Source organism: Rhinopithecus roxellana, chromosome 12 (assembly GCF_007565055.1).
Source record: "Rhinopithecus roxellana isolate Shanxi Qingling chromosome 12, ASM756505v1, whole genome shotgun sequence".
In the NCBI taxonomy this organism is placed as follows: Eukaryota; Metazoa; Chordata; class Mammalia; order Primates; family Cercopithecidae; genus Rhinopithecus; species Rhinopithecus roxellana.
In genome coordinates, this window is record NC_044560.1 from 116,090,549 (window position 1) to 116,148,225 (window position 57,677).

At 45.9% G+C, this 57,677-nt stretch overlaps 1 protein-coding gene and 1 pseudogene across 7 annotated transcripts; both read left to right on the plus strand.

Moving 5' to 3' along the window:
- Window positions 1-15,930: 15,930 nt before the first annotated feature.
- Window positions 15,931-41,858, plus strand: ZNF175 (zinc finger protein 175). Of its 6 annotated transcripts, none has more exons than XM_030913510.1 (6): window positions 15,931-16,031; window positions 17,980-18,079; window positions 28,175-28,426; window positions 33,966-34,092; window positions 34,354-34,449; window positions 39,207-41,858. In XM_030913510.1, the coding sequence occupies exons 3-6, from the start codon at window positions 28,355-28,357 to the stop codon at window positions 41,045-41,047; spliced, it is 2,136 nt and encodes a 711-aa protein (XP_030769370.1). In that variant the 5' UTR covers window positions 15,931-16,031; window positions 17,980-18,079; window positions 28,175-28,354; the 3' UTR covers window positions 41,048-41,858. The 6 variants fall into 6 exon arrangements, with proteins under 6 accessions (XP_030769370.1, XP_030769371.1, XP_010374859.1 ...); XM_030913511.1 differs by having other exon boundaries at window positions 28,185-28,426; XM_010376557.2 differs by lacking the exons at window positions 15,931-16,031; window positions 17,980-18,079 and adding an exon at window positions 26,227-26,503.
- A 3,654-nt stretch (window positions 41,859-45,512) lies between these two features.
- LOC104672733 lies at window positions 45,513-49,303 on the plus strand (annotated as a pseudogene). Its single transcript, XR_004052239.1, has 2 exons — window positions 45,513-46,594; window positions 48,685-49,303. The product of XR_004052239.1 is annotated as a cytoplasmic tRNA 2-thiolation protein 1-like (transcript).
- The last annotated feature ends 8,374 nt before the right edge of the window (window positions 49,304-57,677 follow it).

The window sequence follows — 57,677 nt, forward strand, 5'->3', positions numbered from 1 at the left end:
ACACTTTCTGTGTATTTCTTTGACTGTAAATAGTATTAGTGATATGTGTGATTTCTTTGGCTAGTTGGACATGGTTATTAGTGGAGCATATGGTAAAGTTGTGCTAGGGACAGGGATGCTCAGTGGAGAGTCTTCAGGTCCCCAGCATTGGCATCAGTGGGCTGAGCATCTATCTTTGTGCCCCATGGTGGTATATGCTGGCTTCTCTCTTGGCAGTTACCAGTGGGTTGATTCTTGGGCCTTCAGGTTGCTCAGTTGGATGCCCATAGTAGCATCAATGGATCAAACAATCGTGTGGGTTCTTAGGCCCCTGGGCAGCTAGCATGGCATTGGCAATAGCAATAGAATGGGCGAGATGATTCTATGAGTCCCAAGTGATGTGCATTAATGTTGGTGGTGGCTGCAATGGGCTGGACAAGATAGTCTTTGGACCCACAGGTGGCACTTGCAGGTAGGTGCCAGGCAAGGTGGTAGCAGCCAGATGTTTAGGTCCAACCTCAAACCCTCAGGAGAAGTGCTCAGGTGCCCAAATGAATTGGGTCGAGCAATCCACAGGACCCTGAGCTATCTGCTCTGTCTCAGAGCAGCAGAGGTGAGGTGAAGCTGAGCTAGATGGGCTTATGCTCAGGTCCTCAATGGTGAGAGCAGGCACAAGCTATCGTGGGCAGGGTCAGGGCAATCACTGGGTCCCAGGCAGAGTATTTGGGTGAGAGGCAGTGGCAGCCTCACTGAGGCCCTGCTACTGAAGAGGGTAGGGCCATCTTGAGTGGTCACAGCCTGGGTCAGTGGAAGGTGGCAGAAGAACATATGTCCCTTTCACACTCCAGTCCTGGTGGGGCTCAACCCCCACCCTGGTTGCTGGAGCCCCCATCTGGCTTGCAAACAAGTTCCAGTGGCAACTTGTGCCCCTCTTGCATCCTTGTCTCAGATCCTGGCAGTGCTCGCCTCACAGCCACTGCTGCCCAAACCTTGCTCACTTTCTTTTTTTTTTTTTTTTTTTTTTTTTGAGACAGAGTCTTGCTCTGTCGCCCAGGCTGGAGTGCAGTGGCCGGATCTCAGCTCACTGCAAGCTCTGCCTCCTGGGTTTATGCCATTCTCCTGCCTCAGCCTCCCAAGTAGCTGGGACTACAGGCGCCCGCCACCTCGCCCGGCTAGTTTTTTTTTTTGTATTTTTTAGTAGAGACGGGGTTTCACTGTGTTAGCCAGGATGGTCTCCATCTCCTGACCTCGTGATTCGCCCGTCTCGGCCTCCCAAAGTGCTGGGATTACAGGCTTGAGCCACCGCGCCCGGCCACCTTGCTCACTTTCTAGCCCCAGCTGCAGGAGCACTCCTGGCTTCAATCCCCTGTCCCAGCAGCAACAGCTTGAGTTTCTGTAATGCCCCAGTTTCAGAGTCTCTGGGTCCTGAACAGCATACGGTTTCCAGAGGATAAGCTTGAAAATGCTTAAGTGTCAGAAAGGTGTGGAACCCAGCAGGTGCTCCCTTCCTGGAGTAGTTCTGTCCAATGGTGTCCTGACTCTCTATGTTAGTTTCAGGTGTTGGAAGGGTTGAGGGCTTCTCCCTTAACCAGGATTGCTGAATTCCGCCATGGAGATGTGGGTGACTGGAAGTCTCTAACTCAGTCCTTTGTGCATTGGGAAGTCACTCCCTGCTCCAGGCCAATCCCAGTCAGGGAGGCTGCCTCTTTTCTTTCTCCTTCCCTGTTTTTGGTGCCCCCTGTCACTTCTCTGGTGGATTCCAGGATTTTCCCTTGGATAATGTAATTCAAGTGTGACTGTGTATACACTACTCTGGTTCTTCTAAGTGGAGGAGGCAGGCATGAAATGCTTCTAGTGAGTCGCCTTGAGCTACCCTTATTTGAATAATTTTTAAACACAATAGTATCTAGATAAATGTTCATTCATCCTTACTAAAATAAGAGAGCTAGTTTTACCTTTATTTGATATATAAGTAATTGAGCCACCAATAAGTATAATACTTGTTCTAGATTATTTTTTAAGTAAAAATGTGGCACATAATAGAAAATTCAATGAAATTTGTTTTAACAGTAAATAAAGTTATATCATGTTCATCGACTGGAAGGTTAAATATGAAGTTGTGATTTGTTTTTATGTTTCTTTAATGAATTTTATTAGGTATAATTTTTATAGTCAAATTTGGAATTCATTCTGCCTAAAAGAGTTCCAATGAGAGAAAAATTTTGACATAACAGTGAAAACAAAATCCTCATATCTTACAATTAAAATTTTTGGATATTTGTATCATAAGCATATCCTGCCTATAAGAAGCGTCATTTCTACTAGAGATTTCTCATCAAGAATAAATGAGGTCCTTTTCATGAGGAAAACAAACAAAACTCTTAGTCATAACTCTGATCCATGTTCAACCTCCTCAACAAAGTTTTGCATGCATTGTTTCTATACTAGAGATGTGAATTTTTAAAATTAGCAACACATATTTTTAATATACCTGAAGATATTTCCTTCCTTCCAATAATTATCAATAAAAGGAAAGGCAGGTATACATACTACTATTATTAGATCTATCAGCCTAATTTTAATTTCTAATTAATATCTTTATTTAAATTGTTCAGTTTAATAAAAATAATTTAATGGGTTAAGACACTGCCTTCAATTAGGTTTTACTTTAGAGCAGAAGACAGATCCTACATGAATATTTAATGTTGCATCTGGGCACTTTTCCTGACCTATGCTAGTTTGCCAACCAGTGTTTGTCCAGCATACAAAGATAGGCTGCATATACTCAGACACTAAATTATTGAGATTTCAACAATATACAAAAGTCATTTCATATGCTCATACTTTCTGTTTATTCTCTTATTTAAGGAAAAGTTCACATTGTTAACAGAAAAACAGATTCTTGTGCCAGCCAGCTAATAAATCTCATCATTTCGTTAAAAACACTGTGGATAACTTTGTACGCTATTAATGGGAATGTACATTAGTACACCCATTATGGAAAGCAGAATGTTGGTCCTCCCAAAATTAAAAATAGAACTACCATATGATCCAGAAATCCAATTTATGAGTATCTATTGAAAGAAAACAAAATTAGTATATTGAAGAGACATCTGTACTCCCATATTTACCGAAGTACTATCCACAATAATCAAGATATGGAATTAACCTAAGTGTCCATCAATGGATGAATGGATAAAGAACATGTGGTATGTATATGCAAGAGAATATTATTCAGCTTTAAAAAGAAAGAAAATTTTGTCACTTGCAACAACATGGATGAACCCGGAGGAAAATACGCCAAGTGAAATAAGCTAGGCACAGAAAGGCAAATACTTCATGATTCCGCTTATATGAGGAATCCGTAGAAGTCAGTTTCATAAAAGCAGAGGCTAGAACCCTGGTGATTAGGAGTAGGGGTTGGAGACAATGAAGAGATGTTAGTCAGAGGGAACAAAGTTTCAGGTAGACAAGAGGAATCTGGAAATCTCCTGTACTGCATGGTGACTATAGCTAATAATACTGTATCATATATTTCAATACTGCTAAGACAGTAAATTTCCAATGTTCTTATCACAAAACAAATATTGCTGGATACAAAGCAATCCTTTTGATGAGTATAAGATGTTACTTTAAAGTGCAAAGGGGTTGATACATGTGAGATGTAATGCATATATTAGTTAGCTTATTTCTTCATTATACAATGTACACATATTTTAAAACATTATGTTGCACATCATAAATATACACAATTTTATTTGTCCATTAAAATAGAACAATGAAAATTCAAAGGAAATGTCCACAAAACATCACATTATATGCTGTAAATAAATACAATATTTATCTTTCAATTACACCTCAATAAGGCTGGAAATATTGCTTTGAAAAATCCAAAGGCACCAGGCGTGATGGCGGGTACCTGCTGTTCCCACTATACAAGAGGCGGCTGTGCAGGAGGATAGCTTGAGCCCAGGAGCTCCAGGCTACAGTGGGCTATGACAATCATGCCTCTGCAAAGCCACCACACTGTCACCTGGGCAACAAAGTGAGAACCTTCTAAAAAAAACATAGTAAACAAACAAATACAATTTTAAAAATCCAAATGGAATCCAAATATATTTTTGGAATTAATAAACAAACAAACAAAAAACCTGCTGTTGCAAAGATCACGAATGACAAAGGTGCCTACTTCTCCGTCTGTCATCACTCCTGTCTCTCATCTCTGGTCATCACTTTACTCCAGCTGTGCATTGAAACATCTCCATCCTGGACCCCTCTCCTGAGCTCCAGATATTTGCATCCAGCTGTCTCCTTCCTATCCTCATTCGGACGCCAGGGGGATTCTCAGAATTATCATCGCCCCTGAAAGCTTCCCCTCTCCAGTCCTCCGTGGACACAGCTCCTTCCTTCCAGGTGCTCAGGGGAACATTCTGGCCCCATCCTTGCTTTTCGCTTCCCCTCGCTGACAACATTCATTAGAAAATTCTGTGAGCCTGAAATTCCACTCACATCCAAAAACTCATCCTCACCCCTTCCTGCCTCCCTGGCTCGGCCCCATCCCTCCTCCTGGATGACCCAGCAGCGCCTTCCCAGTCTCCTGTGGCTGCCGTGACCCACGCGGGCCTGCTCTGACCAGAGCAGCTGAGGGTCCTGTTAGAGTGAGAGTCCAGTCCAGCCTCTGCTCTCTCCAAAGGCTCTGGGTTCCTCTGTAGCCTCAGGGCCCCACACGGGCTGCCCTGTCCTCCCCGCTGCTCCCTCCTCTGCCTCCTTCTGCTCTCAGACACCGGGCTTTGGCTGCGTCCACAGCGCCCAGGCCTGCCGCTGCCTCCGAGCAATGCGTTCACTGCTCCCCTTCCCTCTTCCTGGGATGCTTTTGTCTTATTCAAACACAGAGCTTCCCTGCTTAGCACCATCACACCTTTGCTTACACACCACCTCCTCTCACTATCAGATAAGAAATGGTTCCCCAGTCTATCTTATGTTTCTTTCCCTGCATGCTTTTTCTCCAAACACAGATCACCATCCCACATGCTCTTATTTTATTTAATATTTCTTTTCATTTGTACTTTTCCTGTCTCTAGAATGATAGCTTCTTGATGACAGAGATTTTTCATGCTGTGTCTACTGAGGAACCCCTGGTGCCAATGATAATGCTGATACATAATGGATGTTCAATCTAGTAATTGAACTTAGTCGCTTCGTATCTATCACCAATAATGAATGAATGCCTCTCCTCCACTCAGAACCAAATAAGAATTATACACACACACACACACACACACACACACACACACACACACACACAACTGAGTGACATCAAGACTGAGCCTGAAGGACAATTGGGACCTGGATTGGCAGGAATGGGAAGGAAGGGCATTTCAGGAGAAGGAATTACACATGCAAAGTCTCAGAGTCACAGAGGGCTTGGCCTGGTGGGTGTGGGAAGTCTTTGGGTGATGCAGGGAGATGAGGAATCAGGAGGAGAGTCCGGCCAGGAGCAGACTGTGCAAGGCCTCCATTCCAGGCTGTGGCATTTGCCCCTTGTTCTCCAGCACCAGAGAGGAAACACGGCTGCTCAGACTGTGGAGGAACTGGATGAGGAGGCATCTGGAAACCGAGTCTGGAGTCTGTGTTGGGAGAGATGGAGGCAGGAGGTGAGGAGGGCTCAGTGCTCGGCGAGGAGGCGAGGCCCCAGACATGACCAGGGCCAAGATGGTGAAAAAGGCCCCAGGATGAACCCTGCTTAGAAGGAGGGACAAGAGTTAGTGATTTGTGGGATCTGGAGGAGGGAGGGAGGTCAAGGTGAAGACTCATGTCCTGGTTCTGACTTTAGAGATGTGGGCCACTATGTCATCAGCAGGATGGGGATCCCAGGAGAAGTGGGTTGGTGAAGAAGATGGGCAGCTCAACTTAAGCCATGCTGAGTAGAGCAATCCTGGAGGCCATTGAGGGGGAGGTATCCAGCGGGATGTTGAGGATGAGATGCCCACGACACCTGAGAGATTAGCCTGTGACAGTGTCTTTAGCCTCCATGCCTGCTGCTGTCCTTTCCTCCTGCAGAAACTGACACTGAGTGGAAAGACAAAGGCCTGCCAGTGTGGCTGGATCGGGCTGTGGAGGGCAGCAGACTCACCTCCCCATGCCCTGCTAAGGGGCAGGAGGGGACTGGGGTGGAGAGAGCAGGCCTAGCCCCCAGAACCTCCCTAATGAGAGCAGGAACCCCCCAGCCCAGACATTCAGTGAAAGCCGAGGACAGACAACAATTGGACCACGTGGAATTCTCACCACAACTCAGCCTACTGCCTGGCCCTCTTGAGCCTTCAGGTCCCTCCAGCACTGGGACCTGGGATTCAGCGTTGTGTCCCCTGTACTCCCCACATCTCTCCTTGGTCCCTGGGGCAGCGCTTACCTGAGGAAGAGGAAGCAGAGGCAGATAGCCAGGATCTTCACAGCTGCCTCCCCAACAGCCACCAGGACCACCTCCACCACAGGTCCTGATTTCAAAAAATTTTTCCCCAACTGGGAGCAGTGGCCTGTAATCCCAGCACTTTGGAAGGCTGAGGTGGGTGGATCACTTGAGGCCAGGAGTTCAAGACCAGATTGGCCAACATAGCAAAACCCTGTCTGTACTAAAAATACAAAAGAAATTACCTGGGTGTGATGGCACATGACTGTCATCCCAGCTGGTAGGGAGACTGAGGCAAGAGAATTGCTGGAACCTGGGAGGCAAAGGTTGCAGTGAGCCAAGATCACATCACTGTACTCCAGCCTGGGCAACAGAGGGAGACTCTGTCTCAAAAAATTAAAAAAAAAAAGTTTTGCCCCACACTGGGTAGGTGAATACACACACTTTTACCCCTCCCTGTTGGGCATGTAACCTTGTTCACCTTCATGGAGAACCACTTGGCCATATTTTTCAAAATTAGAAAGAACATATGATCCAACTGTTTTACATTTAAGAACTGATTTCGCAGGCATAGATGTACACTTGTGGCAGTAGATACAAGATTATTTATTGCAGTGTTACTGTTGGCAGGATAAAATTAGTACCTTGATATTCCGTTAGGCACAAAATCAGAGTCCACATTTTTGATGCCACAAAATTGGAGTCCATCCACACAGTGGAATCACGCACAGTACTGGAGGAGTGTAATATCACTCTGATGTCACTACTGATGTTAAACCATCACTGAGATCCTTTGGGCAAGCAAATCAAGGTGCAGTGCAGACAGGACAGACACTGGTGGATTCTGGAGAAGGGCATGGGCGACTGAGGGCAGATTCTACTGTGCATTCTGAATTTTCACCCATGTGGCTGTATCGTCTGTCCAGAAGAACTTCGATCAGGACTATTGGGGAGGATAAGAAGATGAGGGAGGAGGAGTATTCAGGAGGTGGGGACTCAAAGCCTGGATCTGCTATGTGAATGGCACCCTGTCCTTGTTATGGGGCCTGTGGGAGTTGTATGTGGAAGAGGCCAAGGGTGGTGAGGGGAGGATGGGGACAAGTGCTCAGGTGGCTTCAGAGACTAAGGATGGGGAAGACCCCTGTTTCACTTACAAGGGGGTCTCAGATTACCAAGGTGAGTCCAGGAAGAAACAGTAGCCCAGCCCTGCCCAGAGCTGCAGGCCCTATTCCCTCAGCCCCAGGGAGGGGGCTCTGTCCTACCTGTGCCATCTCCTAGAGAGACACCGATCCTTGGGTTCCTTGGAACATCTAGAACAGGAAGAGAGAATTTCCTTTGTGTTGGGGTTGAGATGAGGTAAAAGTAGACACTCCTTCCCTACCCCAGAAGCCACAGGAATGTCAAAAGACAGAGCTTCTGTCCTTCTAGTTCCCCTGCTCAGCCAGGCCTCCAGGACATAGCCACAAAGTGTCCCCTGCCCTGATCCTCCTCTGCCCCCTACACCCTCAGGAACCCAGGCATCTTGGCCCCAGCACTCACAGGAGACACTGAGCTGGATGGTTCTCTCTGTGGTCACACCAGCTCCAGGGAACTTCACCAGCCAGGTGAGCTTGGTGCTGTGGTCCTGGAGCTGTGGGGTGATTGTGAGCACCGAGGAGCGGAAATTCCTGGAGCCCAGATGCAACAGGGAGACCCCTATTGGGAAGAATGTGGAGGGGGCTCCTCCCATTCACAGGCTCAGAACACGTAGCAGATAAGGTTCCTGGTGTGACTGGTACCCCAGGATCTCCGGGATGAAAATGTTGGGCTTGTGTGTCAGGGCTGGTGAGGAGAGAGAGGAGTTTGGGGACCGTCTGAATGTTGTCAGCCCACCCCAGTGTCCTTTCACGGCTGTCCTCATGCCACCACCTGCAGAAGGAGCAGAACCTTCATTGCATTATTTCTGATGTCTGGGCTCTTAACATACTTGTCATATTCCAAGAGAGCATCCTACAAGATATAAATGTTTCCTGAAGGGTTTCTCCTTTCTGAAGAGTCCCCGTGGGCTGGGCGCCACGTCTTACGCCTGCAATCTCAGCACTTTGGGAGGCTGAGGCGGGCGGATCATGAGGTCAAGAGATCGAGACTATCCTGGCCAACATGGTGAAACCCCGTCTGTACTAAAAATACAAAAATTAGCTGGGCATGGTGGCGGGCACCTGTAATTCCAGCTACTCAGGAGGCTGAGGCAGGAGAATCTCTTGAACCCGGGAGACGGAGGTTGCAGTGATCCGAGATTGTGCCACTACACTCCAGCCTGGTGACGAAGTGAGACTCCATCTCAAAAACAAAGGAAGGAAAAAAAAGAGTCCCCGTGTGCACCTCTGATGCTCAGGGAGAGGTTGTTGGTCTCGAGGTCCCTGGGCAGGAGGAATTGGCCCTGGGTCCTGCCATGAAGCGTTTGTCCTGGTCACTGGAGGATTGTGGTCTACATCCACCCCTTTCTGGAACCAGCATAGGTGAAGGGTTCCATAGCAAGTCCAGGGGTAGGGAAATTTGCACAGCCCGAGGACACACAGGCCCTCCTGCACCATCACAGGTTCCTGGAGCTGCAGCTGGAATCCCAGAACCTAAATCAGGGGCTCTGGAGAGAGGAAGAGACTAAGCTGTGGACTCTGGAGCCTCCTAAGTGGGGACTGCTGTCTCCGCAGCCTTTGCAGGGTCAGCAGCAGTGGCATCTCTGCCTCATACCCAGGGGCAGACCTCTGAAAGGGAAGGGAAAGCTACAGATGTGGGAAAGCAGAGGAAGTTTGTGGTGAGAACAACAGGTGACCAGCCCAGAAAAGGGAACTTCAGACACACAGAGTCCCTTGTAAGTAACTCTTTAAGAAAACTGAGTTCCATTTTTGCATGTTGCTCAGACAAGGCAAGAGGGCCTTGTCTTAAATAAGGCAGCAATGAAGGATCAGGGTCCCCAAGTCCTGCCTCCTGGACTTATGCACAAGTGACTGGAGAAACAGGTGCCACCTGGCCAGTTCGCCGTGAAACACAGGCGTGGGACCCCCATGGAGGTCAGTCTCCTAGGGATGAGTGCCAAAGGCATGAAAGGGTCCAGGTGAGGTAAGAGCAGCAACACTTCATTCATTCCACGTGTGCATTCATTCTCAAACAAAAGTAAAAGAGACAGATTGGCATCATTCCTGACCCTCAACTAGCTCAAGTAGTCCTGGAAGACAGACGCAATCAGGGACTTGAGTTTTCTCCAAGGACAATAGGTAGTCATGGAAGGTTCTCATGCAGGGAAGTGTCAGCGTAATATATACATGTCAGAGAGATCCCTCCAATGCCAGACTGGAGGCTAAGGGCCCAGAGAGAAAGCTGTTGTGATTGTTTGGTAAGGAAGAATCATGCTTTCAAGGAGAGAGTCATGTAGTGAATTCTTAGAATTGCATGTGACCGGCCGGGCGCGGTGGCTCAAGCCTGTAATCCCAGCACTTTGGGAGGCCAAGACGGGTGGATCACGAGGTCAGGAGATCGAGACCATCCTGGCTAACACGGTGAAACCCCGTCTCTACTAAAAAATACAAAAAACTAGCCGGGCGAGGTGGCGGGCACCTGTAGTCCCAGCTACACGGGAGGCTGAGGCAGGAGAATGGCATAAACCTGGGAGGCGGAGCTTGCAGTGAGCTGAGATCTGGCCACTGCACTCCAGCCTGGACCACAGAGCGAAACTCCGTCTCAAAAAAAAAAAAAAAAAAAAAAAAAAGAATTGGATGTGACCTCAGTGTCCTTTTTAAATACCAGAAGCAGGGTTCAGTCACCCTTAACAATTTCCAGTTCTAAACCACATTCAAACGGCTCAAGCCAGTGGCCAGAGATAAGAACTTAGATGGGCACAGTGACTCATGCCTTCAACCAACCCCGGCACTTTGGGAGGCTGAGCAGGGTGGATCTCTTGAGCGGAGTTCAAGACACCCTGGGCAATATAGAGGGAACTCATCTCTACAAAAAAACAATAGATAAACAAAAGAACCAGCTTCATCTCTCCTGCAAAAGCAGATTGGCCTTCCTGCTTTTTCTGGTGCTACCTTTAAGGGAACCATTCAGATACTTGCCCATTAACTTGAAGTAACCACACCTGATTCCCTGAGAGGTCCTGCCAGATGCCATGTGCTTTTCTTTCTCTCTCTGCCTGACTCTTCATTCCTGCCTTGGGTGACCCAGGGATGGACTGGGTCCCCCCACTCATTACTGGCCCCCCTCCACTCATTACACTCTCATTGCCTGGAGTTTATAAGTAAAAATCTTTAAACATATTTCCTAGCTTCTTGGGGCATTGAACTTGCACCCTCCAGCTGAAGAACTGGGGCTACCCTAGGCTGGGTTTCCCCCCAGGACACCTGGGAGGGTACAAGGGTGGACTTCCAGTGCCAGGGCAATGGTCAGGCAGACATAAAGTGAACATGGGTCAGAGAAGAAGCACAAGGACATCTGTAGCTTAAACAAGTTGCCCATGTGAGGCACCCATGGTCATGGGCCAGACAACCAGGCATTAGATCATCTTCCATGTAAGAGAAAGATCCTGTGAAAGGTACACTGTAGACACCACGTCCAGCTCTCCTTCATTTCCCATTAGGGCAGGGTCATCAGCCACTCTGGCACTGGAGCCCCAGTTTAGCTGAGGACTCTCAAAACAAGTCACCTTGGTAATTGAAGAAAGAAGCAATTTGAGACATTTTCAGAAAGTGGACTTTGCAGAGTTGGCAGTGGTGCATGACAGAGCAGAAGCACCACCATCTCAGACAAACACTGCCACTTTAAGTTCCAGCTCCCTTTCTAGCCTCGTGCATTTCAAGGAAATCCCTTCTCTTCTAACAGCAAGCAGCCAGAAAGAGCAGAAAGTGAAACACAGATAAGACAGCTCAGGCACAGAGGGATGTCGGGGGGGAAAGTCTCTTGGGTAACCACCAAACTTCACATTCGTACAAGGGCCCCAGTAAAACAGTGGGCCTTAATAAACACATTCCTTTCCCTTTAGGTACACTAAGATAGGGAAGCTAAAAGCAGACTCAGGGGTATGCCTGCAGCTTCAGGAAGATGTGTGGGAACAGACACACAACTCTCCCTCCCAGAAAAGCAACACAGAGAGACAGAAATATTCTGAGCCTGTGATAAGCTCTCCCACCCTGAATCCTTAAAAACTCTTAGTCTGTAAAAGAGAGTGCCTCTGACCTAACTCAGCCAGAAGCCCCTCTCAGGTTTCATCTCCAAAATAAACCTGTCTTTAACTGTTAAGCCACTTTTTGTGTTTCTTTCCTTTTTCTTTAATTTTTATAGTGCCTGAGGGAGGGGAGCATCTGCAGTGGCTCCCAGAGCCTGGACTCAAGCAGCAGGGGCCTAGGGGTGTCATGGCAGAGAGCTGGTGAGATGAGCAGTCAGGGTTTGGGGGCAGGTCTGGCCTGGAGAGGGAGGAGGAGGGAGCTTCACAAATCCTATGGGAGTTGGACTCAGGGGAAGTGGAAATGTTCACCAAAGGAGAATGGAAGGCCCTGGGGGGAGGGGTGGGGAACCCACAGTCTTAAGCTTAACTGTGAGTTGGGGAATGACTGAGATGGCCTGGCCAGGGAGGTAGGAGGAGAAGGAGCTGTGCATTGGTGACACCAGTGGGGAGAATTTTATCAGGGATGGGTGGGAGGGGCAGACTGCAGGGGGCAGCGGGGTGACAGGGAGTGGGACTCATTGGGATGTCTTCAGCCCTCTCCCATCAGAGCTCTGGGCCGCCACTTCTGTCCTGAGCAAGCAGGAAGCCCACCTTCATCACCACACCAGAGGAGGGGTTTTTTCCTACCTGTACCATTTCTTTGGGTGGGGCCAATAGCCAGATTCTGTGGAGCATCTGGCGTCTAGAATGGAGAAAGGCACCATTTTCTATTACCATGGGGAGGAGTATGGCTGCTCTGCCTCTTTGGCTGAATCTACGGAAAGCCGCTGAGGTGGGGACTGGGTAATTTCTTCTACCTTCTCCAGCAGAGCTCCTGACCAGGTGGCGAATCTCTCAGGTCCTGAACCCTCCCTGTCCATCCTGGCAGCCCTCAGCCACCCAGGTGTCCTGCCCCACATCCAAGGGGGATCCTGAGCCTGGTGGTGCAAGGAGCTCAGCTGGGCTGTGAGAGAGAGCTGAGCTGCAATGTGGCAGGGTCACCGATTAAAGCAATGATAGACCAAACTGAAAGGATGAATCAAGCATTTAATCACAGACAGCAGTGATAGAGGCAAGAGTCTAAACCAGAGAATGCACCAACTCTTCTTGTTTCATTTCCTGCCTCCTCTCTGGAACACTGCACACTGCTGGAGGGTCAGGTGGCTCATGGATCAACACAGACATAGGGGTCAGGGTCCTCTCACTGAGGAGGGAGCCCTGAACAAAAGGCTCAGGCAGTTCCACAGACCCTGGGAGGGGTGGGGGCATGAGAAGGGCTAGGAGTGGAAAAGAACTGAGTACTGAGTCAGAGTGGGGAAATGTGTCTTCAAGGTTCCTCCTGCCCCCAGCAAGGTGGTCTCAGCAGAGGCATCTGTGGAAGACCTCTGTCCAAGGCCTCAGACAAAGAGGCCTAGAAATAAATGTAACTGGGATAGAAATGCAAATATGCAGGGTGCATGACTGGCCAGAGAGGTGCAGTCCTTGATCATAACCCAGTGTGAAGAGGGTGGAGTCCCCCAGTGAGGCCTTCCAGGAAAAGGCTTTGTAATTGCCTGTAGTCAAACCTGAAAAGTCACAGCTATGTTTTTAACCACGTGCTGGACTCCTCAGATAGTTCTATCCATGGATCTACCGCTTCCTGGGAAGGTCACCTGGCATGGAGGCCTGATGCCATGTTCTTGGACCCTAGGATACAGAGGTACACTGAGGACTTGGGGGGGGTTCAGAACCCCAGGAAGAGAGGTGCATCCTCCTTCACAAGCCTCTGGCATCGTGCTGTTTAGACTCCAAGATGGCTGGACTTAAGCTTAAAGGGATATAAATTATGGGTATCTGATACAAAATAGAGGGGAGAAGGAAACTCAGAGAGGAGATCCCAGAGTGTCAACCTGGGCGTGGCCTCCCCCGCCCTCAGCCCTGGGATCCTGCACCTCTCCCTTGCCCTCCAGCTAAGAAACAGGTATGTTCCTGCCTCTGGGGCTCTCTCATAGGGACCCTTCTCTGCTGGTCAGTCAGAGGCAGTGTCATTCATTGGGAGCTATATTTCAGGTGATATCTCCGACCTAGAGATGTGTTCCTACTTTCCTGCATCTTGAACATCTGATGCTTAGAGAGCAACTGTGGGCCTTTGGGTCTCTAAGGAGGTTGGCTTTGCCCCAGGTCTTCTGTTCCAGGTTTTTCTTTTCTTTTCCTTTTTCTTTCTTTCTTTCTTTCTTTCTTTTCTTTTTTTTTTTTTGAGATGGAGTCTTGGGCCGGGCGCGGTGGCTCAAGCCTGTAATCCCAGCACTTTGGGAGGCCGAGACGGGCGGATCACGAGGTCAGGAGATCGAGACCATCCTGGCTAACACGGTGAAACCCCGTCTCTACTAAAAATACAAAAACTAGCCGGGCGAGGTGGCGGGCGCCTGTAGTCCCAGCTACTCGGGAGGCTGAGGCAGGAGAATGGCGTAAACCCGGGAGGCGGAGCTTGCAGTGAGCTGAGATCCGGCCACTGCACTCCAGACCGGGTGATAGAGCGAGACTCCGCCTCAAAAAAAAAAAAAAGATGGAGTCTTGCTCTGTTGCCCAGGCTGGAGTGGAGTGGCACAATCTCAGCTCACTGCAAGCTCTGCCTCCCAGGTTCAAGCTATTCTCCTGCCTCGGCCTCCTGAGTAGCTGGGATTACAGGCACCTGCCACCACACTTGCCTAATTTTGGTATTTTTAGTAGAGACGGAGTTTCCCCATGTTGGCGAGGCTGGTCTCGAACTGCTGACCTCAGATGATCCACCCACCTCGGCCTCCCAAAGTGCTAGGATTACAGGCATGAGCCACTGCGCCTGGCCTTCTTCCAGGTTTTGACAGGGCTTGTTTGTGGCCACAAGGGAATTATGGTGTCTGTGGGTCCCCTCTGGGATCCAAAGGTGGGTGTGAACTGGGTTAAAGTCAGTCCAGAAAACCCACAGATTGCACTGGAGTCTTGGGGCCCGTGCCGGGGGTGGTGGAGAATGAACAGACACAAGAGACAAAGACAAACAGAGAACATGGCGGCCGCGCCTAGAGCCTCCGCCTCACTTTATTTATACTCCATAAATCCCACGTCAGCAAAAATAACACAATGCAAAACAAACTTTCTGCACCCAGATGTAACCTTCTGCTTAGTTCCTTGTCTCTAAGCTCTTTCTTATTTGTCTGCCTTCTTGGTGCCTACTAGAGTTCATTAAAAGTTCAACTAGAGATACTGTCCTTGACTACTGGAGTTCATTGAAAGTGCAACTAGCTAGAGATACTGTCCTTGAGCCTTATCTATTCTTAGCATATTATTTTCAATGGCCCCTGCATTGGAGAATGAGGCTGGGCACAGGATGCAAAGGTTCCCCCTTCACCATCACTGACTGAAAGGTGAGAGCGCAGCCGGGTGATTCTCGTGGAACTGCTGTCAGGAAGCAAGCTGTGGCTACAGCCTGACTTAGCAACCTCTTCCTCAGGCCTCTGCTGCCCCCACAGCGGGGGCAATGGCAGCAGCAGAAAAGGATGTTCTACATTCCACTGACACCATCTGAATTTTTGGGAGCCGAAAAGGTCAAAGGGATCGTGACCAACTCAGCATTCCACTGGAGGCTATATGATCAAACAGCAAACTGTTTATCATGAATGCAGGATGTGGGCAAACTGACGACTGCGCCTGCCACCAGAAGGTTTGCTGAGGGCCATCACTCCCTGGCCCTGGTTCCTTGAGGTTATCTTCTGGGACATCTAGAGCCTACTGTTCAAGGAGTACAGTCTTGCAAGCCTACTCTGGACCAAGCAGCTGACCTCTTCTTCCACCACCCCCCCACCCCACCTTCTCGCTATCTCTTTTGCCTAATAAATATGGAGGGCTGTGTAAAACTCAGGGCCCTTGTCCACTAGAGGCAAGGTGCCCCCGACCCCTTCTTCCAAACATATTCTTTTGTTGTCTTGTCTTTTTTCCCGCTTTCACCCCCTTTGTTCAGTCCACCAAGGTCCGTGCAGGTTACAAGTGGCATCCTGAACAGCGACAGGATCGGGCGCTCCACAAGTGGCGCCCCAAACAGTGAGGGAACCAGGCTCTCTACACTGATTAGCCTCTCCTACTTGGAAGTGGGCAAAACCATAGAGTGATAGATTCTCTTCCTGGACTCAATGCCATAGTTCCTCTCCCAAATTTCTGCCTTCAGCAGGAACACTACCTTTGCCCTCAGATCACTGCAGGGGAAATGAAAGCTGAGCTCTCCTCTCCCCTGACCACAGCAGGGTGGGACCTTCCTTCCGCCTCTTCCTCACCACCTGAAGACCAACCCCCACTTCCCTCAAGAGAGATGTGAAGTTTATGAGTCTATTTTCCCCAGGTGCTTTTCTTGGAGCCCCTTGCATAGGGTCGTAGGAGGGCGAGACTGAGACTCTCCTAAAATGGAACCCTGTCTGTCCTCAGTTCCAGCCCTGGCTCCAGCTCCAGCTCCAGACTTAGGTGAGCTTTTCGGGTTCAGGGTGAGGCAGACAGAACTTGCCCTGGGTCTCTGTTCCTCCTCCCACTTCCTGTGGGCCCTGCCTCCACATGTACGTACACAGTCTCTTTCCTTTGACTTTTCCACAGTTCTCCAGCCTCTACAACTCCTCCCCTCTGTGGGGTGACTACCAAATTGGCCTCTCCTGGCCTCTCTCTCTCTTGAATAGCCTGCTAGGTCTCCCATGGACAGCTCCCCATCTCTAAGCTCACAGGACTCTTTTTTCAATCTAAGATCCCTTGTGTGCCTAAACACTTTGAATGTCTTCCATCGCTTCCAAAGCCCATGCTTCCATCAGCCTCCTGATATTCTGTTCCTCCATTTAGCCTACAGATCCTGAAGTATATATACATAATATATATTTTATATATTATATATGACATATATCATATGTGTATATATTACATATGATATATGACATATATAATATATGTATATATGATATATGACATATATAATATATGTATATATGATATATGACATATATAATATATGTATATATGATATATGACATATATAATATATGTATATATGATATATGACATATATAATATATGTATATATGATATATGACATATGTAATATATGTGTATATGATATATGACATATATAATATATGTGTATATGATGTATGACATATATAATATATGTGTATATGATGTATGACATATATAATATATGTATATGATGTATGACATATATTATATATGATGTATGACATATATTATATATGTGTGTGTGTGTGTATATATATGTAAAATCTTTCAGGATTGGGCACAGAGTTAAAGACTGTAAAGGACCATGAGTCTTGTTCTTTGTCCTTCAGAGCTCCATTTGGGTACCAGCACCAGTCGAAGACGGAGGTGAGAGGAGTAGGGAAGGAGAGGGGGAGGGGAAGAGAAACAGATTGAGACAGTGAGAGGAGGGAGAGATAAAAAGAGAGAAGAGGAAGAGAGGGAGAGGGGAAGAGAGAGAGAGAGAGAAAGTTTTCCTTCAACAGGAACACTCCCTTTGCCCTCAGACAAGGCAAAGGGGGAAAGAAAGGGAATAGAAACAGGTTGAGACATAAAGAGAGGGAGAGGCAGGAAAGAGGGAGAGGGGGAGAGAGAGACAGAAGAGGGGAAAGGGGAAGAAAGTGAAAAGAGACATAGATTGAGATAGAGAGGAAGCAGCAGCGAAGAGGGAGAGAGAGAGAAGGATAAGGAGGAGGAAGAGGAGGAGGAGGAAGAAAAGGAGGAGAAGGGAGGGGGGAGGCGATGGGAGTTTATCACAATTAGGGATTTCTGAAGGCCCTGGGGGTGGAGTCTGTCCTGAGAGGCAAGAAACCAAGGATATGCGCAGAGTCCCTTTCTGAGTGATCTAAAGCCCCATCTCCTGGGCATGACCGAGAGCCCGAGAAGGGCAGACCCAGACTGGGAGGTTTTCCTATCCTGCTAGTCTTCTCCCAAGTCTCCCATCAGGGCCTGCCTAAAGAGGCAGGCGGTTCTCGCTGCACGTCTAGACACATTTTGGTCCTGGCGAGCCCCAGGCATCGGAGGTGGCGCTGTCCCTGGTGCTGAAGCAGGGCTGTGTCCCTGGTTTAGGAATGACTGGGCTGCGCAGAGGAGTCTGACTAGATACGATCCCGATCTGGGATCTCCACTAAAAATACAGAAATTATCCAGGTGTAGTCACGGGTGCCTGTAATTCCAGCTGCTCGGGAGGCTGAGGCAGGAGAATCACTTGGATCTGGGAGGCGGAGGTTGCAGTGAGCTGAGATAGTGCCATTGCACTCCAGCCTGGGTGTCACAGTGAGACTCCATCTCAAAAAAAAAAAAAACAAAAAAAAAAAACAGGGTGCAGAACAGTGTATCAAGGATGTTTTGTGTGTAAAAAAGCATGCTCACATGAAATTTTTATATTTACTTCTAGATGAAGATACACATGCATAAGACATCTCTGGATGAATGTATCCAAAACAGTTTACAATGGAGGCCTCAGAGGAAGCAAACTAGGAATCTGGAGGGCAGAGGTGAGACAGGTGCATTCTGTACATGCCCACTTATGTCTTTTCTTTATGAGATCATGTGAATATATTGCCTGGGAAAAATTCTTAAATTAAAATTGTTGAAAAGTAGAAAGGAGAGGCTGAATGAAGAGGCAGGAAGGCAACATCTGATTCTCAGATTTGGTTCTGTTAGTGTTGGTGAAAGAGCTGAGAAGTTCCAGAAAGCTGCCAGGCCGGACACAGTGGCTCATGCTTGTAATACCATCACTTTGGGAGGCTGAGGCCAGCAGATCGCTTTGAGCTCAGGAGTTTGAGACCAACCTGGGCAACGTGGTGATTCCTCGTCTCTACAAAAAAATCCAAAAATTAGCCAAGTGTTGGTGGCTTGCACCAGTAGTCCTAGCTACTTGGGAGGCTTAGGCAGGAGAATTGCTTGAAGCCAGGAGGCGAAGGTTGCAGTGAGCCAAGTTCGCACCACTGCACTCCAGCCTGGTGACGGAGCACGACTCCATCTCAAAAAAAAAAAAAAAAAAAAAAAAAGATTTGACAATAAGAAAGTCTTTGTCATCGTGGTGAGATTAGGGAGTGTTCCCTGGGGCTGAAACAGGGGACAGAGGATTTAGATTTAGGAAGTCTTCTGGCACCTGTGCTGGAATTCCTGATCTCAGCCCTCCTGTTGTGCAAGCTCTGAGACTTAGACTCTATTCTGAGGTGTTGGAGGTGCCCTCCCACCCTAATCACAGTCTTGGAAAGGAGAGTTTGTCTCCTACCTGTGTTGTTTCCATGGAAGACACATGGTCAGGTTCTGTGGAGCATCTGAATTCAAAAGATGACACATCCCTCTTCAGTTTTGAGGGTTAGGGGAGCATCCTTTTGGTCCCTTCCCCTGCCCAGAATCCAGGACCCCACTCCAAGTATCCCATGCCCTGACTCTCTTCCCACGGCCACTGCCCAAAATAACTCAGACTCACAGGAGACTTTGAGTTGGAAGGTCATCTCTGCGGTCACATTAAACCTTGGGAAAGTCACTGGGCAGGTGATATTGGAGCCGTGGCTCCAGGGATGTGGGACGATGGTGATCTCTGAGAATTGAGGTGTCCCAGGGCCCAAGGAAATGACAGTTCCCCATATCCAGGAAAAGGTGAGAGGCTTCCTGCTTTTACAGGCTGCTGACACGTAGCAGGTCAGGTTCACAGGATGGCCAGATTCCAGAGTTGCTGGGACTTGGATGTCAGGTGTCTGGGTGAGGGCTGGGAGAGAGAGAGGCAGAGACCTGGACACAGAGAGGGGATTTTCAGGGTGTAACCTCAGAAGCAGCCTCTGTCCTGGCCCCAGGGATGGCTCCCCCATCTGAGCCCCAGGCTCCTGGACACAGGCACCCCTACCTGTCACATTCAAAGACAGTGTCTTTTGCTTGAAGCTGAAATTCACGACGGACCCCTCTTCAACCAAAAGAAATATACTCTGCCATCTTTCCTCCTGGTGTCTCTGATGCTCAGGGAACAGTTGTTGGTCTGGGGGTCCCCGAGGAAATGGAAATGGTCCTGGCTTCTCTCTTGCAGCTTCTGGCCGGGTTTGTTTGTGGCCACGGGAGGATCCCAGTGTTCATTGTCCCCTTTCTGGAACCAGAAGACGTAGAGTGGGTCTAGGTGACTCCATCCATCACTGGGGTAGGAGAAGGAGCAGGGCACCAGGACACACAGGCCCTCCTGCACTGTCACCAGCTCTGGAATCTGCAGCTCATACCCCATGTGGTCCTCTAGGGACCCTGTGGAGATCCCAGCATTTAGGCTTGTAACATTGAGCTCCAGCCAACCCTCCCGACTCTGCCCAGCCCCCTCACCTCCCCACCCCAGCAGTGACAGCAGGGATGGCATCTCTGAGACTGGAGGGGCTGCTTAGAGCCCCTTCAGACCACCTGAGGAGCCCTTCACAGCAGACACCTGGTATCTATTTTGAGTTTTTGCCTCAAACCCTTCCCTCCAACAGAAACACCCAAACCACTTTTGGGGAAGTGAAGGCTGAGGCCTGTTCACTGCAGGGCCAAGCGCACCCTAGCAGGGAACTTGCTTCCTTTTGCTTCCCCACTCAGACCTCAGATTATGTCCCCTGAAGCCAATTCTTCACCTTCCCTCAGGAGAGCTGTGGATTTGGGGACATTCTCCCACCGTGCAGGGAAGGAGATGCTGGAAGCTGAGTCCCACCTGGGACTGATTCCTCCTATTCCATGCTCATCCTCAGATCTGGGCATGCTGGGAGCCTTGGGAAGCCCTGGCTGAGCTCTCGGAGTTCTCTGAGCAGGAAAACCCGTGGTGCTAGGGTTGAAGCTTGGGGGCCATGAATGGAGTCCCTGACTTAGGTGGGATATTTGCTGCCTTCTGATGCTTGTTTGGATTCAGGGAGGAGCCTGGGCTTGCCTCACAGACCTTTCTTGGGTTTCTGTGTGAGCTCTGCCTTTGCTGTGGGGCTTCTTTTCTTCCAGAAAGAACCCAGGAAGCATTGCCATTTACTGCTCTCACTGCCCTGAACCCCTGCTCTCCTATCCCTTGGATTTCTTCTTTCTCTTTGCAGGCTGTTGCAGCAGCTCCTGACACCCCTCCTCCGTGCTTTACTCAGTCCCCACTCCACTAAGACCACAACATCTCCCTTCCTCATCCTGCCTCCTCCCAGTAGACATCTGGCCTGTGGGCTGCCTTTCAGAAAACTATCTGGCTTGTGGTTACATGAAGCCAGAGTCCACTTCTGGTTATGAGCACATGATCTTCCTGGGCCAGATAATGTGTGTTTAGCTTGATCCTAAATGAGTTTCAACCTAACACCCTCATCTGCCCTCTCCTACCTAAGTCTGGATGTCAGCTACCCATCCATTTGACACGTATTGAGCACCTTTGACCTGTCCCAGAAATGGCATCACATTGACCTGTTTCAGAAATGGCATCAAGGGTAAAGAAAAATGACCACATCAAGACCCCTCCTATCCAAGAAGACATGGGATGACAGAGAACCAATCCTGCTAGTGACAGTGGAGCTATGGTTTCTAGGACGAGAATAGATGAAGAGGTTTGCTGGCTGCTATAACAGGATCCAGTAAAGGGGCTGGCCCTAAGGGGTGAATGTACAAATTCCTCCCTCAACCCCTGAGGAGTCTGACTGGCACTTCTGATATTTGGGGCTCAGGATGTTAAAAACTATAGAAAATATTAATTTCCCACTCATAATGTAATTCGCATGTACTACTCCCATATGTGCAAATTAACTCTTCACTGTGAGCATAGGCAACTTGGCATTCCACAGTCAACCGGCTTAAGGGCAGACTAGCAGTCCCACGGAGTTGATGTTCCCAAGAGCACCCCTCAGCCTATGCTGGTGGATAACATCTGGTGTCGGAGTGAGTGAGAAAGATCCCAGTAGAATAGCCTTTCTCCTCCCCACTCCTTCTTCCTCCACCCATGAAGGCTATTCTTTATTCAAGAGAGATATGAAATTGGGGCAGAAGTGTGCTAAGAAATATTTAACAACTGGATTTCCAAAAAATACATATTCATGATAAATTTTACTGATATAAAGTATGTGTAGCACACCATTGAGCACCCAATCCTGTCACTATTCAGGGTGCCACTACGTAACCTTCATGGACCTGGGGGACTGAACAAAGTGGGGCCAACGTGGGAATAAAAGACAAGAGACAAAAGAGTATATGTGAAAGAAGGGGTCAGGGGGCACCTTGCCTCTAGTGGACAAGGGCCCTGAGCTTTACACAGCCCTCTGTATTTATTAGGCAAAAGAGATAGTGAGAAGTGGGGTGGAAGAAGAGGTCAGCTGCTTGGTCGAGAGTAGGCTTGCAAGACTGCATTCTCTAGATGTCCCAGTAGATAACTTCAAGGAGCTCGGCGCCAGGAAGCGATTGCCCTCAGCAAACCTTCTGGCAGCGGGAGTAGTTGTGAGTTTGCCCACATCCTGCATTCATGATAAACAGTTTGCTGTTTGATCATATAACCTCCTGTGGAATGCTGAGTTGGTCACATCCCACGGGCCTTCGTCTCCCTGTAGCACATAACTTTTAAAGAATAATAAAATGTACTATACTTTTTATTGTAAATTCCACATGGTCAACTGATTCTTACAGAATGCTTTCAGTGATTTTTCTGAACTTTTGCAACTTTAGCTAATTTACAATGGCAATTGATGAACAGTACACTGTGTAGTTATGAATGTTGGTTGATATTTTCATTTACTTTAAGGAGTAAGATGAAACAGAAATAGTGAGATGTATGGTGGGATTTTATTCTTCTGTCAATGACAGGAGTAAACTCTTTGCTGAATCAGATAAGAGGTTTGGAATATCTACATTAGAAGAATATTTCCTGAAATTTTGTGCTATTTACAATGTAATGACTGCAGATATTAGCATTCTCTAAGTTGCATTATTAACATTTTATCCATCACTATATCAAGTGTAGACAATCAATAAAATGATAAATGAAGACATGATGGATGGTATTTGCCAATTTCTGCAGTGTAAACACTTCCATCATGACTGACTTCAAGCTACAAATGTGAGTTGTGTAAAAATATAATTTCTGATTATTTCCTTAGAAGATATTTTTAGCAGAAACTGGATCACCTTTTCAACGGAAAGTAATATGTTTGCAAGACAATGATGGATATTTCCAAACTGCTTTCAAAAATGGCTGTAACAGGCCATGCACAGTGGCTCACACCTGTAATCCTAGCACTTTGGGAGACCCAGATGGAAGGATTGCTTGAGGCCAGGAGTTTGAGAAAATGGCTGAAACAGTGTCCATTTCCCCAGTCTCGAATGAGAGTAACCATTGCCTCTCTAGCTTCAGGAATTATTAATTTTTCCAGTTTTGTTAATTGGCAGTTTGGATAGTCATTCTGGGCACCAAAATAAAGGAGACCACATCCCTGATTAAAACCTGTCAGCGACCTTCATTCCTCCAGGCAAAGTCCTCAACCATTTTCCCACATAAACCCTAAGCAGACTAAGAATCTCACTTTCATAGACTTGCCCAAAGTTTGTCTTCAGGCCACATGCAATTTCCAAGGGCTCCTCTTCCTCTGCTTCTGAGGAAGATGCAATATCAGAATATGAATGAATGAGAATGATATTCTTAGAATCTTAATATTGGATCCATTTGAACAGATCAATAATTGAACTTTGGGAAAACTTCAGCACATTTCCTTAGCATCCAATTTCTTGTGATGCAAATCACAACTGTTAATTTGCATTTTGTTTTCTAATCCTGTATCTCAGAATGATGAAGCCTCTTTTTACCAGACATCTTAGAATAGGTTTGCTTAAAATGAGATATATGAAAGAAAAGAGTCATTTTAGTCAGTGGGTGAGCATTTATTCTTAGCTATAAATGAAGGTGATAAACAGTTTCATTTCTGTATATAGAATGTTCTATTCAATACTGTATTTTTGGGGTGAAGTTTCTTTTAATGTTCTTGGTTGTTTACTTTCTTTGATTTCCAGGAAAAAAAAAATAGGCACAATTGGTATCAGAGATTTCGAGTGCAGGCATCTTGTTGAGATCATTATTTAACAAGGCGTTGAGTCATGCAGGCAGTAGATTGGTTTGAAGTTGGTCAAGATGAGAGTTCTTGGCATAGTTTAAACCAAAGCATTTGAAATTCTGAAGTCCTCATAAGTTGCAATCAGTTGTCTTTATTTTTTGAAGCACTTTAATTTTGAAGTACTTTAAGTTTCAAGAACCAGAATTGTTTTTCTTTTTCTTTTTTGACTTTCATCTACACAAGATTTTTTGTCTTTATTTTTTGAAGCATTTTAATTTTGAAGCACTTTATTTAGGTTTCAAGAGACAGAATTCTCTTTCTTTTTCTTTTTTGACTTTTATCTACACAAGATATATGAAGATTCATAGTCAGAAAGTTTTGTCTGTCTTCTTGAGGAATAGCCAACTCCAATCTTAAAAAACTCTTCTAGAATGTCCTAATCAAATTTTTTAACTTCTAAAGATTAGATGAAATAAAAAAAAGCAACCACAGACTGGAAGAAAAATGTTTGTGATATGTATATCTCTCAAAGACTTATTTTTAGAATATATAAAAAATTCTCACAACACAATAATTTTAAAACACAATGAAAAATGGGTGGAAGATTTCAGGAGGTGCTTCAGCAGAGAGGACAAATGAGTGGACATTCAGCACTTGAAAAAATGCTTGATCTGGGGAATGCAAATTAAAATTACTAAAAGATACCACTATGAGATACTCACTAAAACATATGAAATTAAAAAGACTAATAATACTAAGTACTGATAAGGCAGTGGAGCAACTAGAATTATCATGCATATGATAAAAGATATCTATTAAAACCTATACCAACTCACACTATAAATAAGGAAAATTGAGGAGCATTCTCATTTGAATCAGCAACAAGACAAGGATGCCCACTGTCACCATTATTACTTGACATTATTAAAGAGGTTATAGCCAACAAGGTAAAACCAGAAAAATAAGCAAGAAATGTAAAAATTAGAAACTGAGAAATATTTCCAGTATTTGTAGATGATGTTCAAGTTCCCATAGATTTTAACATCATAATCTAATAATAGAGATGAGACCCATAACTTTTGCCATATTCTGTTGGTAAGAAGCAAATCTTAGGTTCTGTTTGCACTCAAAGGGATGGATTTATACAAGGTGTGACTCAGTGGGGGTCACCTTAGGGTATGCCTGCCCCACTAAGAGTATTACGAGCAGTTACCCTTCTTCCTGCAGACATACAGATGTCCCAGTAGAGGGACTCCTTCACTTGCCCTGAATATACACATGCTGAGCTATTGTATTTAAAGTTTCCTACTTCTATCTCAATTTTCACTCTCTGCATTTTCCTTTTTTAAAAATAAAATGTACCAAAGCTGTAGGGTAAAACCTATGACACAGTAAAGAATAGTCTCAGATTTATAAGTGGAGAAAATTCAAAAGTTCTAAATCCGGGGAATTTTTTAGTAACTCAAGTATAATGTCACACTTTCTCACACAATAAAGAAAAGGGTTTTTATTGCTTTTACACTATTTGTTTACAGTAAATATATAATTGATTTTTAAAAATAAAAGCAGGTTTCATGCTTCATGTAACAAAGTCAGGTTCAGATACTAATTGTGAAGACTGAACTATTCCTGGGGAACCATGTTCAAAAACATGCTTCATTGGCTAAACAGTCTTATTTTATGATTCCAATGGACTAAAAATGAGGTATAAAGTAATTAAAAGTAATATGGTGGCTTTAAGTGTAGGGAAGGGGTGGCAGAAGCTGTGAACACAGAATGTAAAATCGGTAACTACAAAATGGCAGAAACAGCTAAAGCAATATATTTAAATTATCTTTCAAAAAAGAAGGATCATTTCAGATCTTCACCTTCAGATCCTCACTCAGCCCTGCCTCCTATTTCCCACTAATCAGTCATTTTTTTAAATTTTACGATTGCTATCTCCCACCTTCTAGAATATATTTTTGTTTATTTGATTGAACAGCCTCTTCCTGAAAATTCTGCGCAGTTGGACTGGCTGACATTGTTCTCAGTAATTGTGTTTTTTTCCTTTAACTTGATTGTATTTTTTTCATTCTCCTCTCTTTAAATGAAGTGTCCCAAGAGCCCTAAATTCCCTCTTCAGGTGGACTCTTGGTAGGTAACTTCATCAATAGGTTCATCCAAGTATAGAGAGCAGTGGTGTAAGGATAACAAAGATACAATTTCTCAGAAAGATAACATTTTCAAAAGTGCTATTAAAGACAGTTTTCAAAAGTGCTGTTAAAGACAGTGAGTTGTTTAGCAATTCAGAAAAAAAAAATCAGAGGCGAAAATATAGAGAAAAAGTATTTTTCAGAATACAGAATGTCAGTTTCTTCTAGAAATATATATACACAGTATTGAATAGGTCCCCTGGCAATGTGGGACCCAAGACTTTTACTCTGTGACATTCCATTTGCCCTTCTTGGCTGTACGGAATAAAAGCCCTTTGACGATGGCGGCCTCCAATATCATAATCCGTATGGGTGCGGCCATGCCGTCCTTCCGACGAAGCTTCTGAAGTTGAATGAACCGCGGAATAAAGGTACGCCATTTTACGCCATGATGACTGTTGGCGGAGCGTAGCTTCAAAAGCGTTAGTGGGCATGCGCGCGGTTCAGTAGCGACCGCAGAAATCCTAACGGGAACGTAACCCAAACCGGAAGTGGCCTAGAGCGGCCATTTCGCTTCTGTTGTTAAGTGGATCTAACGCCTGTGCGGCTTACGGGATGCTGAAGTGATTGGGAATATTAGCAGTGGGGGTTCTGTAGGGTCAGGGAGGGGAAGCCGGCTTTGGGTGAGTGATGAGGGGCTTGTTGCGGGGGGGGGGGGGGGGCGCGGTGCGTGATAAAGGGATTTCTCGGCTGAAGACGGGGCTGTGAGGTAAGTGACAGGCCTGTTTTGGCTGAGCAATGGGGGGGTTTCTGGGGTGGGGGTGAGGGGTGCTGTGGGGTAAGTGGCTTTTGCTAATTTTAGTTGGATAATTAGCTGGTTAATTTTCCCTCTTTTCTTGCTTATTTTCTGCTTGTAATAAGTATTTTTGTGACTGACATTACAAGTGTATTTTAATACCGGATTTTATATTGGTCCACGAAACTTGCTAACTTGAGGACAGCGAACGTGCGTCTTAAGAGCGCCTTTGCAGATGGTGCTGGAGGACGTTCAGGGAAGGGATTCACTCTCCTTGAGACTCGAGAAGTCAGTGATTGATTGGCAGCCAAGAGCTTCAGAGGCCGGAGGCCTTTGAGGATCACATTGTAACACTCTCAGGGGACCAGTGATGGGCGACCTATAGTAATCAGTAGAGTGGGGTTCCCAGGAGTAGCCTATGGCAGCCAGTTGACTGGGGGCATAGGGGGTTAATGATGGGGATTTGTGAGGGTGACTGCATTGCTTTCTAGGCAGTGAGTGTTGGGGTCCTTCAGGGATTGGTGGGTGGGGCAGTGTTGGCCTCTTCTTGGGTCCTTTGGACATGGTAAGGATCGATAATTGACAGTTGAGCGGATCGATGATGGTCTCCTACTGGAGCATTTCATTTGGACCCCTATGTTGGAGATTATTTGTTGTTTTATGGAAACCAGAAAATTGTACTCGCTGGGAAACATTTCTTGGCTATCGGGGCAGTAATGATTTCAGAAGCCTGGGCCATGTCAGTGACTGGGAGACATTATGGAACTTTCTGGCAGCCCTGTAGGCCACTCATTGGGGATTTCTGAAAGTCAGTGCTGTCAGTGATTGCATTCAGGTGCGGTGGGGGCAACTTATTGTAGACAGGCAAGAAATGGTAACTGGAGGCCCTGATGCGTGTCTGCAAATGTTCTGCGTCAAGGTGGGGATTAGGACAGTGATTTTAAGTTTTAGCTCTAGTCAGAAGAGGCTGGTCTGTGTGGTGTGTTATGGATGGGGACTGAAAAGTCCAGAAGCTCAGAATAGTTACCCCAGACAGAGCCACCTCCCAGCCTGAGCTCTGTGAAGGCCACAGGAAGAGGAAATGGTGTTTCCGGAAGTTGGCCATGTATGGGTGCATGAGATAGTGGGGACAGTGTACAGTTTAGAACAAGGCAGATGTGGGCTGATTCTCTGTTTTTCCATTTACAGACTAAGTAACCTTCAGGCAAATTATGTAACAGCCTCATTATCTTCATCCCCAAAATGAGTGTAATAATGCCCATGATATTTAGCTGACAATTAAATTGACAAATATCTCTTTTTTATTCATGTTTACCACTTGCCAAGCAGGCACTGAGGACTTGACAAGCTTCATCTTGCTTGAGTTTCCCAACACTTGTGATAAATACCTGCATTTTCATTTTGGAAACTATAACTAAAGTAATATTTTCACATTCTCTCAGTGAAAAGTTGGCAAAGCTGCAATGAATTCATCATTTAGTCCAGACTTAGTCTTTATTTTTAACCCTGACTAATAACTAGAGTTGGGTTTTCTGAACTTTGCCTACTCCAGGGTCTGACACAGTGACTTCACCTCAGTGCCCTCAGGAAATATTTGTGGAGTGAATGTTGAATGAGTGACCATGTACTCGTTGCTTTTCCGAGGCTTCTGCAGAATCCCCGGGTCAGGCCACCTCATTGAGGCTGCAGGATCTCTCTTCATAGCCCAGCACGCCTCTCCGCAGTGTCCCTGGTTGGAGAATCCAAACACCTATCCAGCTTCTGGCTCCTGGGAAAAGTGGAGTTGTCAGCAAGAGAGACCCAGAGTAGAATTCCAGAGCGGAGATGCCTGCTGATGTGAATTTATCCCAGAAGCCTCAGGTCCTGGGTCCAGAGGAGCAGGATGGTTCTTTTGAGGTAAGCAGGGGCAGCCCTGGGGACAGTTCTCCAGAATGTGAGGGCAGACACAGGATGCAGCAGGCTCTGGGCTCTCTGCTCCTGAGTCAGTCTTGAGCCTCCTGTCAAGCGAGGACCACAAAGGCTGATGTTTCCACATTCATAGGCTATCAGTGTTTTAGAGGAAACCATGAATTGGCTAATAAAGGAGAATAGTAGAGGGTTGGCCTTGGGTCAAGAAAGAAGAAACTGTAGTCCCTGGTCTGATCAGAAGCCCCAGTCATAGGACGGAAAAGCTGACGCTTTCCCTCTAAGCACTTGTTCCGCTCCTTCATCCACCGTTGGGTCTTTGAAGAATTTTAAGTGGTCCCCACCCACATTCTTTGCTTGGTCCATGGGGATTGGCCCGTTTTTCCTCTGTTCTCATAAGGTGCGGAAAAATCTTCCTTTGTAGTTTAAATAGTCACAGGGAGGTAGAGCGAGGACAGGCTTTTAAGGACCATGTTGTTTTTCCTGTTTAAAAAGGTGAATAAAAAATGCTGGAAAATAGTGTCTCGAGATTGCCCACAGATAGAAATAGTCAGGATTTAGTAACAAGAAATCAGAATTCTTGGTATAGTCAAGATTTCCTGAAATCCTAAATTATTCTGTGTATCTCTTGATGCTTTATTTACAAGTCTTTAAATAGCATATGACTATAGTAGTAAACAGTGCACCATTGTTCTGTGATAGGTTTATATCCAAATTTACAGAGATGTTGTTTTTTTAAAAAGTATAATAAATATGTGTGTTATTCTCCTGAACCAGTATATCGTGAGAAGATTATATATTTCAGTAACCTGTTAAAATCATCTCAACCTGCTAGAAACATTTGATAATAGAAAGTATTAAAAGAAGGGAACATTAACACAAAATAAATTGCACATATAAATCATTTTCAAAATTGTAAATACCCCAAATATTTAAAAGTCATTCTTCAAAGAAAAATTGAAACATGCAAGTTTAGGTGGGGTACGGTGACTCATGCCTGTAATCCCAGCACTTTGGGAGGCCAAGGCGGGCAGATCACTTGAGCCCAGGAGTTGGAGACCAGCCTGAGCAACACGTGAGACTCTACAAAAATACAAAAATTAGCCAGGTGTGGTGGCATGCACCTGTAGTCCCAGCTACTCAGAAGGCTGACATGGGAGGATCACCTGAGCTTGGGGAGGTCGAGGTTGCAGTGAGCTGCAATCGTGACACTACACTCCAGCCCGGGCAGCACAGTGAGACCCTGTCTCAAAACAAAACAAAACAAAACAAAACGCGTTTAAAACATGAAATTATCTAAGTCTTTGTGACAGCAGTGCAAATGCACAAACGGTTCTCTCATTTGCATTGATGTTGGTCAACTTGTATGTTCAGAACCTCTTCAAGTTTAGTGTTTTAGGACACGTGTTCAATATAAGCTTTTTTCCTTTTTTAACAATGAAATTTTTTTTCCTGCTTGACCTGATTTCCAGTCTGTCATTTAAATCAATACTGCTGTCACTAATTCAGATTTTCCATCCGTGTCTGAATTCATGTCAGAATATATCCCAGTACCATTCATGTTGTCTTCTCTTTGTGGTGCGCATCATGTTGTCTTCTCTTTGTGGTGCGCATCATGTTGTCTTCTCTTTGTGGTGCGCATCATGTTGTCTTCTCTTTGTGGTGCGCATCATGTTGTCTTCTCTTTGTGGTGCGCATCATGTTGTCTTCTCTTTGTGGTGCGCATCATGTTGTCTTCTCTTTGTGGTGCGCATCATGTTGTCTTCTCTTTGTGGTGCGCATCATGTTGTCTTCTCTTTGTGGTGCGCATCATGTTGTCTTCTCTTTGTGGTGCGCATCATGTTGTCTTCTCTTTGTGGTGCGCATCATGTTGTCTTCTCTTTGTGGTGCGCATCATGTTGTCTTCTCTTTGTGGTGCGCATCATGTTGTCTTCTCTTTGTGGTGCGCATCATGTTGTCTTCTCTTTGTGGTGCGCATCATGTTGTCTTCTCTTTGTGGTGCGCATCATGTTGTCTTCTCTTTGTGGTGCGCATCATGTTGTCTTCTCTTTGTGGTGCGCATCATGTTGTCTTCTCTTTGTGGTGCGCATCATGTTGTCTTCTCTTTGTGGTGCGCATCATGTTGTCTTCTCTTTGTGGTGCGCATCATGTTGTCTTCTCTTGTGGTGCGCATCATGTTGTCTTCTCTTTGTGGTGCGCATCATGTTGTCTTCTCTTTGTGGTGCGCATCATGTTGTCTTCTCTTTGTGGTGCGCATCATGTTGTCTTCTCTTTGTGGTGCGCATCATGTTGTCTTCTCTTTGTGGTGCGCATCATGTTGTCTTCTCTTTGTGGTGCGCATCATGTTGTCTTCTCTTTGTGGTGCGCATCATGTTGTCTTCTCTTTGTGGTGCGCATCATGTTGTCTTCTCTTTGTGGTGCGCATCATGTTGTCTTCTCTTTGTGGTGCGCATCATGTTGTCTTCTCTTTGTGGTGCGCATCATGTTGTCTTCTCTTTGTGGTGCGCATCATGTTGTCTTCTCTTTGTGGTGCGCATCATGTTGTCTTCTCTTTGTGGTGCGTATCATGTTGTCTTCTCTTTGTGGTGCGTATCATGTTGTCTTCTCTTTGTGGTGCGTATCATGTTGTCTTCTCTTTGTGGTGCGTATCATGTTGTCTTCTCTTTGTGGTGCGCATCATGTTGTCTTCTCTTTGTGGTGCGTATCATGTTGTCTTCTCTTTGTGGTGCGCATCATGTTGTCTTCTCTTTGTGGTGCGCATCATGTTGTCTTCTCTTTGTGGTGCGCATCATGTTGTCTCCTCTTTGTGGTGCGTATCATGTTGTCTCCTCTTTGTGGTGCGCATCATGTTGTCTCCTCTTTGTGGTGCGCATCATGTTGTCTTCTCTTTGTGGTGCGTATCATGTTGTCTTCTCTTTGTGGTGCGCATCATGTTGTCTTCTCTTTGTGGTGCGCATCATGTTGTCTTCTCTTTGTGGTGCGCATCATGTTGTCTTCTCTTTGTGGTGCGCATCATGTTGTCTTCTCTTTGTGGTGCGCATCATGTTGTCTTCTCTTTGTGGTGCGCATCATGTTGTCTTCTCTTTGTGGTGCGCATCATGTTGTCTTCTCTTTGTGGTGCGCATCATGTTGTCTTCTCTTTGTGGTGCGCATTTCCCTCTGCTCTGGACAGCGTTATTTTTATGTTGTTGTTTTTATCTTTTCTAATTTGATGGAAATAAAGTTTTTAATTTGCATTACTTTATTTACAAACAGCATTTTTTTCATAATTTTATTGGTCAGTTGTCTTTAGTGAGTTACTTTTTCTCACCTTTTGATTTATATTTTGGTTTGGATTTTTAGAGAGTTCTCTCTTTTTTTTTTTTTTTTTTTTGAGACAGAATCTTGCTTTGAAGCCCACAATGGAGTACAGTGGCGCAATCTCTGCTCACTGCAGGCTCCACCTCCCGGGTTCACGCCATTCTCTTGCCTCAGCCTCCCGAGTAGCTGGGACTACAGGCGCCCACCACCACCCCCGGCTAATTTTTTTGTATTTTTAATAGAGACGAGGTTTCCTCGTGTTAGCCAAGATGGTCTTGATCTCCTGACCTTGTGATCTGCCCGCCTCAGCATCCCAAGAGAGTTCTTACATAGTAATAACCTAGGGTCCTTTTTGCATATGTTTGTAAATACTTTTTGTTACTTTTTCCTTTGAAAGTAGGTTTTAGTTTTATTTGAACATAGAAAAGAGGATCAGATGGTTTTGTGAAGCCTGTAATCTTTTAAAAGTGCTGTCGCTTGCTGTATTTTTACCCAAGTTCCAGCTCCTCCCAGGCAATCACATTTTACATTTTTAGCTAATTATTTCGGCATTTACCTCCTAATCTTTTAGTGACATGCCTATATTGCTGCCTCTTGGATTGTTAATCAACATGCTAATTAATTAAGAAACATGTCATTAAAAGGTTTGCTTTTACCCACTTCCTCATACTTTCACCCCCAACACCTGCTTTCCTTGCCCATCCTCCTCTAAGAACTGGTTCAGATTCTGATCAGGTCAATATTCCTTGTTTATTATTATAACTGTGTCAATTTATATTCAGAGCTGCCTGTATAGACTGTGATAACTCGTTGCCTGTGTAACTTAAGGTTTTTCCCTGGAGCACACAATTTTATGGATTATTTACTTGCCTATATACATGTTAATGTATTACACAATTTTCTCTAAGTGTGTACACACTCTCTTCATAAATTGAATTTGTTACTAGGTAATGGCAGCAGACACTCGCTATTTCAGGGACAGTTTTTGTGTGTGTGTGTGTTTTTTTGAGACAGAGTTTCGCTCTTGTCTCTCAAGCTGGAGTGCAATGGCGTGATCTCAGCTCACTGCAACCTCCCCCTCCTGGGTTCAAGCGATTCTCCTGCCTCACTCTCTCGAGTAGCTGTTACATCATATTAGGTGCACTTTAGTATCTGGTTATCTCTCTCCTTGTGATAAAATTGACGATTGGGTTCAGATATTGTCAGCCCACTCCTCTGTTATAAAGACCCCATCAGTCTTTCATATGGTTTTAGGAGTCATTGGTGATCAGTAAAAGTGATGTTTGTGTTTTGTCCTTCAGGCTGCATTTATCATCTGTGGTACTTCTGTAATGAAGATCTTTCCATCATCAGTCCTTTCATGAACCTAATATTGGTTCTTATAGGAAAGATCATCTTGTTGAAATATTATATGATCATATCTCTTCCCTGCACTTAAAATCCTGAAATGGCAATCTATTCATTAAAATAAATAATCCGTACCCATTATATATTCAGACACCAGCCCACTTCCTTGGAGCTTGGATGGTAACCACTTTCCAAACATGACATAGTCGCCTCTTATCTTACACAGAGGTGTCTGCTTCTCCCTGAATTCACAGTATTTTCCTACCTCTCTACTTTTATTCATGCTCTTTTCTGGAAAGTGATTTCCTTCGCACATCCTGCATCAAAGTTCTTACTTCCAGTGTAAGCTTCACCAACTCTAAGTAGCATTACCTTCTACTGCTAGGTAGAATTTGCCTTTCCCTAATTTGCCCCTCCTCAACGGTGTCCTCTGCATATATTTCTACCATGTTCCCTTTTTAACCCCATAGTTGAGCTTTTGTATTTATATGTCTTCCAAGTCTCTGAGTTGCTGCAAGAGTAGAAGCTTATGTAATTCTATGTTGAGCACCAGGATCCAGCTTAAGTACAGCCTCACATGTAGTTGCTTCGTCAACATCATGCTGGTTATTCCTAAATTAGCTAGAGGACTTAGAGGGAACCCATTTCTGGCCTCATTTTTGAAAAAAAAAAAAAAAAATGAATAAATCAGTGTAGGTGTACGGTGGATGGAGGATATTTCTCTAATTTTTTTAAATCCCTAAAAATGTGAAATAGGTGTTTGGTGGGAAGCCTCTGTGATGGATCATGGTGAAAATCATTAAAAGTATGTTCCTCCTATATGTGCCATCCCCACTCACCAATGATGACCTAATTCACAGTGAGCTGGGGTACACTGTTACAGGCATCACTGTCATTTGAGGATGTGACCGTGGACTTCAGCAGGGAGGAGTGGCAGCAACTGGACCCTGCCCAGAGACGCCTGTACCAGGACGTGACGTTGGAGCTCTATAGCCACCTCTTCTCAGTGGGTGAGCACAACTGACCTGGGAATCTTGGTTGGATCCTGTTGAGGAGATTTCCTTCCTCTTCGTTGCAGGACGCAGTGGGATATCAAAGTATGTCATGACTCTTTCCTTGGTTTGTCCTGGACTGTTTGTTTCTTTTGGGCATCTTTTAGTATTACTTTGTGTCCATGTTGACTTTTCTAATGAGCCCGTGTAAAGCTTCACTGAATGGCCTCTAAAACTGAAGAAGCTACACCCAAATCCAATATCCTTTCTAATTAACAGGGTATCACATTCCCAACCCAGACGTCATCTTCAGAATGCTAAAAGAAAAGGAGCCATGTGTGGAGGAGGCTGAACTCTCACATCAGAGGTGTCAAGGTGAGTAAGTTGTACCCAGGCAAATGTAGATATCTTTGCAGGGAACCACTACCAGTCTACCATACTACTCCATTCCCTCCATTCCCCCAGTGATGGCCCGTAGGTTGCCTCCTACTCCCAGTTTCTACATCAAACACTGTAAATATTCTATAAATTCTGAATGTTCTATAGGGGCTGCCTTAAGAATTTCCCAGTGGTGAATACTCAGGAATGGGATTGCCTGGTCCTGGAGATAAGTATACTTGACTAAGTCAACCATATTGCTCTTCTGATGGGCTGATGGGCTGCACCAGTTCACACTCCCATGTGCAGTGCACAAGGATTTGCATTTGCACATCTTGCTTGCTAACACTTGGCATTAACAAAATTGGTGAATTTATAGCCCTACTGATGGGTGAAAGGGCTGTTTTATTGGTTTTTGGTTTTGGTTTTGGTTTTTTTGAGACAGAGTCTCGCTCTGTCACCTAGGCTGGAGTGCAGTGGCGTGATCTTGGCTCACTGCAACCTCTGCCTCCTGGGTTCAAGCGATTCTCCTGCCTCAGCCTCCTGAGTAGCTGGGACTACAGGCGTCTGCCACCACACTTAGCTAATTTTTTGTATTTTTAGTAGAGACAGGGTTTCACCGTGTTAGCCAGGATGGTCTCGATCTCCTGACCTCATGATCTGCCTCCCAAAGTGCTGGAATTATAGGCGTGAGCCACCACGCCCAGCCTGTTTCATTGTTGAAGTGTTATTTTTCTAATAACTGAATGAGAGCCTCTCATCTGTTATCTGATTGGCTTTTTCATTTGTTCGTTGCATTTTCTTATCATTTATCTATTTGTGTCCATGCAGTTTTCTGCCTTTTTTTTTTTTTTTTTTCTATTTTTTTGCCCCTAATTTTATTGATTTTCCATCAGAAAATCAATATTGGTCTTTTTTTCCTCCCAATTGTGACAACTCTAGCTTGGGGCCCTGTTCTTCCATATGGGCCTCTCTCTTCCCTCCACTCCCTTCCCCTCCCCTCCCCTCCCCTCTTCTCTTCTGGACAGAGTTTCACTCTTGTTGCCCAGGCTGGAGTGCAATGGCACAATCTTGGCTCACAGCAACCTCCGCCTCCTGAGTTTGAGTGATTCTCCTACCTCAGCCTGCTGAGTAGCTGGGATTACAGGCATGCACCACCATGCCTGACTAATTTTGTATTTCTAGTAGAGACGAAGTTTCTCCTTATTGGTCAGGCTGGTCTCGAATTCCCGACCTCAGGTGTTCCACCTGCCTCGGCCTCCCAAAGTGCTGGGATTCCAGGCATGAGCCACCGTGCCTGGCTATGGACATCTTTTCATACAGGAATTGACTTAAAGGACCTATCCATTCTGAACTCTCAGTCCTCATATTTTTATTCTAATGATTTCTATGTCAGTACCTCTAGTCTCTGTGCTTAAACTGTGTTCTGCTACTTATTTAGCTCCATGGAGGACAGTTCCCATGAGATGACTCACTTTCTTAATTTTGGGAGATCAGAAATTGGAATCATCATCATCCAAGTAAGAAATTCTTACCTGACAAATTTTGTCAGATTTTTCTATGTTTCTGGACTCAGAAACACAGTCCTCTCATTTATTATTTTGGAATTCTTACCAGTTTTGTTTTTTTTTTAATTAAGAAGAAGGTGACCCTTTTTCTTAAGCCCAGTGGTATTACAACAAACTAGATCCCCATTTTCCCATATTTAGACAATGTTGTTCCTAATCAGGTATGTTGATTTCAGTTTTTTTAGTTCAGTCAAGATACTGACAGATTTTATTACCCCAAACATGACTATTTTCTTTTTTCCTCAGTAGATATGATAAAAACATGCAGTTATTTCCTACTATGTAGGATTAACAAACTCTTTTCAGTGACATTGTCCTCATGGCCACATATTTCCAATGTAAAAATATACCTGAATAGTTTTCATCAAACTCATGCTCTGCTCCATTGTTTTTGTATGTTGTTTAATGTTTTCTCCATAGACTGTATCACTTTGCATACTGTCTGCTGATTACTTTGTACTTTCTTTACTTAATCTTCATTATGTCAGTGTTCAGCATGAGGAAACCATTGTATTTAAGATACAGGATTAGGATTTTTGTATTTAGGATACAGAAATTATTGATTTTCTGAAAATAGTCAGGAAAGAATATTTCACATTATTTTAAAAGGATGCTTTAAATATTTGCTGAGATAAATTCAAAAGAACAGATTGTGTTTGGATGGAGAAGACAATGGCATTAAATGTTAAAAGCATTAGCCTTTGTGCATCAATCATGTCTATTTCATGAAAAGTTACTCAAAAAGTAAGTGTATCAACATGGGAAGCATGGATAGTAAATGCTTGTGAAGTTCAGAAAAAAGTGTTGTCAGCCTAGAGGTGGAGTGACATTGGGAATTAATTTTAAGGACACAGTACCTGTAACTGGTCCACAAAGCTATTTTGCATTGAAACAAAGAAGCAGATGAAGCAAGCTTAATGGGAATAGAGGACATGAGAGTGTGCTTGGATTTGAGAATAAATTGGACGTCTTTTTTGCAATCAGCATTGTTAGGCTGCATTGGAGAGTTGTGGAAGAGCTTTTCAGTACAGTTCTGATAGTTTACATTGAACATTTTGGGCAGTAATTTAAGTGTTACCAGGTTCAGCAAGACTTTTATGACCTGAATAAAGTGAGAAGTTAAAAATGTTTCAAATCTCTGCCTGGGGACACAGAGGAAGATTGCCAGAATAAATGACCACCCGTATATGGGTAAAATTGCTATTTAAGAGTGAAAAATGAAATAGAAAACAAATAACCTGTTTTAATAAGTGGGAAAAGGATGTGAATAGACATTTCTTCAAAGATGATATACAAGTGGCCAATAACAGGAAAAAATGCTCAACCTCACTAATTATGTGGGAAATGCAAATCAAAACCACTGTGTGATATCCCTTTACATCCATTAGAATGGCTACTAGTGAAAAAACAGAATTAACAAGTGTTGGCAAGGATATAGAGAAACTGGAATCTTGTGTATTGCTGGTGGGAATGTAACACGGTGTAGTCCTATGGAAAACAGGATGGTGATTTCTCAAAAATTAAACATAAAATTACTATATGATCCAGCAACTCCACTTCTGGGTAGATACCCAAAAGAATTGAAAGCAAGAACCCAAACAGCTGTTTGTACACTCTTGTTCATTGCAGCACTATTCACAATATCCAAAAAGTGGAATTGTCCATTGGCCAATGAATTGGTAAACAAAATGTGGTCTATACATACGATGAAATATTATTCAACCTTAAAAAGGAAGAGGAATTATGAAACATGTTGCAGTGTGGATGAATCTTACCATGATGCTAAGTGAAATAAGCCAGACACAAAAAATCCAAATGTATCATTCTACCTATATGAGGTACCTTGAGTACTCAATTCATAGAGACAGAATAAGATTGTGGCTGCCAGAGCATGAGGGACAGGGGGAAAAGGGAAATTGTTTAATGGGTACAGCATTTCAGTTTTGCAAGATGTAAAAGTTTTGGAGATCCATTGCACAACAGGGTGAATACAGATAGCACTACTGAACTGTACAATACAAAATGGGTAAGATGGTAAATTTAATATTATGCACTTCTGCTACAATAAGAAAAAGTTAACAATAAAGATTAAGTGTCCTTTTTTTAAAAAAAAAAGAAAGATGATTGAGTTTTTTTGATAGGACAAGAGTCTGGGATACAGTTTAAGTGACTGAAAGCAAAAAGAAACTACATGTGATGGTCATACTCAGTATTACAATCTGGTAGAAAAAGTAATAGTAAAATTTAGTAACTATTGTTTTTATTGAGAACCTGCTGTGTTTTGTGCACTATACTAGTAAAGTGCACAAGATGATCAGGGACTCTTATTCTTGGCAAAAAACAAAACAAAACAAAAAACTAAACTAAAAAAAAGGCATATTTGATAGCATAAAGCCAAAAGTTCTAACAGAGAAGAATTAATTTCAATGGAACAAGGGTGAAACAAATTCTGGGGTACAGCTTGCTTACACAGTCTTTTAGAATATCTTTCTGGGGTTTTGGGTATATTCCTAAGTTCAAAAAGAAAAAAAAATGTAGCTTCATGGAGAGTTGGGGCATAGTCATTTTTTCACTGGTTCGCCATGTCAAGATAGGTGAAGCTTTAATAGTTTTCAGAAGGATGTACAGGGCCGATGTACTTGGCATTGTTTCTAACAAGTAAGATAAAGCAGGCAGATTGGTGAGGATTCATCTCTGAAAGTTAATGAAGACCTACACACTGAGCCCCTCCTTCAAGCCTTGGCTATCCACAGATGTTGCCCTGCAACGCTCTGGTCTCTTTTATCCCCTCCTCATCCTACTAGATCTGGGTGTCTAGACCACTTGCATAAGTGGCCTCAGGTTGTTGAAATCCAGTCCCCACAGATTAGCAAAGTGATCTTGGCCAATTACATAACCATTATGTGCTTCCTTTTCTTTGTAAAACAGGAACACACATCATGGCTACCTCCCGAGGTTATTATGCAGATTAAATGAGTATGTAGGCCATTGCCTGGCACATGCTAAGTGCCATGTAGATAAGTGCTCATCATATAATAAGGGCTCTTTGTTTCTGCTCATTGTCAGCGTCATTAGCATCATTATTACACGACAGCAATTTCCTTGTGTTCATTGTCAATCAGCTTCATACAGTTTCTCCTCTTTCCTGTTCATTGTGTCTATTTCATCTTCTCTTTCTCCTTTTAGAAGGGGAGTTTGGGCTTGAAATCCCACAAAAGGAGATTTCTAAGAAAGCTTCATTTCAAAAGGATATGGTAGGTGAGTTCACAAGAGATGGTTCATGGTGTTCCATTCTGGAAGAACTGAGGCTGGATACAGACCGTACAAAGAAAGATAAGCAAAATCAAATTCAGCCCATGAGTCACAGTGCTTTCTTCAACAAGAAAACATTGAACACAGAACGCAATTGTGAATATAAGGACCCTGGGAAAATGATTCACACGAGGCCCCACCTTGCTTCTTCACAGGAACAACCTCAGAAATGTTGCTTATTTACAAAAAGTTTGAAGCGGAACCTAGAAGTGAGTGGTCAGAATGAAAACAATGACACAAAACAGCTTGATGACGTTGTTGGGTCTGGTCAGCTATTCAGCCATAGCTCTTCCCACGCTTGCAGCAAGAATATCCATACAGGAGAGACATTTTGCAAAGGTAATCAGTGTAGAAAAGTCTGTGGCCATAAACAGTCACTCATGCAACATCAAATTCATACTCAGAAGAAACCAGATGGATGTTCTGAATGTGGGAGGGACTTCACCCCAAAATCACACCTCTTTGCCCAACAGAGAATTCCTAGTGTAGGAAACCTCCATGAATGTGGCAGATGTGGAAAAGCCTTCACGCCACAACTAAAACTCAGTGTATATCTGACAGATCATACAGGTGATATACCCTATATATGCAAGGAATGTGGGAAGGTCTTTATTCAGAGATCAGAATTGGTTATGCACCAGAAAACACACACTAGAAAGAAGCCCTATGAATGCCATGACTGTGGAAAAGCCTTTTTCCAGATGTTATCTCTCTTTAGACATCAGAGAACTCACAGTAGAGAAAAACTCTATGAATGCAGTGAATGTGGCAAAGGCTTCTCCCAAAACTCAACCCTCATTATACATCAGAAAATTCATACTGGTGAGAGACAGTATGCATGCAGCGAATGTGGGAAAGCCTTTACCCAGAAGTCAACACTCAGCTTGCACCAGAGAATCCACTCAGGGCAGAAGTCCTATGTGTGTATTGAATGTGGGCAGGCCTTCATCCAGAAGGCACACCTGATTGTCCATCAAAGAAGCCACACGGGAGAAAAACCTTACCAGTGCCACAACTGTGGGAAATCCTTCATTTCGAAGTCACAGCTTGATATACATCATCGAATTCATACAGGGGAGAAACCTTACGAATGCAGTGACTGTGGAAAAACCTTCACCCAAAAGTCACACCTGAATATACACCAGAAAATTCATACTGGAGAAAGACACCATGTATGCGGTGAATGTGGGAAAGCCTTCAACCAGAAGTCAATACTCAGCATGCATCAGAGAATCCACACCGGAGAGAAGCCTTACAAATGCAGTGAATGTGGGAAAGCCTTCACTTCGAAGTCTCAATTCAAAGAGCATCAGCGAATTCACACGGGTGAGAAACCCTATGTGTGCACTGAATGTGGGAAGGCCTTCAACGGCAGGTCGAATTTCCATAAACATCAGGTAACACACACTAGAGAGAGGCCTTTTGTCTGTTCCAAATGTGGGAAGGCTTTTGTCCAGAAATCGGAGTTGATTACCCATCAAAGAACTCACATGGGAGAGAAACCTTATGAATGCCTCGACTGTGGGAAATCGTTCAGTAAGAAACCACAACTCAAGGTGCATCAGCGAATTCACACAGGAGAAAGACCTCATGTGTGTTCTGAATGTGGAAAGACCTTCAACAACAGGTCAAACTTCAATAAACACCAAACAACTCACACCAGAGACAAATCTTACAAATGCAGTTACTCTGTGAAAGGCTTTAGCAAGCAATGAAATCCTAGTGCATCAGCATATTCATAAATGAAATATACTCCCTGAGTTTCTTGAAGAAGAGAAAATCTCAGAATCAGGTCTAATTGTATGTTATTGAATTCATGCTTCAATAAACTCTAGGGATGCACTGCATGAAGGGGGCCGGCCCCTCCACACCTGTGGGTATTTCTCATCAGATGGGACGAGAGACTGAGAAAAGAAATAAGACACAGAGACAAAGTACAGAGAAAGAAAAATGGGCCCAGGGGACCGGCGCTCAGCATACAGAGGACCCGCGCCGGCACCGGTCTCTGAGTTCCCTCAGTGTTTACTGATCACTATCTCTACTATCTCAGAGATGGGGATGTGGCAGAACTATAGGGTAATGGTGGGGAGAGGGTCAGCAGGAAAACATGTGAGCAAAGATCTCTGTGTAATAAATAAATTTAAGGAAAGCTGCTGTGCCTTGATGTGCACGTAGGCCAGATTTATGTTTGACTTGACACAAACATCTCAGTGCATTGAAGAGCAGTATTGCCGCCAGCATGTCTCACTTCCAGCCATAAGGCAGTTTTCTCCTATCTCAGTAAATAGAACGTATGATCGAGTTTTACACCAAGACATTCCCTTCCCAGGGACAAGCAGGAGACAGATGCCTTCCTTCCTCTTTTACTAATTCTCCTCAGCACAGACGGGTGTCGTGCTGGGGGACAGGCAGGTCTTTCCCTTCCCATGAGGCCATATCTCAGGCTATCACATGGGGAGAAACCTTGGACAATACCTGACTTTCCTGGGCAGAGGTCCCTGCCACCTTCCACAGTGCATTGTGTCCCTGGGTACTCGAGGTTAGAGAATGGCGATGACTTTTACCAAGCATACTGCCTTCAAACACATTTTTAACAAAGCACATCCTGCACAGCCCTAAATCCATTAAACCTTGAGTCAACACAGCACATGTCTGTGCAAGCACAGGGTTGGGGCTAGGGTTACAGATTAACAGCATCTCAAGGCAGAAGAATTTCTCTTAGTACAGAACAAAATGGAGTTTCTTATGTCTACTTCTTTCTGCATAGACACAGTAACAGTCTGATTGCTCTTTCTTTTCCCCACACTGCATGTGTGAACACATGACAAAGTCATGCTTTATTTTATGTGAGGGCAATTACCGAGAAAAGAGTAAGCAGAAATGTCCTTCTCTTAGTACTGGCCTCATTAAGGATTATAAATTTTCACCCTGGGAAGAAACTCTGACTAATGCATTGAGAAAAGCCTTTCTGTAAAGAATGGTACAAGACAGGTTGTTACCCGATTATTTATAGTAAAGTTTGTGGGAAGTTATATCATTGATAACCCTGTTTGTTTTAGGGATATCAATATGTCTAAAGTGCCAACACAGTAATCATAGGACAATATTATGTGTGTGTGTGCCTTATGTATATAAGCATATATATTATATGCAGGTTTAATATCCCTTCCCCAAAGTGCCTGGGATCAGAAGTATTTTGGATTTCAGATACTTAACAGATTTTGGAATATTTGCATTATATTTATTGGTTGAGCATCCCTAATCTGAAAATCCAAGATGAAATGCTCCAATTAGCATTTCCTTTGAGCGTCATGTTAGAGTTCAGAAAGTTTCAGATTTTGGGTTTTCAGACTAGGGATACCCAACCTATATGTACATATATTTAGGTATCTATGTATGTATATATATATGCATATGCAGACATATGTATATGGTCTGGTCAGCATATGTGTATGTATGCGTATGTAGGTATGTATGCCCTCAGTGCAGTGGGTTTGCAGCAGAATTCACTGCACAGCAGGAGGTGTAGGTAGATTACAGTTATTTTTTAAGAGACTAATTTGTTTTTATATAAATTATTCCCTGTTGAATATGTCATGAGGTTGTATCAACAATGATTAACTCCTTTATTATACATACACATGAATGTACATTTTTAGTAAATGCATAAATGAGATTCTATAATGTTTTCTGATCTTTATATTATAGCTTTTCTCTTCTTTTAGGATTAGCTCAGCTTGCTTGCCCCTCCCTTTCCATCTCCACCATCTATAGTGAACCTCTCCATAATCATTGCCAACCATTAGTCTGGTTCAAGTCTCTGCATAGATAATCAGTGCCAACCATTAGTCTCGTTCATATTTTTACACAGGCCCCTAAACATACACACCAGGAGTCAACAAACTGTGGCCATTGGCCAAATATGGCCTCCCAGCTGTTTTTTTAAAATAAAGTTTTATTGGAACACAGCCATGTTCATTTGGACATGTATCGTCTGGGCTTCTTTCATGCTCCACTGGCAGAGTTGAGTAGTTTTCGCGGAGATCAAATGGCCCCCAAGCTGGAAACTGAAAATATTTACTCTCTGGCTCTTTACAGAAAATGTTTGCCAACACATGACACACACACACACACACACACACACACACACACACACACACACATTACTATGCTCATAATCATATACCTGCGTAAGAACCCTTTCCTTGATTTATAAAACTCAGATCTCTTACGTGTGTGGATGGCATTTTTTTCATTCTACAATCCATGATGGGTTGCACACACATGTATTCTATGAGGTTGACCTGTCATAATTTATTGAGCCATTCCCCCAGTTTTGATTACTTATTTCCCCCCCACACACGTTTTTTGCTAAAAAACGGAGAGGGGACTGTTACAAATACTTCTGAGACGCAGACCAGCATAATCTTTTAAGTGCACAGGCCCAGGAGCCAGGTTCCTGCATTTGATTCCTGGCTCCACTCTTTACCCTCTGCATCTGCTGAGCAAGTTATTTGGTATCATCTATTCTCGTTTTCTCACCTACAAAAAGGAGATTGATAGTACCCTACCCCCATGCATTTGGTGTGAGAAGTGGGTGTGTGTTAAACCCTTGGAACTGCATGGACAGACCAAGTATCCCTGAGCCTGCCTGGCTCCCTTGTGCTGGGTGTGGGACTGTGGTGGGAGATTGCAGGCAGCTGGAAGTCTTTTCCAGAAGGTGTTAGAGATGGGCACCCATGGCTTTAGTCTTCATACTCCTTCAAGGCTGATAGGGGCCCACACAGCTGGTCAGGAACCGGCACAGTCCTGAGGCTGTGTCTAGAACAAGGTGAGTTCACATGCAGGAGCCTGTGCTGGGCCCTGGAGAGCAAATCTGTTCTGTGTCTCACTGGCCTCTCCCTGTCCAGGGGCATACTATCAGTGACCATGTCCCACCTCCTGAGAAAGGTGGAAGAGTCTCACCTGGGGAGTCCAGGCACGAGGGCTGGCCAGCCGTAGATATGACTGGTGTGGGGTGGAAAGGCCTCAGAGGGCTCTCCATGGTGGTGAGGGGGGATATAGTGTACACCTGGGTCCTGGGAGTGGCACCCTATTCGGTTTCAGGGAGGAAGGTGGCAGGGCCCTAGGACAGGTGTGCTAAAAACTTGAGCCCACAGTGTAGATACACTGGTTCCAAAGACGCCTCAGGATGTGCCTCCCTTCTCAGATCTGGGCTTTCCCTTTTCCTGAGCATCACCTGGGGGGACCACTCTGGGAGCCTAATCTCCAGGTACATATTCACTCCTCACATGGCCCTCCCTATCCCCCTCAGGGCAAGCCCTTCCTCCCCACTTCCAGAAGGCTGTTCCTTTCCTGGCCATCCTGCACCTCTGACCTCGTGCCTCTTCCAGGGCCCACAACACCTTTGTTTCCTCCCTATCCCCAACCCCCTCTGTCTAGAGTGCTCACCTCCCTCCCAGCCTCTGTCTCATATTATTTTTCCTTTCCTCTCAGTACCAAGCGCTGGGACAAGCCAGTCAGTCAGTACTCAATGCCTGTTGGATAACAGACGGAGGAATCTGGAGTTCGGTTGGGTGATCAGCTTTGAAACTGATGGGTCCCAGGGAGCCGTCTAAAGTTTTCAGTCACATGAGGGCATGCTCACAGATCTGTGAAAAGATCTCTTGGCTCAGAGAACTAAGAGATGAATGTTAGTCCAACGGCCTCATCGTGAGATGAGGGGTCGAGAGTTTTGAGTTTCCAGAGGGAGAAGCTACTATTCTAGGCAGCTTATATGAACTCGTGTTCCTCACAACCATTGTAGGATATAATCTACCCTCATAAGCCCCATTTTTGAGACGAGGAAACTGAGGCTTAGAGAATCTGATGTAAACTCAAGACCAAAAATCTAGTAATGAGAAAAGCCTGGATTTGAACCAAGCTGATACAGGCATCTTAACTCTTAACCATCGTACTTCCTTACCTCCCCATGACCTTTTTTTTTTTTTTTTTTTCTGAGACGGAGTCTGGCTCTGTCACCCAGGCTGCAGTGGCGCGATCTCGGCTCACAGCAAGCCCTGCCTCCCGGGTTCACGCCATTCTCCTGCCTCAGCCTCCTGAGTAGCTGAGAATACAGGCGCCCGCCACCTCGCCCGGCTAATTTTTTGTATTTTTAGTACAGACGGGGTTTCACGGTGTTAGCCAGGATGGTCTCAATCTCCTGACATCGTGATCCACCCACCTCCGCCTCCCAAAGTGCTAGGATTACAGGCGTGAGCCACTGTGCCCGGCCCCAGTTGGTCTTTTCTGTGTAGCTCCCTTCCCTTGAATAGAGCATGGCCTCCCTCTGTCCTTAAGAGTATCTGACCCCTCCCCTCACAACCTCTCTGAATAGTCAATAATACTTACCTTCTGATCAGGGCTGTAACATGGGTGGCCTCCCTGGAAGTTGTTACAACTGGTCCTTAATAGACACCCTCACTCCTTTGGATAGCACACAGTCTAATTCTGGGTATAACCTGTTTGCTACTCCCTCTCTTCCCCCTGAAATGAGCTTAAGTTCCTATTCTTCTTGGTGCATAATGGGTGCAGTCCAGGAAGACTTCCTGGAGGCAGTGGCCTTCTTACGCCAGAACCCGTTTATAACCCATGTATATAGGAGCAGCCTGCGCACAGCTGCCCCTGGTCTATTCAGGCAGGAGTGCTATCTAGGGAACTCCTCAAAGGCAATGACACACGTGTAACCCACCTCCTCTCCCGGTCCCGGAGAAGCTGACCCTTCCTGCAATGCCCGCCCCATCATGTGCCTCCTGCCACGCGGCACGCGCAGCCCTCCTCGGGACGAGCGCTGTGCAGTGCCTCCTTCTGCGCCGCCTTCCAGGCCGAGGTGCTGCACACGGTGCTCGCGGGCCGCCTGCTGCCGCCCGGCGCGGTGGTGGCCGTGGGCGCCTCGTACAGCAAGGACTCCACAGTGGTGGCGCACGTGGTGCGCGCTGGCGCCGCGCCTGGGCATCTCATTGCAGCTCGTGGCCTTCGACGAGGGCATCGGCGGCTACCGGGAAGCGGCGCTGGCGGCCGTGCGGAGCCAGGCGGCGCGCTGGGAGCTGTCGCTCACCGTTGTGGCCTACGAAGACCTCTTCGGGGCTGGACGGTGGTCCCCGTAGTCCGCAGTACAACCAACTCCAGCCGCAGCCGCTCCTGCTGCACCTTCTGTGGGGTGCTGCAGCGCCGGGCGCTGGAGGAAGGGGCGCGCCACGTGGGAGCCACTCACACACTGACGGGTGAGAACAAGGGCGGCCGCAGTTCTGCGTGATAGAGGGAGTAGGGAGCATGCGCAGGCAATGGGCGGTTCCTGAAAGGGGACTGGGCGCATGCTCCAGAAGTGGGGCTAGGAGACCCTGGGAGTGGCTTAGCGGGAGGATCCCAGTAAGGCGCTGGGGAAATACACATGTGCTTATTTGGGGCTGGAGCCTGCTGAAGGCTCATGTTGGTAGGACCTGTGCCTCCCTAGGATGGAGTAAGGCAGGTTTTTGAAGCCTCTGGGTCTCTGCCATCATCTTCGTACACACATTGGCAAATAAAGGGGTAGAGGGGCTACCCTATAGGAGCGAAGGCTGGAGTACTCTGCTATTATTATTGTTATTATTTTGAGACGGAGTCTGGCTCTGTTGCCCAGGCTGGAGTGCAGTGGTGCAATCTAAGCTCACTGCAACCTAGGACCCCCCGGATTCAAGCGATTCTCCTGCCTCAGTCTTCTAAGTCGCTGGGATTACAGGTGCCTGCCACTACGCCTGGGTAATTTTTGTATTTTCAGTAGAGGGAAATGACTTTCTTTGTATCTCCCTTTACAAAGAGAGAGATGTGAAGAGGAATCTCCCATCATAAGCCATACAGTCTGAAACGCTACGGTGTCTCTTAACTCCTGTTCTTTATAGGTTTCTCTCCGACAACTCTTATTTTTTCCCAATGCTTACTTCAATAAGTAATTATCGTCCATTGACTAAATACCAGATACAAGCTGTGTAGCCTAGAGCAAATTACCTAACCTCCACTTCATCTTTTTTAAAATGGGGATGTTAATAATATCTGGGTCCTTGAGTTGGGAATTAGATGAGTTATATATAAGGCACTTAGACTAGAGGCTGAAAAACAGTAAATATGATGTAAATGTTTGCTGTTATGACGATGCACAAGAGCACAATACAGTCTGTACTCCTGCCTGATTTTCACGTATGTAATTATAACCTGACAAGTGCTACTACGGAAAATTACACAGAGTGTGTGAATTTATATCAGGGGATCCTAGTGACAGGGAAAAGGCGGGGATTAAAGAAACCTTTCCTGAGTGAACGGAGACCCGAAGGCTAAGTGAGTAACCAGGTGAAGGATGAGTTGGAGTTTGGGGGTGGGGGTGGCGGTTCTGAGCTGAGGACACAGAGAGGCAAAGGCCTTGAGGAGGGGAAGTATGACCAACTTGAGAAGCCCTAAGAAGAACAGCATTTTAATATACAGAGTCAAGTATAAGATGACAAGATGCAAAATAAACATGGTTTCCATTTAAATTGTATGGCGACTGGTGTGTTTGTATGCACTAACTTTCTTTCTGGTCTTTCTAAACCTCGTGATCTGTATTCCCAGAGGCACTTGTGTCTACAGCTCTCTTGAGAGTCCCCATTAGATGGTCCTTTTTTCTCCTGTGTAGTCTGAAATACAGTTTTAAGTGAGGCTGAAATGGTTTGCAGCTTAAAGCATTTTTACCCGCTATGTGGAAGGAGAGCTGGCGAAGGGCCTGGTGTATACAGTAGGTGGATGGCAAATGAGGGCTCCCCCAAGGAGCTTGTTTGTGTTCCCTTCAGGTTTTCTGTCCACCTCTAGTCTCCATCTGGCTGCTCCATGGTGCCCGGGAGTCTCCATGGTCCGGTTTCCCCATCAGTATCTCTTCCCCCTGCCCCTGCCCCTCTCTGTCTTGGGTCCTGGCGGCCCTGCTGTACCCTGGGTTTCTATGGTCCGCGCTCCTCTCCCCGTCTCTCTCCGGGTCCTGGCGGCCCCGCTGTGCCCTGGGTCTCCCCTCCCCGTCTCTCTCTGGGTCCTGGTTGCCCACAGTGCCCCAGGGGTCTCCATGGCTCTGCCTCCCCCTCCCCGTCTCTGGATCCTGGCTGTCGCACGTTGTTCGGGGGTCTGTCTCCATGGCTCGCTCTCCTGGTCGCCGTCTCTCTCTGGGTCCTGGCGGCCACACTGTGCCCTGGGTCTCCGTGGGTCTCTCCTCCCAGTCTCTTTCTGGGTCCTGGTGGACCCTTGGTTCTCCGGGGGGCTCCCTGGCCAGCAGCGCCCTCCGCGCCCCACCTCACCGGCTCCTTTCTGTCCCCACCAGGTCACAACGCCGACGACATGGCGGAGACCGTGCTCATGAACTTCCTGCGGGGCGACGCGGGGCGGCTGGCCCGGGGTGGGGGCCTGGGCTCTCCGGGTGAGGGGGCGCCCTGCCGCGCTGCCGCCCGCTGCAGTTCGCCTCGCAGAAGGAGGTGGTGCTGTACGCGCACTTCGCCGCCTCGACTACTTCTCCGAGGAGTGCGTCTATGCGCCCGAGGCCTTCGCGTCCACTCCAGGGACACGCTTGAGGGCCTGGAGGCGGCGCGGCCGTCGGCGGTGCTGGACCTCGTGCACTCGGCCGATCGCCTGGCGCTGGCCCCAGCCGCGCGGCCCCCGCGCCCCGGCGCCTGCTCCCGCTGTGGGGCCCTGGCCAGCCGCGCGCTCTGCCAGGCCTGCGCACTCCTGGACGGCCTGAACCGCGGCCGGCCCCGCCTGGCCATCGGCAAGGGCCGCCGGGGGCTGGACGAGAAGGCCACGCCGGGGACACCCGGGGATCCGGCCCGGGTCCCCACCTCCAAGGCCGTCTCCACCCTCTAGCGACTCCGGGCCTCCCGCCGGGATCCGACGCCCCCGGGTAGGGGCTGCCTGTAAATGACACTGTGAATAAACCTGTTACCTTACCGGGCCTTCCATGTAAGGTGGGAAGGGGATGGGGGCCCAGTGACCTGAAACCCTGAAGAAGCTGGGACCCCAGACTTCGGGGTTTCAGGGAGGAAGGGTCTGAAGCTGGGCTTCTGACTCTGAGGGAGGAGGGGGCTGGGGGACCATCCTGGGTCTGAGAGAGGAGAGGGCCAGGGCTAGGGCTAGAGGAAGTGGGACTGGAGACCCCAGGCATCTGTGGCTGAGGAAGGAGGGCCTGGGGTCGTGGACTCCTGGGTCTCAGGGAGGAGGGGGCTGAACACCTTGTGATTCCTGAGCGAGTGGGGGTTGGTTGGGGGCCTCCTGCCCAGTGCCTCTGCTGGTTCTGGGTGCGCTCAGCATGGTCCTGACCCTCCTTGAGCACCAGGTTCCTGATGTTTCCTGTTTGCACGCAGTGGGGTAAGCGGAGTGACATGACCTGATGGACACACGCCATTCACAGCCCCCGTCACGATGCCTCCCTTCCAGCGTTTCATGTGCAGCACGCGCTGTACCCTCATTTCGTCTCCAACACGGCCTTACTGGCTGTAGCCTGAGCCACAGTAACTGATCTGGGGGCTCCCACCAGGTTGGCCTGGCTCCAGAGCTCTCAGAGATTTGGGGATTGTCTTTCCCCCATGCTATCCTGTCCTTATCCATCACCACCTGAATGTCTCTTGTCATAGGTAAGGAGGGGCTGGTGGGCTTTGCAGACCTCTCAAGTTCTGAAGGCAGAGCTGCGTGAGCCTGAGTCGCGTTGTAACTTTTCTGACCTTCCATTTCCTCCTCTGAAAATGGAAGCAACCCTCCCTCTTCACTCCCCCCACATCAGGGTACTCTTGGGAGGATTCAGTAACTTGGTCGTTCATATTAAGGTTTGGCCACCAGGGGGCTTTTGCTTTCAGGATTGCTGCTCAACTGGTCCTGGAAGGAGTGAGGTCCAGAAACTTCCTGCCTGACCTGTGGGAGATTTGGTGTTCTCAGTCCCACCTCCCAGCTTTGCTGACTTGCCTCCCTAGTCAGGAATGGCTTCCCTTTCCCATCTGCCTGCTCAAACCCTCCAGGGTCCTTGTAGAAAGAGGACCTTACTGATTCTCCCCTCCCACCCAGTCCAGGGCATACGGCTCTCCCAAACCCTACCACGTAGGTCCCCCACCCATAGGTCCTATCCTGATTCTGTGGCCTTCCAACCGTTTTGGATTATGCTCTCCCTAATTAGACTGATCATTAAGGGCAAAAACCAGACCTGTCTCCCCACTGGACAATACAGCATTATTCATCCAAGAAACATTTATTGAGTACATAATGTGTGCAGGGGCTGTTCTAGGCACTGGTGAGAGAAAAAAGACCGAATCTTTCATGGAGCTTACAGCCTTGTGGGAAAGACACCTATATAATGTCAGATAATTAGCGCTGTGGATACGAAATAACATAAAGGGAAAAGGTGTAAAGAGGTGTTATTTTAGTTGTTATTTTAGTTTGAAAGGCCAGGACCTCTTTGAGAAGGTGACTTTGGGGGCAGAGATCAAATAAAGCAAGCGAGGTTTCTAGCCATGATAGTGTAGCTGATGTCAGAACAACACTTCCACACTGAGACTGAGACCAACGGGAAAAACAGGACACACACACACACACACACACACACACACAAAACAATCTGAAGACATTGGAGAGCTACCAAGTTGGCCAGGATCCAAGAGAAAAGGGAAGCTCATTCTCCTGGAGGGGCCAAAACGCTAAGGAAGCAAGCAGAAAGCAGAGGCTTAAGAGGATGGGAACCTGAGTTGAGCTTTCAGTAGTGTTATGGCTGGGGCTGGAGAAAGAAATCATGGTGGCCAGGTGCAGTCATTTATGCCTATAATCCCAGCACTTTAGGGGGACCAATATGAGAGGATCACTTGAGCCCAGGAGTTTGAGGCCAGCCGGGGCAACATACAGAGACTCTGTCCCTACAAAAAAAAAAATTAATAAAATTAAATAAATACAAATAGATCATGGAGCCTGGTGCTACCAAGGTAGACAGGACTTGAGGGACCAAAACCCCGGAAGGAAGAGAAGATCATTGAGGTGAGCCCAACATACTTAAACTCTCCTCTCAGCAGTCTGATGGAACTGGGTAAACCAAATTTGATGTTCCAGGTCTGATAAGGAGAGGCCCAGTAAACACCCCAAACCTTCTGTTAGGACTCAAGAAGGGTTACAGATTAAAAGTAAGGGTTGGCCAGGCACGATGGCTCATGCCTGTAATCCGAGCACTTTGGAAGGCCGAGGTGGGCGGATCACGAGGTCAAGAGATTGAGACCATCCTGGCTAACACGGTGAAACCCTGTCTCTACTGAAAATACAAAAAATTATCCGGGCGTGGTGGCAGGCACCTGTAGACCCAGCTACTCAGGAGGCTGAGGCCAGAGAATGGTGTGAACCCAGGGGGTGGAGCTTGCAGTGAGCTGAGATTGCACCACCGCACTCCAACCTGGGCAATAGAGCGAGACGCCGTCTCAAAAAAAAAAAAAAGTAAGGGTCAAGGGTCAACTGGGAGTAGACCTGCCCACAAAAAGACCAAAACCCGTCTTCAAACTCTCTCAGTCTGGGGCTGGCTTAAGGGATCTGTCTCTATTCTACTTGCTAGAAAGCAAAAGTAGGGTAGCCCTAGCCACACGAGCCAATTTACCTTTAAATTAATTAAAATAAAATTAAGGATTAAATCCTCAGTCACTCTAAATACCTTTCAAGTGCTCAGGACCACCATATTGAACAATGCAGACACAATGCTTCCATTGTCACGAAAGTTCCTTTGCACAGTGCTGTTCTAGACTGCCCTAGAATCCAGAGGAGGAAAATTTCAGTCAGAGCTCCAAACAATCTCTGCAGTTTTTCAAACAAAATACTGGAAATTCAACTAAAAATGAAAAAGTTTACAAGCATACCAGGAGATATGACAAAATAGTTGAATACCAAGAGGCTGGGCATCAAGCACAGATGTAATTACAGGTGTTCTAGACATGAGTTTTAGGTATGGACTTTCATTGTCATCATGTGAAAATAGATGCTAAAATGGAGAGTTTCACCATTGTATTGGATTACATTTTAAAAAGAACCATTAAAACTGTGAATGTGATGAATAATAATAAAGAACCAAGCAGAATGGAGTAACTAATAGCAGACTTACCCTCCTGCTGTCAACAACTATAAAATAGCATAATGTATTAGGCAATTTTCCCTGCTTTGCTCCACATGCAGGCCATCTTCCCAATTGCCAGCCCTGGGGATGACCCACACCTGCCTCGAGTATACCACCACCTGCTTGTCTGTGTGCTTACAGAGGCGGTAGCTACATAGGCAACAGTTTTCCATAGAACTTTCTGAGATCCCCTTTTGGGGTCCCATGGTAACAGTGGACATACTTGGCTTTTCATACATCCCTGCAAGCTCTATCTTGCCCACCCACACCTGTTCTTCAATTTAACTGCTTAATGATGCTCTCATGATCATCCTGCCTTCTCCAAAGCATCACTTTCCAGCTCTACCACATTTGCGTTAAGTTCTAGGTCCCCTAGCGAGCCCTGTATTCTCATAAAACTCTTGGTGGCTGTTTCCCTGGCCACACTCTTGTCTGGTGCAGTGATGAAAACCTATAGAGATAATTTTAAACTCTGAGTCACATTATCATTCTTCAGGGCATATTTACTCTTGCTTGTGGCAAGCAGACCACTTCAATTTGATCAGAGATTGAGGAAATTTGGTCTGGCTTTAATCCTTATGAGGTATCATCTAGTTCCAGCTCATCCTTACTCTACAAGGTCCCAACCAGAGCACTGCAGTGTTTACCATGGCCCTTTTTCTTTGGCAAGCCCTCAGCCATAACTTTTATCATTCTATCTCCATAAGACTCGAACATTCTACTTAGCTTTTCATACTCTGTTTGGAATCAGCAACCTATTTCATCCAAAGGGTTTGGTTGTGGAAGGCATGAAGGACCCTGAGCTGAGAGCAGAGGACCCAGCTCAGGGGCCGATGCAGAGGCCACTCTTGGTACCATACTCTCCTCTGTGCCCCAGGTCCTCCCTCTCCCTGACCTCACATCCTAGGTATCCTGGAATCTGGGTGCAAGGGTGCTCTGACTTCGCCATGTCAGAGCCTGCTGAGGATATAGGACACCCAAGAACTGTTACTGGCAATGGGTTACCCTGAGACACACCTCCCTCCACCCACCCACACACACTTATTGTGGCTGTGATGATCAGAAGAGCCTGCACCTTACACTTTCCTCACTCCAGGATCCCCAGATGGACTCAGATCCAGTTCGTGGCTATTGGTTCTGGAAAGGGGCCATCCTCACCTGGATGCTCCAGTACCAAACGTAACAGAGTCTAAAATGTGAAAGAAGGCAGTGGCAAATCTACCTTCTCTGAGGCCTCCAAACTCACAACTGGCCCCCAAGCATGAGAGGTGCCCAGATGTGGGACACAGGAACACCTAAGCTCTCTGTAAGTAGAGCAGTACTCTACCTTTCACATTTAGAGGTTATGTTTTCTATTTGTGATAATATCTCACAAAAGTCTTCTCTTCACAAGGGAAAAATGTGATGCTCCTCTCTTTCTTGGCATCTCCGTTGCTCAGTGAAGGCCCCCAAGGAGGTGAAATCAGCCTACGGTTCTTGGTGACTCCTCTGCAGCTTTTGACCTGTTCTATTTGTGGAAATAGGAGGATCATGGAAACGGAAATGTTGACCTCTTCCACAAACCAAAAGACATAGGCTCTTCTGGAGTAAGCACAAAGATTTCAAGATGAGAGGTCAAAGCATGAGGATACAGAGGCACTTTGTCGTGTACCACATCTTCAAATCTCAGACCTGCAGCTTCTATCCTGCATGTTTCTCCAAGCTGTACCCCAAAATGAAGACCAAAGACCTTCTCTGAAGTCATATTTCCTGCAGTCCTCTTGCCCCTGCACACGCACAGCAGGGACAACAGCAACATCTTGGGTTTGGAGCGGGGAGAGTCTGGGACTCCTGACATCACCTGATGAGTTTCTTCTATCTGGAGATCAAAGCAGCTACAGAAAGGGGACAGCTAGAGACTTTTCCTGGATTAGGCTGCTCCAAGTTCCTCTCTCTATTAGGAGTCCTCTTCCCTCAAACAACTACCAGGGAAGTGAAAGCTGACCTTCTTTCACCCCAGGCCTACTAATAACCTGTTCAGTGGCCCCTGCCATCTCATTCCTCACTCAGATGTGGCCTCCTCCAGGCATCCATTCCTACCTCTCCTCAGAAAATTAATGGGGCATGCCCCACCTCTTCTCTGTTCACTTAGAACTCTTGGAGATCTCTCTCAGAGCAGAAGAGTCTAGGAGCCCTGAAACTGAATCTTCCGCCCCTCCACCCAGTCCTAGTCACACAGGAAGTCACAAGAAGGTGGAACTGAAACTCACCTGCAAGGGGGCCCTTCATTGTCAGAGACTGTGACTCAGAACTGAGGGCCTGGCTCCAGCTTCACACTTGGCTGTGACATTTGTGGTTTTTCTGATGTCAATTTGAGTTCAAAAAGTCACTGAATTTTTGTATGTCTCCTTGCTTATTCTCAGGTTTCTGATAAGCCCTTCACTCACACCTTCAGTGTTGGGTTTTGACTTCTTAACAGTTCCTCCAGCCCTATAGGCCTCCCATCGTCACAGTAATTATCAGATCTCTCCCTCCTTAACCAACATCCATTTTACCCTGACATTGCCTTGCCTGTTCTGCCCTTCATGACAACTCTCTGCATCCTGTGGTCCACTGAGGCCCCAGGATCCTTTTCCCAGTATAAATACTTACCATTCATGTAGAATGAAGGAAAACTTAGAATTTGTTTCTGTGACCCCTCAGCTCCAAATATAACTTCACAACCAGCCTTCTGATAGATACTTCAGTCCTTCATTTGAGCTGATTCGGGTTTTGGCACAGAGTCAGGTATGGAAAAGGATCACATATCATGTTCTGTTGTTCAGAACACCACGACAGGACAAATAAGGGATTCAAAGCAAGACCAAATTATCGACCCACTGGAAAAGGAAGGGAGGAAGAGATGGAGCCTGCCACAGAGGTGGTTTCCTGGAAGGAGTGAGGGCAGAGTCAGCTCAGAGAAGCAAGTATCCCAGTGGCCTGTGAGAAATGCACCATCTCTCTAAAGTTAAGTCTTCTCTTCCCTAAAATGAGGGGGACTTCAGAACAAGACTGAAGAGGGGTTTGGATGTCCTCTGACCAGCACCTCTGGTCCAACCCTACTTTCCAACCTTCTTACCTCTGCATTTGAGACAGGCCAGAGTTCTGCCCCCAGGGGGCGCTCCATCCGCCATGCCGGATTTGGGGGAACTACTAGCCAGGGTTGGCGCTGTCCATGGTTCTGCACCATAACTGTGCTCTGAGTTCAGGAAACTCCCAACTCCGCCCTGGACACAAATTCACAAGCTCACGGTCCTGAGCTGTAGGCCAGCGGGGCACCTAAGTCAGAAAGGCTTCGAAAAGGCTGGGTCCCTTTTGGGAAGGAGAGGCCAGGGAAAGAGACTTATCGCTGTGCTTTTCCTCTCGCTCCTCTTGTTGACCTAAGGATCATTCTTTTGAATTGTAGTGCCGGCCTGGCTAAGGGACAGGGAAGAACAAGGTATTTTTCTGACGTTCCGGATTATGCTGATGTTGCTGGCTTTTGGACCATGCTTTAAGTAGCAAGTCCCTGCCTGGATCTCCTCTCGGATAGGGGTTTAGGAAAGAGATGGACTTTCACTGAGGCTCCCCAAGTTCTAAACTCAGGGCTGTGCTTTTCTATATATGCCTCATTTGATCTTCATAACCAACCTAAGAGAGGTTTGGTTAATAATTCTCATTTGACAGAGTGGGAAACAGAGACTGGACGTATAAGCGACTTCATGGGGTCTCACATTATTGGTGCATGTATATATGTGTGTATATATATATATATATATGTATATATATATATAGAGAGAGAGAGAGAGAGAGAGAGACAGAGAGACAAAGTCTCACTCTGTCACCATGCTGGACTCCAGTGTCATGATCTCAGCTTACTGCAGTCTCAACCTCCGGGGCACAAGTGATTCTCCCATCTCAGCCTCCCGAGTAGCTGGAACCACAGGCACCTGCCACCATGCCCAACTCATTTTTGTTTATTTTTCGTGGAGATGGGATCTTACTATGTTTCCCAGGCTGTTCTTGAACTCCTGGACTCAAGTGATCCTCCCATCTCAGCCTTCCAAGTATCTAGGTCCACAAGCGTGTGCCTCCATGCCCACTAACTTTTTCTTTTCTTTTTATAGAGACAGGGTCTCACTATGTTGCCAGGCTCGTTCCAAACACCTGGGCTCAAGTAATCCTCCCACCTCACTCTCCCAAAGTGCTGGGATTACAGGCATGAGCCACTGAGCCTAGTGATACTTTCCATTGTGATGTTGTCATATCTATCAAGATTTTTGATAAGAAGGATGAGTTTTTCTTAACTTTTTGTCATAATCTCCATAAGGAAAATTATTTTTTTCTTCAAAAATTTTAAGAAAAGATGACTATCAGAAGATCAGACATTTCCTAGCTTGCAATATTTTTCCATGTTTGTGTTATCAAAAATATACTTACCATTCACATTGTGTAATCATCTGTTATGCTGACAAATAGAACATGCGGGCACCCCGGGAATCTTAGAAACCCTCTTTGTTTCCCACCCTCCCTGACCTTCTCTATGAGTTACCACCTTGCTGATATTTGGAATTATCTTTTTCCCTGCCTTTGCCCATAAGCATAATACCTGTGTATACATTCTTCAGCAAGAATAATTGCTTTAAACGTTCACACAAATGGAACAATGTGGTAATGTGTATTTTGTGTAGCCCAATAGGACTGCACCAGCTTTCCTTGTATTAATGTCGGCATAGTATACTTTCCCTTTTAGCCTTCTCTATCCTTGTACTTTACATGTATATGTTGTAAAGATCATATACTTGGAATCCATCCAAGTGGACTCTGTTTTTAACTGAAGCATTTATCCATCATATTTAATGTAAACGTCCCATGTTATATTTTGTTTTCTGTATGTGTCATCAATTCTACATTACTTTGTTTCTCCATTTTTTTTTGTTTGTTTACTAAGTTTTTTGTTGTTGTTTGGTTTTTTTGTTTGTTTGTTTTCTTGAGACAGGTCTCACTCTATCACTCGGCTTACTGCAGTCTCCACCTTCCAGGCTCAGGTGATCCTACTGTCTCAGCCACCCAAGTAGCTGGGACTACAGGGATATGCTACCATGCCTGGATAAATTTTTTGTATATTTTTTTTTTTTGTAGAGGTGTGTTTTGCCATGCTGCCCATCTTGAACTCCTGAGCTCAAGTGATTCTCCCC

Coding starts and splice junctions, on each gene's coding strand:
- ZNF175 (XM_030913510.1), top strand. CDS start 28,355: ATGCCTGCTGATGTGAATTTATCCCAGAAGCCTCAGGTCCTGGGTCCA. Junction 28,427..33,965: donor AGCAGGATGGTTCTTTTGAG/GTAAGCAGGGGC, acceptor ACACTGTTACAG/GCATCACTGTCATTTGAGGA. Junction 34,093..34,353: donor TAGCCACCTCTTCTCAGTGG/GTGAGCACAACT, acceptor TCTAATTAACAG/GGTATCACATTCCCAACCCA.